The sequence below is a fragment of the Gastrolobium bilobum genome, unplaced genomic scaffold, assembly GCF_033153095.1.
Source record: "Gastrolobium bilobum isolate Gb01-03AN ecotype WA unplaced genomic scaffold, APGP_CSIRO_Gbil_v1 utg1846, whole genome shotgun sequence".
Classification (NCBI taxonomy): Eukaryota; Viridiplantae; Streptophyta; class Magnoliopsida; order Fabales; family Fabaceae; genus Gastrolobium; species Gastrolobium bilobum.
Genome location: NW_026897931.1, coordinates 350,305 through 404,756, shown reverse-complemented (window position 1 = coordinate 404,756; position 54,452 = coordinate 350,305). Strand labels below are relative to the sequence as shown.

Below are 54,452 nucleotides of genomic sequence, written 5' to 3'. Positions count from 1 at the left end.
CAACAGGTAGTAATGTTTTTTGTGTGCCATGTGTAGGATATACAACATCGTGCTTTGACTTTGATGCTGGTTTAGAGAAATTTAGAGAAACAAGCCCTCAAATAGCTGCTTGGATTGATCGCATCCCGAAAGAGAAGTGGAGCATCTCTTACGATGAACAAGGAAGAAGGTTTGGCCACATGACAACTAATCTGTCAGAGTGTGTTAACAAAGTTTTAAAAGGGGCAAGAAACCTTCCAATTATGTCACTTGTGCGTATAACTTACAGTAGACTGGTGGCATATTTTTTAGAGCACGGACAGGAAGCCTGTGAGGAGCTTGACAGAGGTAATCGCTTCGCCAAAGTCATGTGGCGACTATATGTTGACAATCAAAGTAAAGCTGCGACACATTACGTAACATCTTATGACGCGCAAAGGACAAGATTTGAAGTGCAAGAGTCGTATAATGTCCGGACTCATCGCGAGGGACGAAAATGGTCGGTTTCTTTATTGACCGTACATGTCAGTGTGGTGAGTTCACTGCTTTCAGGTTCCCGTGTAGCCATGTCATTGCGGCATGTACATCGACGCATCACGATCCCACACTATACATAGACCCTGCATACAGTGCCAAGAATCAATGTGAAATTTATTCGGGTCAATGGTATCCAATTGGTAACGAGGATTTCATACCGCCATTTGCACATGCAACAGTTATACCAGATGTGTCTATGAGACGTCAACGGGGGAGGCCAAGAAGTACACGTATTCACAATGAAATGGATTCGCGTGAAGGGGCAATTACTCGAACAAGGTGCGGTTATTGTAGGGTTGTTGGGCATAATAAACGAAATTGTCCTTCGCGCCAGCAACCACAGCAGTGAATGAGTCTTAAATATTTATTATATGCGTAAGTAACATGTGTATTTAGTTATTCGCAAAAGTAGTGATGTATGTACACTGACATGTTGGCTTTGTTATAATATTTAGTACCGCCATTTACATTTTATTGTATTTCAATGCTTCTTTTTGGCAGGAACATAACCATAACTATAAAGAAAACATCATCTGTAACAATATTGTATTACCAAAGTAAACAACGATAATCATAGCAATTACAACAACTACATAAGTCGCGCATAACATATCGTCACCAAGACAAGTGCAAAATATACGTACATAACAGTCCATCGTCCATAGGAAACTGAAGCAAAGTCAACCTAAACATACAGACACAACAAAATAACACATCAATGCTGTCGAGCATGATACCCTGCGCAATTAGCCTGATCATGGTCAAATGGTGACAGCATGCAAGTAAACCTGGCCTGTCGAACGGGGTTTCTCCTAATCCCCTGAGCATCAGCACCATCAACATCAGGATCTGCATCAGCACCGGGAACAGGTACGTCCTGCGCATGGCCAGGATAATCGGCATTAGTCGCCTCTCGCATAGCCTCGGCCAAATCCTGAGCAGAAAAATCCCCGAATGGCTGTGAATGTGGTGACTGCAAGAAACTCGTCGAGTACGCAGTGGGAGTGGCAATCACCAGATCAGAATCATCTGGCTGAGCATGTGCAACTGATGGATCATGTGGATAAGGTGATGGCCTGTAGTACTCTGTGAATGAGTCTAAGCCCTGCGTGGGCTGTGAACTGCTACCGCCTGCATACATGGGAAACGACTGACTTTGATACCCATACTGACCCATAGGTGGCGCAGTCTGCCAGGGTGGATACTGTGCTGGATGAACCCCAGGTGCTGCACTGGAAAACTGCGGGGGCCACCAATACTGCTGAGAAGGACCTGCTGGAAATCCAAGCGAATAATACATCCCGACCGGACGGGGGGGCATGGGAGGGACTATAACAGGCGTATCAGCAACAGTAGGTGCGGAATGGTGCAGGGGCAAACCCTCAATACGCGAACGTCGAGAACGATGCTGGACAGGCGGAGGGTCTTGTGTATTACGTACCACCGGTGGGGCTGCGGGCTCGCCCGGATCTGTCAACCTGGTCATATCATCACAAGAGGCAACTACCCTGAGAGACTTGTGGTAAATCTGATCCATAGAGAACGATACCCGACCTCCGGCGAAGTCACATGGACCACCGTCTCTGCGCGATCAGCCTGTAGTACAAACATGAAATAACTTGTTAGTGACTGAGAAACAAGATTATAAAACAACACATCAATAATTTAACAACATACCACGTGCGTCATAATCGCAGCCCTGCGGGTCATCCATCGACAGGTCACTCTATGATACCACCCTATATACTCACTGTTAACAGATAGGTGGCCCTGATCATTATGTGCAAGTGGCAAAAGCTCCTGTAGTACCAAAGAATCCCTATCCTCCCACTGAGCGATAAAGAATCCATGTCTCTCCTCCAATCTACGTCTGTCTTGCCAGTGATGCTAATCGTCAAGAGGTCAAGACAACTTATCGGAGCATGTGGAACAGGCTGCTGAAATCCAAACTGCCGTAGAACTCAATCGGGCTGCTGATAGACAACGACCTGGTAACAAATAAGTGGACAGACAGAGATCCATCTACGGGCGGTGTCAGAAGGTGGTGGATGACCTTCGAAACCCAGGTACGATCTCCAACAAAACTCACGTCTCCGCATAACGTCCAGACGATGCCGGTACCTGCGAATGTGTGTGCACACAGTCTGCCGCACATCATAACTGTTAAACCTGCACCAAATAGTCCACAAGCGACAATTACCATACAAGAACTGCTAAAATATTAACATTCGTATAATTTGAATAATTTACATTAACAACATTAATATTACCTGTGTCCATAAGCAGCATGTACATCAGTGACTTCAGGTATTCCAGGAGAGATAGGCGGGAATCTGGTCCACGCCCATAATTGCAATAAGAGTGCACATCCACCCATTTCAGAACGTCTCCTGTCAGTGACTTTGCACAGTTCCTTATATAATACGGCGAGAACTGCAGAGCCCCAACTGTAGGTTCCACACCGCTGAAAATTATCCAAATATGTTAAATATCTCGCAGGAACGAAGCTGGAAGCAGTGTCAACAAACAGTGTCCCCCCGAGTATGCGCAAAATTAGTGCGCGAGTATATCTCATACGGTCAACCTTAGTGTTTGCGTGGCGTGCATAATCCCGAAACTTCTGCCGTAGGAAGTGGAGACCCAGCAAACCTCCAGACAAATCCCTACCAGCCTGTGGATTTACGCCTAAGTAGTCATTGACTAACTGATTAAATGGATGTCGTCCATGGCGCCCGGACACAACCTCACCATCAGTGGGCAATCCTAGTAGATGATGCACATCCTCCAAGGTAACGGTGACCTCGCCCATCCGCATATGAAATGTCCGTGTCTCTGGGCGCCATCGCTCGACAAGCGCAGAAACAAGTGAATGGTCTATCTGAAATCATAAAAAATATGTGGTCAATCAGCAATAAATAAATATTTATCACAATGCCATATGCCAAAGTCAGGAGATAGTGATAAAATAAAAAACTACTAACCTCATGATTGCGCAGGCGCGCAACATGGTAGAAGCCAGCCAGCCTCAGCCATGGCTCAATCTCTTCAGGAATGGCACGGTGATCATGTGTCGCAGCATGTCGCACATTAATCACACGATCCGGGACATTCGGATCCTCACAGGTGTTCCACACATGTGTGGATATATGTTTCTCCTGTAAAGTTAGGAGAGTCTTGTCTGAAGGCCCAGGGTCAATCACGCTGCGTGGAGACCCAGGACGAGGTGCCTCATCATGCTCCATATCTAAATAAATTAATCCTAAACAATTAAATTAATAATCATCAACCAAAAATTCATGAATATTTGGCTAAATAAATAAAATTAATAAAAGCACAATTCAAAGGTCTTTCTCCATTTAAGTTACTGCTTTAACTAAATTAAAATAAATTGATAACCCATCGTGTCTAAGATCAACAGTAACTAACAATGAAACAAGTATTAAAACATAAATAATAAATTAAATTATTTAAACCTACGATTTTATAACTTAATAGATTCACATAATTTCCAACCTAAGGTTTCAAAATTTTAAGAATTAAACAATATTCTAAATTATTAACGTTTACAAAATAATAAAAAAATTAATTATGTAGACCTAACCAAAGTCATTTATGCGTATTACCAAGAATTAACACATTTATTAACTTAATGGCTCAAATACCAACATTAAATAATATTAACACATTTTACTAGCCTAAGGTTTTAAAACCCTAAACCCAAAATCTAAATTTATAAATTATTAACGTTTATATATTTTGTGCAAAATTTTTAATTATGTAAACCTAATCATTCATTCATGCGTAAAATAAATTCACACATTTATTAACCTAACGTTTCAAATACCAACATTAAATAATATTCACAAAATATTACAGCATAAATAAATTTTTTTATTTATATTAGCCCAAGCATTATAGCATGGAATTCATTAACACATTTTACTAGCCTAAGGTTTCAAAAACCAAAATTAAATAACATTACACATGTATTAAAGCTTAAATAATAAATTAAATAAATTACACCTAATCATTTATGCATGATTTAAAATTATCACATTTACTAGTCTAAGGTTGGAAATATCAACATTAAATAATATATCACATTCACTAACCTAAAGTTTCAAGTATAAACACTAAATACTACAACATATTTACTAACCTAAAGTTTCAAGCCTAAACACTAAATAATATAACATATTTACTAACCTAAAGTTTCATGCCTAATCACTAAATAATATAACATATTTATAAAAAAAAACATAATTAATGAAACAAACATATTATAAAAGCAATAAAACAAATTACTAACCTTGTAGAGAGAGAATGCACTTAGAGAGAGAGAGTGAGGGAGTGAGGGAGAGGATGAGAGAAAATGGTGGGGGGAGGGGGTGGGGACGGAAGGGTGTATATAGGAAAAAATTTGCACCTAATTCGCTACCCAAGGCAGCGAATTAGTGCCATGCTGCCACGTGTCTGACATGCGCAGGGCAGCAGGTGACCCTTGCCACGTATTTCGCTACACAGAGTAGCGAAATACGGGTGGCTTGACACGTGTCCAAAAGGTGACTGACAGGGCTGACCAATTGACCACGTATTTCGCTACACTGTGTAGCGAAATACGTGGACCACTGAGGACGTGACACATCATCAGGCCTAATTCGCTGCACTGTGTAGCGAATTAGCCTGCGTGGCAATTTGGGAAATTTTACTGTGCGCGTGGCATTCTGGTAAATTTTATGATGAACAGTGGCAAATTGGTCACTGTTCCACATATTTCAATATCAATTCAGTAATTCTTATAGAGCACAAGAGCGGGCAAAACAGGCTCGGCTCGGCGGGTCAACCCGTCTAACCCGCTAAACGGGGCGAGGTGGGTTGAGTTTTTCAATCTATCTCAAAAGCAGCGCGGGACAGGCTTATTTTTTGGTCGGTTGATGGCGGACATAGGCGAGCCGTGGTGGGTCAATGTAAAGTAGGCTTGAACTGACGGACTAACCCACCCCACCCACCAAACAGGACGAGATGAGTTGAGTTTTTCAGCCCACTTTCAAAAGGTAAGCAGAGCAAGCTGACTCATTTTTTGACCGCCCTATCCACTTTGCCACCTCTAAGCACCCATTGTTAAGTAATTATATACACGGGATTCCTTTTTTCCATGAACAAGGTACACAGGTCGGTGAACATCCATGTGATATAAGTTTCTATATTCCAAAGAGAACTATTTAGAAAATTTTGTATATAGTCATCCTTGCTAATAGAATATTTAAAATACATATTCTAGTGGTTCACGGATTAATAAATTAACTACATAAATTGCTCTTTTTCATGGCTGCAAATCACACAGCATACAGAAGTAGGTATACAAAATGACACAACACTGATCTTTGAAGCTTTGCTTGTTCATAGTTTGCTGTTGCTTTTAAATGTTATAAATTTTATTAAAATATTTAAAATTCAATCTTGTAAAATTTTAATTATAAAAAAAATTTAATTTTTTTTAATAGAAAAAGATATTGTAACAACCAATTAGTGTTACTATCAATTAATTTCACCGTTAGATCGATTATGTTGATCCGACGATTATATTTATTTTCATCTTTATATAGTTATAATTTCTCATATTTAATACTTTATATTTATTTTCACATTTGTATGATTATGATTCTCCATATTTAATATGAAAATAAATATAACCGTTGGATCAACATAATCGATCTAACGATTAAATTGATTGATAATTACATTAATAATAACACTAATTTTTTTTTTGTAAATAATAATAACACTAATTAGTTGTTACAATATCATACCTTTTTTTATAGTCCTTATAATCCTAGATAATCTTTTACAATTTATAAAAAAAAAATTATCTCAAAATAATTTTTTAAAATCTTAATCCAATACACCTTTGGTAAATCTTAATCCAATGAAATATACAGAAGGAAAAAAAGAATAAAATAAAACCCTAGCCGTCCTTTTTTTCCCTAGTTAAAACCCTAAAAACCCTTGGGTTAAGGTTTGTTTCTTATTCCACTATGCGGTGCTGAACTCTCTTTCTATAATAATTAATTCCTCTGTGTAATGTGCGGAGTGTATGCAATTTATAATTAGGGTTAAAACTTCTTCACGTTAGTGATTAATCGTTTGGAACCTGGTAATTAAGGATGGAGGTTATTGTGGCATCTTCGCATGGTGATGATGGAATAGGGTGCTGGGAGCTTGAGACAGGTGCTGAGCAGCTTCGCTATAAATTGTGTTCTTCACCTTCTCATGGCCTTGTCTCTGTGGGTAGTCGCTTCCTCGCTTCTTCTCAGATTCGAAACCCTTCAGAATCCTCTGGTTCTGTTTTCTTCTGGTCATGGTCCAAGGTCTTTTAATTCTTCCCAAATTTTAATTATTTTTTTCTTATTTATTAGATGATTAGTAATAATGTTATTGCATAATGGGTGTGCAGCCTCAAGTTGAAGTTAAGAGTTTTCCTGCTGAACCCATTAAGCCCCTTGCTGCTAATCACCCTGGCACCTATCTTGCTGGTGGAGGTTTGTCTGGTAACATATACTTGTGGGAGGTGAGTTTTTCTTCGGTGATGGATTTGGTTTTGGATCCATTTTTGAATTGGGGTTGTATAATTGATGGGTTAATTTTTCATGTAAAGATTTTATGCAAAGCTAATGCCTGATTTTTTTTTTTTTGTTTTTTTTTTGCTGCCAAACTTAACCGGAATTAGGTTGTGGAGAATTATGAATTGAAAGTGGAAACTTGGCTCTGTTTGATTATTGTTTTTAAAAACAGTTTTTTAGTTTTTAGAAAAAAAAAACTAAAAAACTCGTTTGGTAAGGCCTGTTTTTGTAAAAAAATGTTTTGAAAACTATAACTGTTTTTTTTGTTTTTAGAATCAAATGTAGAGAACATGTCTTAGTTGTTTTTGTTTTTGGTTTTGGTTTTTAACTTTCAAAAAAAATAAAATATATAAAACAACCATTTCCATAACTATCTTACAAAACAGTTTTAAGAACAAAAAAACCAGAACACAATCGAATAGTTGGTTTTTTTGTTTCTGTGTTTTTGTTTACTGGTATACTGTACTGTACTGAGTTACATGCATTACTTTTAAGGTTGAAACTGGCAAATTGCTTACGAAGTGGAAGGGTCATTTGAGGGCTGTTACTTGCCTGGTATTTTCTGAAGATGACTCACACCTGATATCTGGTTCTGAAGATGGGTGCATACGAGTTTGGTCTCTCTTCATGTACTAGATGCTAATCTTATGTCTCCTTTTTTTATTCCTGTATCAGTGTTTTTTTTCCCTTTTCTTTTGGGATAATATACTGCTTGGGCGCTAGTATTGCTAACTATTACAGCATATGCTGCTCTGCTTTTCATGGTTCAATATTTCAGGATATTTGATAGTTTGAGATGTGGGGAAGCCAATCCTCCAAGTGAGCATAGTTTTTCAGAGAACACCATGTGTGTAACTGATGTTGTGATTGGTTATGGAGGGTGCAATGCAATTATAGTGTCAGCTTCAGAGGATAGGACCTGTAAGGTTTGTTTTATTGTTTTTGTGTGGTGACGGTGTTGTCGTAGCAAAATAGATAAGCAATGAAGTATGTTTACCAAGGGATTAAGGTGTAAGGTGATCCTCTCCACACACACACATATATTTATCATATGTATATCATGTTTTTTCGTTTACTGTAGCTAAACCCATTTTGTGGTATAAGGACTTGGTCGTTGTTGTTTGTATGTTTTCCAATTCACTGATCTGGATTCTAATTTATCTCCTTTTTCAGGTATGGAGCTTATCTAAGGGAAAACTACTGAGAAATATAGTATTCCCTACAAAAATTCATGCCATTGCATTGGATCCTTCTGAACATGTCTTTTATGCTGGCAGTAGTGATGGAAGAATATTTATCGTTTCACTTAACACTAAAAGCGTTGCTACTAACAATTATTGGATGCATAGCGACAGGTTATCTTTTCTTCTTGTACTGTTCAGATCTTGAAAGTATTGGCCTGTTGATGTCCTCCCTTCATGATCTTAGTTTTTCAAATTTGCATCAGTTATGACCGGAATGACTGTCTTTCTCTCTTTGGATTGTTTTCCCTTGTGTATATTTTGTGAATCTGGATAATGTAGACTGTCTTATGCTCCCTCCTAGTTACATATATGGAAGTTGCAAGCAATAGTATAGTTCTTAAGAGCAACATGATTGGAGCATTCAGTTTTTTGTGGATAACTTAAACTGAGTATAGGGTTCACCCATAATAACTCTTTGCTATGATGAATTCAAGCGAACATTTAGTCCCCACACTGCTCACAACGGATGATGAATCTGAGATAGTTTATGTTGAAATTATTAGTTTTTTTTTTTATCCAGAGCTGATTCTAACTTATTAAGCTTGAATTATATTGAAATATCCCCCACACCCATCAAGATCCAAATTAAAGTTTATTGGAATATTTTGATCATAACAATTTATGTAGTAAATGAGCTAGGCTTTATTTGTCCGTAAACATATAAATTCTTTATAATTTTGCTTGTAACATCGCTATTGGCCATGTCTGTTACCCAAAAAAAAAAGTTTGGTTCAAGCTGTGCAGTGTAATTTAACTGATTATCTTACTCATTGTAACAGTCAGGCAGTTACTTGCTTAGCATATGGCAGGAGCGGGAGTTTGTTAATATCTGGGTCAGAGGATGGAGTGGTTCGTGTTTGGGATGTGAGAAATCATAACATTGTTCGCATGTTTAAACATGCTAAAGGTATTGTATATAAACTTTGTGAAATATGGCACGCTTGCGTTTTGGTATTGTTGTTGCAGAACTGGCTTTCTGATTGCATGTCTATGTTTAGTAATAGTTGTATGTTCTTCTCTTTATTATAATCTTTTTTTATGGAATAAAGTTCTGCTTTATCCATGCTTCCAAATTAAAACCTGTTAGTGACAACTGGCTATTCTTGACTGATATGTTAAAGCAACTAATATACATTTGTTAACTATGCTGCACTATGTTATTTTCCTTTGATGAGGATAGCCAATATTTTTAGCTCAATATGCTCTGTATGATTATATAAATGCTTGCAATTGTCTTTTTATATTCTTATCCTGCATGCTTATAGATGGTATTGTTGTAGTTTACTCTGAGATTGCATGTTTCATGACTAGATCACCTTCACGAGGTGTTATGAATGATGTTTGTTTTTGATATTAAGTCTGCTTAAGCATGCATTTTTTATATTTAATGTTAATCTATTCTGGATGCTGCAGGACCTGTAAATAATGTTATTGTTGTTAGACAAGAATTTGACTTAAGTAATAGTATATCTTCTAATGTACAAGCATCCTCAAGAAAGCATGGGGCTTATTTACCTCCATTGGAAAAATATGCGAACTCAACAGATGAAGACTCTGATCTAAAGACTGTTATCAGCCTTGGGGGTGGCAGGAGATGCGTGGATGTTTCATACCTCAGTTCTCATGTGATATCTAATTGCATTAAGGAACTTCAGGTTTTTGTGTCTTGATGATTTCTTGTCTTAATATTTATAGTTTTTAGTCTTGATTTTATTTTTATTTTTTTAAAAATGTTTGAAAGGGTAACTATTACATAATCCTGATTTTGATCTTACCTCTATAATCTATCTCTCAGCATCAAGGTTCACATGCTGCTTCTGAAATGGAGATGGAGAAACTAAAACATGATTACCAAAGGTCGATGCAAATGGTTAACCAATGGAAGAAAATGTACGCAAACTTGCATCAAATTTGTGTAGAGGTTGTGGTAGATGGTGATCAAGCTAGAACATTAGATGAAAATGACAAATAAGACAGGTTTTCCTTGCCAGGAACTATTTAATTTTGGAGGTTGAATTTGTATATCTCTAGCATCACGAGGTTTCCTTCCGCCAGTTCGGCGTGCTTACTCTTAATGTTCTTTTTATTTTATTTATTTTTTCCCGCTGCTATATTAAATTTTACCCCCTTTTATGGGTTTTTATGCATATTTTTCTCCACATTGTTAGGCTACAATTTCAACTAACGGCACAGATTTACATGATCAGATAAATCCTTTTTGCCTCTTTCTCTCTTCCACTTAGGCGTGGTAATTCAGGTGCACATCAAAACCAATACACTCAACTCAAACACAATATGAATTTAAAATCAGGTTAAAATATTTGTCAATGAATATAACCCACTTATTTTATGGGTTGACACGATATAAACAGAATAACTTGTCAATCTCAAATTATGTTTACTTATTATGCGAGATGACACGATACGATAAGACATGGAGAATTTATTTATGACACGACACAATATGAATAACTTATAAAAAGATTGATGAAATTAATTTCAGACTCATGGGTTGACGTGCGATATGACATGAATTTTTTGGGATTGGTATTTGCAAACACATATACAAATTTAAAAAGAGGTTGACTTAAACATGAGTTTTTTGTATCATGTTTGTGCGGATTGTATTGAAAATTGTCACTCTTATTCCCTCCAACATTTATTGTTGGTTGAGATTATAATCTATCATTGCGGAGAGAATTAATTAAAGTAGAATTTTTTTTTGTATAATATCCAATCCCTTGTCTTTTTTTAATGTTGTATTTAAAGAAACTTCATCCTATTTATTGATACTTTAAAAGAGTTCATTAATATCCATCATACGCATAGTAGTTAAAATTGGGATTCTACCTAAAATTGGAAGGAGGATTAAAAATCGTAAAACGTAAAATCCTAACGTAAAAAAAATCGTAAAAAATGGTAAAAACGTAAAAGCGTTTGGAATTTTGATGAAATCGTTTTGATTAAAAAAAATCGTAAAATCGTAAAATCGCAGATTTAAATCGGAATTTTAACTACCATTATCATACGTATTACCTATTGACAAGAAAATAAAGTGGTCATAGACTGACAGATTTACCACTTGCGGATTTGTCATGAATCCATCATCTGGTTGTGAATTATATGCTCGGACGACAGCATTTTAATCTGATTAATTTTAACCGTGTTTAATTTTCAAGTTTCCCTCATGCTGGCTTGGTGGAAACTAGTACTTGTGGACACTTGGGTTTTAAACTTTTAAATATTCCTGTTAGATGTGATATAAAAAAGTATTTATATATCTTCACTTAACAGGTTACTAGTGCTTTAAAATTTATGTTTCTTGATTATACCTTCTGATTGATTGAAAGTCCTACTTTGGCTGAAAACTTTTTCACCTCTTTTGTTATGTAGCATTTTTTTCCCCTCATAATTGTACACAAGCCCCGGTAGTAAAGTAACAAGAAAGAATTTAATACATATAAGCATATACATACGCACAAGATTAAGCATCTAATGTTTTCCAAACAAAGATTAAATGCAAGTAGCTTAAACATATCTTGTGAACAAAATATAATGCCATGCAGGTATAAAAATGTCCAAGCCAATAAAAAATATAATCAAATGAAATTATTGCCATGAGCCATCTTCAACTTATCATGTCAAGTTCAACATCACGATAAAAAAAATTGTCATGTTTTTGTTGCTGCATATGTATTAGACATTTTAGTTGAGCGGTTAATTTTATTACGCGAAGTGTAAAGAATTACATCAAATAGTGTTTTATAGAAGTAGATAAATCGAATCCAGATTTAATTTTAGAAAAATATTTTTCTCATTTCGTTGGAGATAGTTATTTCGTATTATACACTCATTGAATTTTGTAGCAACTTTTTCTATTTTTTTTCTTTTTTAAAGTATGGACCCCACATATTTATCTCACACACATGAGAGAACTATCTCAAACAACATGAGATTAATAACTCCCTTAATTTTATTAGGGTTAAGTGAGAAATAAGAGAAAAGAAGCCGGGGAAATAAGAAAGAACACATGTGAATATCAAGTTCTAGAAGAGAATCGTCAAGAAATTAAGTCGTGAAAGATAGAAGCAACACATATGTAGCTAATAAGTCATTGCAAGCATTGTCTTCCCCGTAAATATGATTAAGCAGCATAACTTATTTTCTTGATAATAATGAGATCAGCTCTTGAACTAGCCGTCATCTTCAATTTGTGGATTAAACTTGATTGTTATACTTCAAAAGTAACTTCTAATACCTCATATTCTAAATTATTTTCAAGCCAATTATCACACTCTAGCATCCAACTCTAAAAGTCGTAGCTCACCACAATGTACAAATTAAGCATGAATAAAGTGACCAAGATTGTGGTATAAAAGGTTCTTATATCTTGTATTCCCATTAGTCACTGATAGGGTTTAGGCTTTAGAGTAACCCTTTCTATTGGAGGAGGATTCAACACAATACAAATGCTTTGGAAAATTAAGTTAGTACTTATTAATATGGTAGAAAAACTTCGAATCATCTTATTAACATATTTGGTTATTGTAATAATTGAATTTGGTGGCTGGATGAATGGTAGGCAAACGGGTGCTAGGGTGGGCGGTCATCCCACATTAAAATTTCTAGAATTTTTTTTTTGTCAGGGGTGAGTGGTCCTCCACCCATTAAAGAATAAAGGAGAAAAAAAAATCAAACAAGAGCCCTGCTAGTAGTTGTTAAAAACCATCGCTTTTCAAAGCTCCTCCTGATTTATGAAAGTGAAGGTACACACACCTATTTAAATCCCCTCGGTGCAGAGGTTACTGTGGGGGAGATTTTTAGATTTGAGATAATGGACTTCAGTGAAGTGGTATTATGCAGAATTACACTGCCGATGACATCGAGCACTCTAATCTCTCAATTGTGAGTTCTTAAGTATTATTGTGTTTAGATGTTTACAGTAATTTTTGTCCAGCCACACATATGTGGTACATTTCTCTTGTGTGTCGCGGCATCAAACTGTGGAGAAGAACTTTGATGCTCCAAGAGCACCATTGAATCAGTGGTCCGGACTAATCAAAATTGCTAGAGAGGAGAGAGCAAAATTATTTTTTTATCAAGTGTTAGCCCCTTAATGAAAGGAGCACATAGTCCCGGAGCACTAAATTTTTTTCCCAAACCGTGACTTGTCTACGAGATGTGAAAAATAGGTAGAAAACTCATAAGAATAAAATTTGAAAAAAAAAATATTCTTAATGGTAGGCGTCCAATGATATGCATTAGAGGCTTCTAAAGTACCCCGATTTAGTTAGACATATCTTTTATATATTTATTTTGGCATACATTCTTCTATACACTGACCCAATGACATAATCACCAAATTTACTTATATAATAAAGTCCTAACTCAATTTACTTTGACTCATACATCTGATTTTTTGCCTGGAAAAAAAAAATCCTAAATCCGCCACTAATGATAGGTGGTGAACTTCGAAATTATGCACCTCCGTAAATGGCAACACATGATAGCCCATTTGTTACTCTAATGAAAAGTATGATGACAAATAAGGGTATTAACGGGCCGAGCTGAGCTGAACTTTGATCTAAAAAGAAGCTTGTGTTTAAATGTGTCAGCCTGACCAAGTCTGTTACATGTTATAAATATAATTATCGACCTGTGGCCTGCCTTATTTACAAAAAATAAAAGCCTTGTTTAGACTGCTAGCCTGTTTAAAAAAATAAGACAACAAAAATTTATTCAAACAGAATATACAATCAACAACACTAGTAATTTCATAAATATTCATAATTCTGTTGGAGAATAAAATATAAAGTATTAAAAAGACCATCACCTATCACCTTAAGGTTTTGGGTTGAAGTGGTTCTTTACATGGTATCAGAGCTTTAGGAATCACGAGATCACAAGTTCGATTCTCACCGCCCCACTTTCAGCCCAAAGGGCTCTTGCTTGAGGATGTGTGTTGGAGAATAAAATATAAAGTATTAAAAAGACCATCACCTGTCACCTTAAGGTTTTAGGTTGAAATGGCTCTTTATTAAAATTCAATGTATATCCAAACAACATAATATATAGAGCAAAATTATTCAAAAAGTCTGTTTAATATAAAAAAAATAAAAAATAAAAATATTAGGCCAGCCTGAGAGCCTCTAAAGCCGAGCTTTTGAATTAGAGTCTGAGGTATTTTTATTAAACAAGCTTTTATACAAGTTTCAAGCCTTGTGACAACAATCAATTTTAGACATATAAGCTCATGCCTTCACGAGCCGAGCTAAAGGTCCCTGATTCGTTTAGCATCCCTAATCACAAACACTAATTATATTATTATCAATCCACTTTCTGCAGGTCCCGTGCCATAAAGTATTAGTGAAAATTGGATGGTATGAACTCCACCCAAATAACCTATAGGAAGTCACAGAAGACATTTATTAGCAATTATTCCTCATGATGATAACGGTTTCATTATATGATACTACCATTAAAGACGGGTGACAATAATACTTCCCCTGTCGTGGCACTGATTTCTTTACAAGATACCAACCATGGTTTTCAAGGGTCTTATAGTACATCATCTAAATGGATACATATAGATGGATAGGGTGGCAATTTCTGACACGACCCGCTAACCCGACACGAAATTTTTGTGTTTGAGTCAACCCGTTTACTGATTGGGTCGTGTTCGGGTTGAAGAAAAATGACACGAAAAAATTCGAGTCGGGTTCGGGTCAACCCACTAACTCGCTCTAACCCGCAAATAGTTTTTGTATAAGGTTATTATAGTCATTTTAGCGAGTGGTATAAAAAAAATAACATACACTTAGGGTTTCAAACAACCCTTTTCTCTGAGCAATGGCTTTATTGGATGTATATGCTTTTATTGGATGTAAAATCAGTGCCTAAATACAGGTTTTGAATGTGAGCATTCTAAAACTCATGTCAGATCGGGTCGAGTCGTGTTAACATGTGTAATAATGGGTCATAGTTACATTATAAAGTTATTCGTGTTGTGTCGTGTCAATCCGTAAAATAAGCGGGTCGTGTTCGGGTTGAGAATTTTGACACAAATAATTAATTGGGTCATGTTCGGGTTGAGATTTTTCGTGTCGTGAGAAATTCGGGTCGGGTCGGGTTGACACGAATTGTCACCCTTAAATATATATGTAAGTTTTTCGTAGGCATGTGAGTTCGGATTGACATGACATTTTTTTTTTTTGGATAATTAAGGAAAATATACAAAAACAGAACACACACTAATTGAAAAAAAAGGGTTAAAATGTGTACACAATTCATCTATTTTGCGAATTCACACGATATAATAAGAATAAATTGCTAATTTTAGAATGTATGGCTTATTATGTGGGAGGATATAACATGATATGAACAATCAACAATCTAATGTGTGTTATTTATTATGCGAGTTAATAGGACACAAATAATTTATATACTAAATATTATTTTTATCAACATCATGTTGATATGACATAAATAATTTATAAAAAGTTTAATGTGAATCAATTTTATATTTAGAAAAAAATATGTATCATTTTAAAGGATGTAAGTTATATTATTTTAAGTGAAAGAAAGAGATAGATTATGAGAAAAAGAGAATAGACAAAAAATAAAATAAAAATGTAAGTCTCACCTCTTTGTGAAAATGAAATAAATAAATTGTGTAATTTAAAACGACAAATACTTTTTTCTTATATTTATTGATTAACATACAAAATGATAAAGAAAAATGAATAGATCGAATACAAATTTTACATGTCATATAAATAGATGGTGTTAAAAATTATCACTCCTAGTACAACTTCCAGAAAAACCCACTTGGCAAGAAGGTGCGCTCGTCTCACAAAATATGATAGTTTCTCCTTACATATGTTGAAAAACTTGTGATTCTTGCATTCTTATTCAATGAATCGTTTGGGCAAATGAACAAGACACCATTTGATAGAGACGGGAATAAAGAATGGGCGCAGGAGATTCTAGAGTGGATTAGAAAATCTGATTACATGCACCTACATTACACCTGTCCCTCATATACCTTATAATTTTCCAACTATCTCGATTAATAAAAATAGTTTTTTTTTTTTCTCATTCTTCCTCTTGTCACAAAAATCAAAGGCCCAAATTTCCCGTGTAAGGGTGTAATTGACATTTAAAATTTAATGAATGCATCTTTAAGTAAGCTTCGAAAAATATAATTTCGAATAATTTGAATTAAATGTTTTTCATAAATAAAATAGTTAATATTTAATTTTTTTATCTTTAGGTGAAAAATAGTTTTGACTTGATATAACTAAACATAGGATTTAATTAACAGATAATTTTATTTTTTATATATATATAAAAATTTATAAAATTCATATTTTTTTATTTATTTTCTCCCTACATAATCTCATATGAACCGTAGAGATATGAACCGTAGATATATATGGGGAGGGTTCTTTTGATTCCAGAGTAAGATTTGTAAGTCATATTCTCAATCTCAGTCGTTGATGGACGGAAATCAACGGTTGTCATTTATAATGTAATTAATAATTAAATAATTAATATAACTCCCTAAATTATAGCCGTTGGATTGACAGAAATCAACGGCTAGGATGAAGAGTAAGACTTACTCTGGAGTCAAATGATCCCTTCCCTATATATATATATATATGAGGTAGGTTATATTTACAACTGTTTTTTTTATAACCTCTTACAATTATATCTTAACATCATTGATTTTCGTCAATTAATGGTTATGATTTTTACAAATTAAACTCATTAATTAATTATTAATTCACAATAAATAACAATCGTTGATTGGCGAAAATCAATAGTGTTAAGATGTGGTTGTAAAAAATTGTAAAAAAAAAGTTGTAAGTATAAACTTCCTATATATATATATATTAAAAATAAAAATATCTCTTATAAATTATAAACGAGAAACATGAATCCATGAACATAATCTATTTTACAAAATCACGTGTCTTTGTTGTTTATTTAATCGTAAATCGCACCTAAATTCAAGCATCCAATTTGGAAATGAGTGTCCATTTGGATTCTGACAAGTAGTTGACATAATTTGTATTTGAAAAAGACAAAACGAAACCGTGGATGTCTCTCGCCCTCGGTGCCACCTTACTCTTTATTGGATAAAGAATATACCGTTTAGATGCTTGAACATTTTCGTACAAGAAATTTCTACTTCGCGTATCACAAACCACGTGGCTGCATTTGTTTTGATTTTTAGGTAAACACGAGGCTGCATATTTTATTATCTTCAACTGAATGCCATTTTAATATTTACATTTTTTTTTTCTCTTACTCGCTTTCAACTTAATTTATTCTTTGGTTCCTCATTTTGACATATTTTCCTTCCAACCTCACTATTTTGTTTTTCTTACAACGTTTGCCACAGTTTCCTTAATCACTTGTCTTCTTCCAAGAACAATTTCAATAAAAAAAAAGTATGTTAAATATGGAATTAATTAGTAATCTTTATAAAGACGTTTATAAATCCATATCTCTCTTTAAATTTACCAAAGAGCTTAGTAATTCGTTGAAATATCATGCATTTTATTAATAGCAACTCCTCTAAATATGGAAAAAAATTGCTTTTTTTATGAATATGAGAATTTGTGCTTCATCCACATATATTTGGAAAAAAAAGTATTTGGTCAGTTAGTTGGACCAAAGAAATTGATGTCAACACGTTAACAAGTCACTTAAATACACATGACATAGATTAAGAAATTTGATTAATTTTTTTATATTATTTATAAGTTCATCGATTATTCAACTATTTCGATTTTAGTCAAATAAAATTATATGATCAGCAAAGCTTTTCTTATCAAATTTTAACACAATGACATTTTTAGAGACTTGAACTCAAAGCTGAAATAATTTTTTACCGATTGTTTCACGTGTTTGGTGGTAATTTTTTTTTTAATTTCGTTTGTAAATTTTTTAACAACAAACATGCTAAAGAGTGTTCAGTAGGAGGTAAAATAAAATTTTCCTAAAAAAATAAGGTAGGAAAAATTATTTGCCAATGTTTGATAAGAGGTGAAATAAAAATATAGCTGGAATTTTTTTTTTCTCATCATTTGTTTTTCTCCGTAAAATGGTTGAGGAAGATTACCATTGAAGAGGTGAAATTATTTTTTTCCCATGTGATAAGAAAATTAACACACAACATCAGTAAAATTAACTTAACATTCTCTGAAAAAATTTAGCCTACTAAACACCTTTTAATAATTTACTAAAAAAAAAATTTTCACCATATTTTTGAAAATTATTATTTTTCGATAAAAAAAAAATTTCTCCTTTAAACATTTTACTACTCAGGGAGTAAAAAGCAAATAAACAAAGGAAGGAGGGCAGATATGCAAAAATTGGTCGACGGATAACGTACACTTACAGTCAAATCCATTTTTTTAAAGTGGAAACATCAAGAAATTCAATGCTAATTGGTGATCGGAGACATAGAGAGAGCAAATCAAAGTTACAGTTTTCAGAAAAAGAAAAAGAAAAAAAAAGAGAAAGCAATTTATTAACTCTCTAAGAACCAATAAAAGTTAATATAATCACAATAAATAGTGAAGTAAAGTTAATAGTGAATTGAGTGTTTGGTGTGCATGTTTTGAAGTTCAGTGTTCAGAGTTGAGAAGAAGAAGAAGAAGCTATGCGTTCGTGTCCGTGTTTTGGAAAACCCGACGAGCCAGTTTCGGATCGGGACCCGATCCTACTGGTTACAGGCATGGGTGGTTCCATTATCAATTCAAAGCCCAAGGGATTCGGGTTCACCTCTCGGGTTTGGGTCAGGATCTTCCTCGCGGACTTGCAGTTCCGAAAGAAGATATGGTCCCTTTACAATCCTCAAACAGGTACTAACTATTCTCTCTCTCTCTCTCAGTTTCACTTTTGATTATTAAACACGAAATTTCAGGTTACACTGAATCATTAGATAAGAAATCTGAAATTGTTGTACCTGACGATGATTATGGTCTCTACGCGATTGATATTTTAGATCCATCATTGGTAAGTAACAAATACTCATGAACTCAATAATTATTCATTTATTTAATTAAATCTTGTTGTTCTTAAGTATTTTTTATATTTGTGTTATGTGGCAGTTTACGAAATGTATACATTTGACAGAGGTATATCATTTTCATGACATGATTGACATGCTTGTTGGATGTGGGTATAAGAAAGGAACCACATTGTTTGGTTATGGATATGATTTCCGGCAAAGCAATAGGTAATGTTAATGCCAATGCAAATGGTGTGAGCTTCATTTAATGTGTTTACTAAGTAAGTGAATCAAAAAACTATGTGCTTATTTTATTTTATTTTATTTTTTTTGTTGGCAGGATTGACAAGTTAATGGAAGGTCTTAAACTCAAGTTGGAAACTGCTTACAAAGCCTCTGGTGGAAGAAAAGTCAATATAATATCACATTCCATGGGAGGGTTTATGATGTTGTGTTTCATGTCACTTCATAATGATGTGCGCATATTTTTTTTTTTTCTTTCTAAATGACCACTTATGACACTTGTGCTGTTTCTACTATATATAGGGAAGAAAGTTAAAGGATAAATAGTGGTAATTTACATTGTTCCTTGGCAGGTGTTTACGAAATATGTAAATAAATGGATTTGCTTGGCTTGCCCTTTCCAAGGTGATTCCTCTGTTTTTGTGTATTTTACTTTTGTTTCGCCGATTACCCTCTCTAGTATATATAGGAGGTACTCAATAGTCAATATTATTGGTCTATGATTGAAAATTTAAAAATATTTCGTTTGCTGAATATTAACTCACCCTTCATGATAGCCAAATGATAGTCAATGTGAAATTCATGATATGAAATTGAAACATTTTCTTAATGTAATTCTAAAAATATTATTGGTAATTGTGCAATTCTAAAACTCTGTGATGTTAAACTACCAAGACTAATTATCTGCCCATCTTCATACTCGAATGTAAGTTTTCATCTCAATAGTTTGATTAGCAGGGACCTTTCTCATCTCCTTAATTTTGTCTGTAGTTCGTTCTGCTCTTTACTAGGGGCTTGATTTGTTTCTGACATTTTTCTACAGATTGGATGGAAATAAATACCAAATTATAATCATCTTCCAACATTTCGTTATTAAGAGTAATAGATCTCTTTTCTTGCATAATTTATATTGATGTGATGAAAGTGACAGAAAAATGTGCAACTAGTGCATTGAAAAAAATTCCTACTGCTTTGAATCACAAACATACTGGGCTTAGCTTTCCTTTCCTTTATACTCTTTTTCCATTTTAATAAATGTCTTATCCATCCATGCTTGAATGTGAATTCCACTTGAACAGGAGCCCCAGGGTGCATCAATGATTCTATATTAACTGGATTAGAGTTTGTTGATGGCTTTCAAAGCTATTTTTTTGTATCAAGGTGGTCTATGCATCAATTGGTAAATTCTTGTTCTCAATTAATTTGTTCAGTCAATGTCTTTGAATTGAATATTGGGACAATATTTTTCCCTGGAAAGATCTCCAATTTACCCGTTCACTTTTAATCATGGTATCGCTGCCAAGGAAGCGGCCAAAGTCCAGTTCAAATGAATTGGCTCTTCAAAGTAATGAGTTGGATTGTGACCAAGCTTTGAATCCTTTGGAACTATTGGATATGAGCTGCGTACAATACAGAATGGCTGTGAGGGATGCTAGAGATGTTCTCTTCTGTAGAGCCTCCAATGGCTAAGATCATTCCCCACATATACACTTTCTTACTCTCTCTGAGAGCTTAACCATTCATTCTAACTTAGCCATTGAAGGCTCCACAGTGATGGACCTCTCTGGCACCCGTCACAGTGATTCACTGATGTCTGCAGCCCGTGTGCGCTAGTTCTTGAGATCCAAAGCTCGGTCACCATCCAAATCATTCTTTCGAGAATAGTCACTTATGCTCTTTTTGTGACATGTTGTAAAGCCAATAAGTTTTTTGAGATAATTTTTTATATCACATTAGGTAGTTGAGTGTCCATCAATATATGAGATGTTGCCAAATCCGGAATATGAATGGAAAAAGCAGCCAGAAATTCATGTTTGGCGAAAGCAAACCAAAAATGGGGATATTAACATCAATTTGGAATCTTATGGACCAGTCCAGAGTATATCTTTATTTGAAGAAGCACTGAGGGACAATGAGGTAATCTGATTGAAGTTTTCTTTAGGCTGATGAATGTAAGATGTGCCCATATATATGCTTTGAAATATTCAAGGAATTCATGTCTAGAAGCCTTGATTTTACTTGTATTATTACATTATAATTTGTTGACATATTTAGGAGCATACTTGAAGTTTTAAGAAATATATAATTCGTAATTTAAATATAATACTATGAAGATAGATAAATAAATTATGAGACAATATATAAACTAATGAATTCAAATAAAACTAATATTATTAAAATCAACTTTATGAATGGTAATATTCTTAAAAAATTTATACACATTTCATTTGGTAATTCTGTTATCATTGTTAAAAATTTAAAATAAATTTTGTCATCGTTTTTAGTAGTTAGAATTTCAAAATTTATATTCAGCGACTAAACAAAGTAAGGTACTATATAAAATTAATTTCCATCACCATCAATAAGGGTGTCTCTTTACCCCTAAATTTTTTCTGGGATAAGATTTTGTTTTTATCCTTCTTTTCGGTGTTCTGCTCATGGTTGCAGACTTGTTGCTTTCTCGAGTGTTTTTTCATGTTCATTCTTGTGTGCTGACTGCTGAGGATGGTTTGGAGGATAACTTATCCTCCCCTAGTTTTAATTTCTCCCTTCCTCTATAACAAGAAGAAAAATCTTATGTCAAAATCCACATTTAAAAGTTTATCATTTATGACTATGAGTCTATGACTGACTTTTTTTAAAACAGAAAAAGAAATACCATTAAGAGAAGGGAAGTAAGAAGATTAGCTATAACTAGAACTGATTAACAAATATATTACAATACAATGGTTAAGCTGTAAGCCATTTTGGCCTAATGACAAATTCCTTGACCCTGCACGTCAAGTGTTCGGGTTCAACTCCTAGCCATTTGTGATATGGCACCTCTATGAGTTGTTGTGTCACTGATGTTGTAAACTGGTTGACCCACTGAAGCACTGTAGTTGGTTTGACTGGTTCTTCAAAACCAGCTGGCTTGCTTGGTCATGTTATGGTTATTAGAGAAGAACTGTAGAAAGCTTGGATCAGTTCCAGGTTCAATCAGTCAAACTGGCCGGTTTGGTCTGGTCCTGTTCTCAGAACATTGCTTGTAGCTGAAGTGACTTCTCTGTTTAATAAAGGCAGATGCGGATTCAGCATAAGGGATGGGATATTGTTGCCTGTCATTACTTAGACTAAGCAAATGTCTTCATGTGAATTAATGCCAAGAAAAGGATTTGTGTTAATTATGACAACCATACAACACGTCATTTCTCTTTTTATAATCAAAACAAAAATCATTTCCCACATAATTTTCCCATTAGTTATTTCATGGACTTATGAGTGTTATTTTTTGCAGCTAAATTATAATGGGAAAACGGTCCCAGTGCCCTTTAACTTTGATATTCTAGAATGGGCTGCCAGAACTCGTCAAATTATATGTAATGCTAAACTGCCAGATGGGGTCCTCTTCTATAACATTTATGGGACATCATTTGACACACCTTTTGATGTTTGGTATGTGAGTAAATTGCTCTTGGAAAAAACAAGTATGTCTTTGAACTACTTACTATAGACCAAAAGTATTAATTTAGGTTGAGAGATGGGGAAGTTTGGTAGAAAATAAACTGGATCATTTGACAAAATTGATATCATATTGCGATGTTTATCCCCCTTACAACTTTGATCAGAATTTTTCTATGCCCCATGATCAGTATTTTTTTTTCTGAATTTCCTGATTAGCTGGACTTGTCTTATTTCTTTATTTAATTTCAAAACCCTTTTTTTTATAATTTTGGTCGATGTAAAAAGGATAATCTCATCCTCAAGAAACAGGATAATCTTATATTGACAATTGTGATTGACACATTGAGTCCATTCTCTTGAGAGGTTAAATGCAATGACCGCTGTTCAATATTCAAAAGTTTCTACTTTCTATACTATTTTTGCTTATGACATGTTCTGATGTCCATGCCTAATGCAGCTATGGTTCAGAAAAATCTCCAATAGAGGACTTATCTGAAGTATGCCGCACAATGGTGAGCTACTTAATTCTCTTTTTATGAAGGCTAGTAATGAGACTCTGATATCTTCATTCTCTTAAAATATTTCATTGATACTACACCATTTTCTTTCTCTACTGAGAGGCAAGCATTTGCCATAATCCTAAACTTGACACCTAGGAGATCCTTTATTTTAAATTTGAACTTTAAACAATTCTTTCTCTTGGGAGGTAGGGCTCCCTCTCAAAGCTCTTGTTACAGACTGTAAAAATAAATGTACAAATGATATTATGACTTTTTTTTTTCAAAAAATAATATGAAATAATAATTCAAATTTACAACTTACTGGTGGGGATCTAGAAGTTCGTTGGAGAATGATTCATGTCATGAAGCCTTATGCTGGACTACGCAAGGAATGTGAGGGAGGAAAGATGGAATATTCACTAGTCACTACACCTAAAACAGAATGCTTATGTGGCAAAAGGAGAGAAAGGAATGCATAGAAGGGGTAAAAGGGTGGTATGTTCTGTTAGGGTCTGGGTGTAAGAGAAGAGGATGATGGGAAAAGAGAAAGGAAGGCTAGATTTCGGGGTGGGATTGCATGGGAGGTTATAGGTCTCTTTAATAACCTGTGTTATCTTTTCTTCTTCTTCTTCTTTTCTGTTTTTGAGTGTTTCCTTTCATCTTGATCAGGTGTAATTGCTTCCTGGGCACTGGTTTCTCACTGAGATCAGTAAATAGAGAAGTTTCTCTGTGGATATTCTATAAAATCGGACCATTTAGTGTCAGATATCTGTAGTGTTAAAAAAGTAACTAGGTGAAGTCTTAATTGATGACAGGGTATAATAATATGAGGGAAATAATAGTGAAGGTCTTTGGTTTTGGAGGGAGAGCCCAGGTCTGTCAAATACCTGGTGTAGGAGACTGTTTCATTGTGTTCAATATTGATCGTCAATCTCTCAACAGTATCATCTTGATATAGGTCCTGAGACCGTTTGTTCTTATGATAAAGATTACGTTCTTTAACATGAATTCTGGTTCAGTTCTATCAACTTACTCATTCATGTAATCAGTGCACTACTGCTCCAGCCTCCATGCTTCTTGAATTCTGATATTTACTTTAGACGTTAATTATGCCCATCATTAGCTATTGATAACTTTAGCGCTTTGAGTTAACTTGAAATGGTTGAACTGAATCTGCAAATATACAGACAGTGGAAGAAGAAATTCAAAGATCTGTTGCGTTTCAAAATTGTTGGGATATCCTTGAGGAGGATCCCATAAAGATGTTTGCTGAATTTCATTGTAATGGCAAGATTGGTGCGAGTATGGATTCTTCTTTCATTGCTCGTATAACTAAGAAGGATAGATCTACTAAGGTGAAGGACTATGGTTGATAAGCCTGGTTATCAATGTACATGAGCATATTAATGAGGTTTTTTCATTTATTGTAGATGAACAAATCCTAGATGAAGATGTAGTAGTGAATGGAGTGGTGGACGTTGTAAGAACAATGAAAGTTGGTGGTATAGTTTTTCCTCCCTTTAAGCTGGATTTTGATTAAGCGTATGATTTGATGGAGCAGGATTTCTTAGATAAGGTTCTTGATGGATAGGATTTTAGTTCTTGATGGAGAAGGTGGATTTCTCTATGTATCTCAGCTGCATCTATTTTTGTGATGATGAACTATGAATCTAAGCATTGGTTTCAAGCACAGCAAGGAGTTATGTAAGGGGAACCTTTATCTGCTTTCTTGTGTACTTTAGTGGTTGATGTTCAAAGTTGGTTGATTTCCAGGGCTAGTGATAGGGGTCACATTAAGTATATTAAAGTATGGCTAAATAACGTTTTGCTTTCTTTCCTCAAATTTACTTATCATACTATTCCTTTTTGATGGAGGAATGAAGGATAGGGACCTTTTTGATTTGGCTTGTTTTGACTATGGATAGATTCTTTCTTCCCGTGCTTCTTTGGCTAGTTGTCAAATCTTGCAGCAATCTCATACTCATTTGGGTATATCCTTCGGTGGTAATCCATGGGCTAATTCCTTTTAGGATCTTATGATTCAAAAGGTCTATAACTGCTTGGATAGTTGGAAGGGTTTTTTTATTTTATTTTATTTTATTTTTAAACTTTTTGGATGGTTGACTTATTCAGACCTGTAAGGATTCCCCTTTATTAACTTTTCTATTTCTGGATTCTAGTGGGAGTGCCTTTGAGGATAAATAAAATTATGATGGACTACTTTGCTATGGTGTGGGAAAGCAGAGAAAAGATCATCTTCTTTGTTGGGAGGTTTGCTGCAAGCCAAGTATGAATGGGGTTTGGAAATTTGGTATCCTATAACATTGGCTATGCCGTTTTCCTTCAGCAAGTACTTCATTATGGTACTCGGTAATTGTGAGATGATTTAGACCAAAATGGGTGGGATGCCAATCCAACGATCACCGAAGTTTATTCTCGGGGATATGCTTCTTGTAGACCATTGGTTTCTTTGGGATTGATTATCATTCTCATATCAAGTTTAGGGAGGACAATTGAGTTGAAAAATATGCCTTTAGAGTCTTTTCCTTACTTGTATAGTCTATCCTTTATGCATAGTTTCCCATAATTTTTTATTCAAGGTCCCGATATTTCTTGTAATTCTCTTTCACTTTGGTAGGAACCTTATGATAGAAAAACTAGTGAATTAAAGTCCCTTATGCTTTTACTTGATTTTTAGTCATTTCTCTTCTGCTCCCACCCAGGTAGTTAAATTTGGATTTATCTTGCGCGTTTTCTTTTAAGTCCTTTTCTCTGTTTCCAATTCATTCTCATAGCCACTAAAGGATCCTCCTTGACACTCATTTGGAAGTCCAAGACTTTCTCTAATCAAGCTTCTTTTTGGGCAATGGTATGTAGTTGGCGTAATGCAAGTCACGTGTTGCTAATTTGTAGACTTCAGGCAGCTCTATCTCCTTTTGGATTGTGTGCAGCTTTAGTTCAGAAATAATAGACCATTTCTTTTGCATTGTAAAGCAGCTACTATTTTCACATTCAGTTTCTTCCTCGTATCTTGTTCGAGAGAAATGTGCATATTTTTAGAAGTGTGTATCTTCCCCCCTGCATTGTTTTTCAGTTCATGCTTATTTCATGGAATACCTATTACTGGTATGCAAAGAGATTGAATAATTTTATTGCTTTTTTAGCCATTTTGGCTCTGCATTTTCTCTTTGTTTTGTTTCTAGGAGGATATAATTCTCTAACTTCTTTCTAATAATATGTAGCTCTCTCTCTCTCTCTCTCTCTCTCTCTGTGTGTGTGTATGTGTTGTGCATGTATGCATGTGTGAAGAAAACTTCTCTATGTTTGCAGCCACAGTATTCTTTCGTCGATGGAGATGGAACAGTTCCTACTGAATCAGCCAAGGTGCTCTCTTTGATCTTTCTGCATTCTGTATATATACTTAGTTGTACCCATGTTGAAATTTTCATAACTGCTTGGGCACAGCTGTAGTGCTAAATTATAACGTTAAAAGCATGCAGTCATGCCATAATAAGAGTCGTTCAACTGTTCAAGGTGATTATTTGCTGGCTTTTGAAGATAGACACATTTCGCTGGCATATGGAAGTAGGCCGGATAGATGGATATTGTTTGAAGTTTGAACTATGTGATGCTTCGTTAATATTGTAGTTCCAGATTTATCGTCTGATTATAATTCCTTATCCTATATTTGTGTCATGCAGTCATTAATCATGAAATTTTAATTTAATTCGATGATTTTTTTTTGTTTTTTTTTGTCTTGTCATATTACAGGCTGATGGACTGGAAGCCACTGAAAGGGTGGGAGTTGCTTCTGCTCACCGTGAAATATTACGAGATAAAACAGTGTTTCAACTTATTCAAAAATGGTTGGGTATTGAGCCAATGGTTAGCAAGCAATCTAAGACATCAAAAGTGGCAGATGTTGTTCCAAGCAAGCCTATGATTCTATAATACAAAAAGAAAAAGAAAGGTCATATACTTCTGTATGTGTTCTCCGTTTACTAAAAAGAAAGTGTCTTTCCATGCTATTAATTTTAGAAAAAAGAAGAAGAAAAGGAACTTAGAAAGACCTAAAGCCCCGTTGTTGGTGCAATAAACAATTTGATGCATTTGGTACAATTTCATTATATTGTATGATTTATTATTGTGGTGTACTATATTTGGTGGAAGAAATAGGGATAAGAATTTTCAATATGATCCGCCGACATGAATATGATATGAGAAATTTGTATTCGATTTAATCCGTTGTCAAATTTGTTCTGTATATGTATTGGTGAAAATCTACGTCGTGTTCTTGTGTTGGCAAAAATTTGGGCTGTGTTGTGTGTTATCTCTCAAATATGAAATTGATCTGCATTAATTTCTTGGAATGTGTCGTGTCAATACAATATTAATGAAAGTAATATTTAGTATATATATATTATTCGTGTATTATTGTGTTATATTATATTTTGTTATTGATAGGTTATTTATGTCGTGTTATGCCAATTTATATAGGAAAATGCATCTATTATGTTGAAACCAAAATTTTTATTATATTAAGAAAAAGACAAACCAATTCATTGAATAAAGTGTCCCATCACTATTTTTAATACTATATATATCTTATCTTTTTTTTAACATGACAACAAAATAATTCCTACGATATGAAGGATATAATCCCCATTTATATAATAAGCAACATATTTTCATGTTACAAGTATTTGTAATTTGTCGTGTTAAGTTATAAAATAAGCTGGTCGTGTTTATATAAAAGGTGTTGACTTATTTTTAAATTTGTTATGTTTGTGTTGATTTACTTGTATTTATGTTAAATTTGCATGTGTCATGACTCATGTCAAATGGAATTATATATATATATATATAGGAGGATATTCTTACTACCAAAATTTTTCACTATTAACTTTCTACTCATCTAATCACAATTGGATCAAAGAGAGAGAATACTAAAAAGTTTTTGAAGAGAGAGAAAATACTAATCTAATGATGATTAGATAGAAAGTAAGTTGGTAGTGAAAATTTTTGGTAATGAGAATATCCCTCATCATATATATATATATAATCGTTAAATTGATGGAAATCAATGGTTAGGATTTGGTATCAAATTTTTTAGTTCGATACTGGTGTTAAACTTTGAAATTTGACATCAAATCTTAACTGTTGATTTCCGTCAATCAACGATTATCATTTATTGGGAATTAATAATTAATTAATAAGTTTGATTCCCAATAAATAATAATCGTTGATTGTCAGATTAATGTTAAATGATCTTGCTCCATATATATATATATATATGTATGAGATAGGATCATTTGATACCGGTGTCAAATTTGGAGTTTGACACCTCATTTGAGAGTCGTTAGATAAAAAAAGATCAATGGTGTCACATGCTTACAAATCAGAATCGTTGATCTTTTTTGAACTAACGACTCTCAGATAAAAATTTAACACCAATATTAAAGGATCTGGCTCTATATATATTCTCAAAATTAGGTGCTTCGCATTAATGTCGATGTTTTGGACGAATAACTCAAGCAAATACCTAAGTCTTATGTGTTATCATACAAGGTTTATTTTTTCTATTCTTAAAAACAAAAAATATCTAACTCGAATTCGACCTGTGTTAAATTATGAGATTTTGAACTTTTCTTTTTTTTGGATACAGATTTTGAACTTTTCTAAATCGGTCCAATCCGGCTGGTCAAACCGGTTGTATTGGGAACCAAATCATTAACCGATTCAGTTTAGTCAATTAGTTAGTTATGCATGCAACCTGGTCAAGACCCGTGAACCAATGGTAAATTGGGTTTAACTTATACTAACAAGTTGAAAGAAAAAAAATGCTAACCACTAAGGCAGATCACTTTACTGGTTTTTTCACCCTTATAATATTTTATTAATAATTAATTATCAATTTGACCTTCATTTTAAACTAATTTAAAATTTTGACCCTCTCAAAAAACATAACACCAATCTGCCCCCTGTTTGACCATTGACCACCAAGTCTACCCGGGTACACCCCTTCCTACCCGGGTAATTTTTGAAAAAATTTGTCTACCCGAGTATAGAAGAGTGTACCCGGATATTTTTCTTCGTACCTGAAAAATTGCTTGAATTATTTACCCGGGTAGGGAGGAGTGTACCCGGGTACAGCCTTTTTTTATTTTTTTAAACCGGCAAGAGGAACAAGTTATGAACTAATGTCGTCGAGCTGGAGACAGCAGGGTGCAAAGATTGTCGAACTGAAAGCGAAGGTGAATTGAGTAAATTGAAAGAATTTTGCTATCCTTACTGTGTTCACATATTTATAGATTGAAAGAATCATGCTATTTTGAGATTAAAGCTTGAACTTCCCCTACAGGTTGTTATAAAATTCATTCCCTTTTTCAGTGTGTATTTCTTTGTTGGATCCCAAAAGATCTACTATAGCATCTACCTTTTTTCATTCATTCCGAAGTCAACACATGTATGAGCCACATGTTGCTGTAAACCCATCACCACCGCATCATAATTGTTTTCTTTTTCTGATTTTTTTTTCCCTAATACATGTGAATATATTCTGGAGTCTGTAAATAAGACTGTGAATGTGGATGATGATATTGTTTTTGAAACTCTTCCTTTAAAAGGAAATTAAAAGGAAAACGAAAAGAAATTAACTAGGAGAAGAATAACATCAGAACCATGCAAATGAGGCTGAACTCTGTTAAAGAGACTACTTTTCCTAAATCAATAACTTCACACTAAAAAATCTACAAGGAGAGTAGAAAATCGTAAAAAGTTATTTCAAGGCTCACTAAAGAAACCAAAGGTAGCATTGTTCAAGCTTTGATCTCAAAATAGCATGATTCTTTCAATCTATAAATATGTGAACACAGTAAGGATAGCAAAATTCTTTCAATTTACTCAATTCACCTTCGCTTTCAGTTCGACGATCTTTGCACCCTCCTGTCTCCAGCTCGACGACATTAGTTCGTAACTTGTTCCTCTTGCCGGTTAAAAAAAAAAAATAAAGGCTTTACCCGGGTACACCCCTCCCTACCCGGGTAAATAATTCAAGCAATTTCTCAGGTGCGAAGAAAAATACCCGGGTACACCCCTTCATACCCGGGTAGACAAAAATTTTCAAAAAATACCCGGGTGTACCCGGGTAGGCTTGGTGGTCAACGGTCAAACATGGGCAGATTGGTGTTATGTTTTTGGAGGGGGTTAAATTTTCAAATTAGTTTAAAATGAAGGTCAAATTGGTAATTAATTATTAATAAAGGGTTATAAGGGTCAAAAAGCCTCACTTTACTTGTTATATTATTTCTGTTTATATATTATTATATAAATTCAATTTAAGCGGTTAAACTATAGATCCACTGCCCCATTTGAATTATTAATATTCTAATTTTTTTTCCTGATATTTACCGTTTAATATGCGGAAATATTGAATAAAACAATATAAAATTTAATCTAATATTTTTAGGGTTGTATATTATTTCAAGGATAAAAAATAAAAAAAATAAAAAATAACAATTATTGGTCTCTTCCCCTTTTGGTGCTACATATAAAATTTTATAACTTGATTTAATAAATAAATAAAATACAACTTTTTATACTCTCTTTTGGGCTATTTTTGAATAGTTATACTACTTTAAAAATCAAATAAAACATTTTTTTCCAGTATGTTGTCCTTTTATTTTTTTAATAAATTAATCTATAGGAAATTGGGTTTACAATGATGTCTTTACTCTCTGTTATTAGCCACATGAGAAATGGAACAACAGAAGTTGAAAAGTTTTCAACTGCTGAGAGAAGAGACGTGGGGCTCGGGGAAGAAATCAGGCTGGTGGGAGTAATTGAACAATTACGAGTCTTGAAAGAGTAAAAGTGATTTTTACATTCAAAGTTAATTGTTATTAAAATTTTAGATAAGTGTAGAGTGGAAATATAGACTAATATATATATACATATAGTTAGATGAAGAAAATCAATGGTTAAAATTTGGTGTAAGACTTATTATTCTTACACCGGTGTAAAATGATCTTGCCCCATATATATATATATATATATATATATATATATATATATATGGGCTTATCATTTCTCAAGCTGCCGGAGATAATTTTATCTCCGGCTACTAAATCATAACAGTACAAAGATGGATCAATGGTGATAAAAGAAGAGAGAGAAAAAGAGAATCATAATCATTCAAAAGTGAATCAATTAATATAAGAAAATAAAAAAACAAAACGACGTCGTTTTGAGATAGCCGGAGATAAACTTATCTCAAGTTGCCGGAGAAACGTTTTTCCATATATATATATATATATAGTTTGACTCATTTATTACGGGAAAAAAAACATTTGTGAGCTTTTATTTGTTTATTTTTAAAATTTACACTGAAATTTAAAATGTTCTTATTTAGTTCCTGAACTATGGCTATTCTATATTAATCAGTATTTTTATTCAATCACAGTTACTCATATATTATGATTTATCAAAATTCTAACCATTTATTTATATGATATTTCTATCGTCTGTTAAATTATTCATTAAAATGCCTATTATATATATATATATATAAAAAAATTAAATCTTAAAAATAAAAAAATAAATATAATTATATATAAAATATAATGAAAATACAACAAATAATAATTTAAATATTTAATTATTATTTACTTTGATAGTTTATTGTTCTATTTTTGATTTAACATTAAAAAATACAATAATAATATTTATATTTATAATCTTTCATTTATATTATTAATGAAAAAATACTTGTTTAATTTCTGATTTAAACTGCATATTATTTTCTATTAATATAAATATTTGTTAATTTCTAATAAAACTCTTAAAATAAATGAAATTGTTTAATTAGCACATGTCCATTCAAGTACCTAAATATAGCATCATCGTTATACCTTTTACTATTTTTGATGCTCCAGTCATATGGTAGCCGATATCTGCAAGTTTGAATAAGACAAGAAAAAAAATTCAAAGTAAAAAAGTTGAACCTCAACTTTATTTGTGCGGGGAAGGAATGCCTCACATGAGCCGATTGCTTAAATAAATGCTTAGTTTGAGCTTCGATTCATTACTTCCACTTAAATAGTACCTCAATCACTTAAACTCTAAGTTAATCGGTGGTTTTAGAGTTCGAGTCCTTGTGTTAAAATTTGATGGGAAGAAATTTATCTCTATATGATCCAACCTAATTCGAAATGAACTAGTCGAGTAATTAATGAACTGACGAATAATATTCAATATATATAGGGTCATGATCATTTTACACTGGTATAAGTTATAATTTCAATCTTGGTGTAATCCTATTTATATTTAACAGTTCTGATTTATTAGATACGTAAGCTGTTAAATCCTACCCAATTAATAACTAAGATTTGGTGTAAGACTTTTTATTCTTTTTTTTTTGGAAATAAGACTTTTTATTCTTACACTAATATAAAAATAATATGCCTCGGAGTAAGAATAATAAGTCTTACACTCAATCTTTTCAGTCAATCAAACGACTGTAATTGATTGAGTTATTTTCATTAATTAATTATTCATTTCCAAGAAAGTACAACAGTCAGATTTACCAAAATCAACAGTTAAGATTGAGTGTAAGATTTATTATTCTTATACTAATATAAGAAGATCATGCGCACGCTGGCACACACACACATATATATATATTTGTAAGAAGATCATTTGACACCGGTGTCAAACTTTAAAATTTGACGTCAAATCCTAATCGTTGATTTTCGTCAATCAACGGTTATAATTTCTACCAATCAAACTTATGAATTAATTATTAATTCTCAATAAATGATAACCGTTGATTGGCGGAAATCCACGGTTAGGATTTGGTGTCAAATTTTAAAGTTTGACACCAGTGTCAAAGATCATGCCCCATTTATATTTTAAAGTTGACACCGGTGTCAAAGATCACACACACACACACACACTTGAATGTCAAAGATCATGACTGAAAGGTCATGTGTTCAAATCCAAGAAACAGCTTCTTTGCAATTATGTAAGCGTAAAGTTGTGTACAAAGATTGTCTTCACCCCACATTCGCTAGTCGGGTTAAATGGGGAGTGATTTTTTAGGAAGAGTTTATATTTACAAATTTTTTATTTACAAACTACACTATATACTCCAGGAAGTACATTGCTAAGTGAGTGTACTCTCCAGAATATATAGTGTAGTTTATAAGAGTTTGTAAACATAACTCTCTCCTTATTTATATATATATATATATATATATATATATATATATATTTGAGATAAATAATTACCCTAAACAAGTGGGTTGAGCCGTTTAAGTTCACTACGTACATTGAATATATTTTTGTGCCTTCCACGCTAAATAAGATGTACATAAGCACATGATCCATCAAGACACATTTACCAACACCACCAGTGTCCTTTTCACTCCATTGCAAGCATTCCTTGTTCTCTCACAATGCAATGAATCAAGCATTGTTCGTCTTTGTCTTCTTAAATACTTAGTTATGTTCATGTTTTGAATGAACTTATTGATATTTCACTTCAATTAGATCCATTATATGTAATGCAATAAAAAGTTTCACTATAGCAAATTATCAAACAGAATCCAAGAATCACTTCTATATGTACGTAGTAAAAATATTTTACATATGCTATATATATTCCAAGATAAAGGATGGTCTAGTGAAAGAAAAATAAAATAAAATAAAGGGTATTAATTTACAAGAAATGACTTAAGTAATAAGTAAATTTAAAATAAAAGTTTTTTTTACATTTATATTATTAAAGGATGAGATTAGTGTTTCGCATGTTGTAAGAGATGATTTTATCTTATACACATAAAAATATATAAGACTCGTATTTTCTTTTTCTCTCTCCTCTCTTCACATGGACCCGTATAAGCCTCATATATTTTTATGTATATTTATTGCAGGCAAACCTCTAAGGTTAAAATTATATTATTATAAAGAATGTTAAGAGTACATGTAAGGCTAGTCAAAGTCAAAAAGGTTTAAATCCCAAACAAAGTTTCCACAACCACAAAGCTAGGGCTTTGGATTTGATAAATTAATGTAAACCCCCAGAAAAAGACACGAATGAGCATTCCCAGAGCTTGTTAGCTTACGTTATAGGATTTATTCGAGAAAATAAGGGTTAGACGACACAGATGCACATGAAGCATGCAATTTTATAATATTGGACTATTCGAACCCAAATCCCATCTCTTGTCTCTCTCTCATCCCGTCCAAACACAACTTTTTATTTACAAAAAACAAACAATAAAACAAAATGTGATTTTCAACATAGGATTAGGTATATTGATAAGCAAATTATTCTATAAGATAAAAGTTTGAGTTATAAAAATATCTCATCCAACCAAAGTCTAATATCATTTTGAGCCAAAAGAAAAGTTCACACTCAAAACACATTAAAATAAAATAAAAATAGAAAATAGAGTCTTTCGAGTCATCTAGAGTTTAGGAGTATTTAATGGGGCAAAGCTTAGGGATTGACTTGGGAGTGAATGTTCTCACATATGATTTCAAATGATGGAATTATGTGAAAAGTTCTTAACAATTAATTAATAGACAAATCAACTATTATTTTTTTCTTATCCTGTATTTCAATATTTTTTCTCTGCCCCTTTTTTTTTTTTGGAGTTAACTCAATCCTAAGGTCATGGATAAAAATATTTAAACTTTTTCTAATTGTAGCATGTGAGGATCGAACCGATATCCTTTTTTTTCCTCTTACTCAACTCCCTTGTTACCAAATGAGCTATCAATATTTGGTCTCTATCCTCTCTTGTCACCGTTGGTTTGTCTATATATTAACACTCAAGAATCTTTATCGTAATGTAATTATGTGAAATCACACATAAAAAATTCATTTCGGATTGAATTAGCAAGAGATAAAAGCTTGGTAAGGCTGGGTAAATGTATATTGGTAATATATACAACACTTTATAGAATATCTATTTTAATAGATATATAGAGATAAAAAGAGCAAGGGAACAAAAAGTAGGGAAAGGATTGCGACCCACTACACGCTACTATACTTTAACAAAGTTCACTTTTCTTGGAAATCTCTTTGATGAGAGGTAGGGTTTGTGCATGGATAAAGGTGAAAACAATGCTGCAAACAAAGCAGATTCAGTGAGAGAATTGATAAAATAATAGGTATATTTTTCCGAGGAGGCACGGGTAACGCTGATTTCTCCGATGAAATATCGGTTCCCCACTGGAGTTTATTACCCCCCCTTCAATATATCTTACACACCATCATCGGTTTTCATGCCATTTGGACTTATTTGTTTGATTTTATCAATTATCAATTATTCTTATATATGTTCATAATTAGTATGAGTGGTATTCCAATGGCTTAAAAAGGGCAGATAAAATAAAATAAAAATGTATACAAAGAAAGATTCACTTTTGTTGTTTTCTCATTGAATGAATCAGTTGACAGAAGACATTGATGACCAACAAAAGAGTCCTAGCTAGGTAAACGTAGAATAAATTAAGGTTAAAGAACATTGTTTTTGAAGCGTGGCATTTCTTTCCATGATTTGAATGAGCCATACCTACATGCATACCATCCAATTTCGTATTTTTAACTAATTTTTATCTACAATTATTATTAACTTTCAAGTAAGAATAAACAGATTAAATATTTGCGTTAAATCAATTTTAAAAAAGAAATCAGATTATAATTTGATCGTTGGCCGCTGAACTTGAGTTTATTTCATTATCCTCTATAGTTAATATAAGATTTTTACATTATTATTTCTCTTATATTGGTTGATCCATTTGATTATCATAATCAGATCATGCAAAGTGGATGACTATATAGATAAAACAATATGGTTTAATCTCTATTAGGACGATTCTTCTAATAATATTTTTTCTATTGCGAGTATTCGTACTCAAATTTTTTATTAAGGGAAACAAATTTTTTATCACTTGAATCGGTGATGACTACAAAATCAAGCATATATATATGCATAGAAAGAATATATGCATAGATAGAAAGAATTTGGTTAAGAAAAATTAGTACAAATTCAAGCATATATGCATAGAAAAAACTCCATCCTTTGCATGTATGATCCTTGTTATTCCAAAAATTACAAATTCTGGTGATAATAAAATTAACTTCTCTAGGATATATATATATATATATCTCCACAATCTCAAAGTCAATTCCCAAAATTCACACCAAGTTGTTCTGCCACGACTAAACTTGATGAAGCTATAGATTAGACCCTCGTAAAATATGAACCATGTAAAAGTTAGAGATTGCCCCCGAGGAACCCTTCCAAAAGTGAAAGAAACTAAACCTATATCATTCTTCCTTCTTCCACATCATCACTATTAAATTAGTAACTTCATAAGAGGAAAAAAACAAGAATTTTTCACCTTGGTGACACTTCCCTCTCTCCCTAGTTTTCTTTTCTAACTATTCATGCAATAACGTGAATGGTGGAACTCCGGGGCAGAGAGCCATATTGGTAGGTCTTGGTGCAAGAGTTGGAATAGCTGTTGGAACCCAAGTATTGCATGTGGATCCTTCATCATATGCACTACTAGCCTTAACTGCATCTACAGATGATTGATGCTGCGAAAGATAATACAAGTTCCTTGCATGTGCTTGATAAGGATCAATAGTACTAGAGCCATAAACACTTTCATAACCAAGTGTCTTTATCTCACTATCACCAAAAGCATGACTTCTTTGACTTTGGTTACCATCATTTGCAATAACATTAGTTGTAGTAGTACCACCCATGGGAATCACGTAGCCACCACCACCACCTCCATAACCATTATTATTACCATCCCCACCATAAACTACAGAGTTAGATCCAGAGCTATTGTCCATGGATGCAGAATTATCCATGCTCATGAAACCATGCAACCCAGGATTTGACTGAAAGAAATTGTGAGTATTCCCTAACTGTAGTTGATAATTATGATCTGAAGGGAAAGTGTGAGAGGCATCAGAATCTTGTTCTTGTTTGCACCATAGCCTCTGTCCATAAGGGTAATATTGCATGGTAGTAGTACATGGTTGCTGAAAAGCAAGAGCATGAGGCCAACCATGATGGTTTGTTATTCCATAGTTATTGATTCCTTCAGTTAAGTGTGAGTTCATGCTATTATCTTCTTCTGTCCTATGAACATCCACACTCAATTCAACTTGCTCCATATCCTTCAAACGCTTTGCAGCACCACCAATGGGTAAAGTGCTGCTTTCAAGTATGCTCTTCACATCGTATCTGCTCATGTCAAAGTTTGTAACAGCACTCAACCCTCGGAATTTGATGGCTGCTACATCATATGCTTCTGCTGCCTCTTCTTGGGTGCCTGAAATATTCTTTGTTAGTATATAATAATTCACATGCATATATGCATATATATATATATGAGTTATGATAGTTCTACAGATGCAATTTAGTACCCATACAACACATACCAAATTGGATAATTAAATTTTTTAGTTATATACATTATTTTCTCAATTTCAATTCGGGTGTGATGAAAGTCAAAAGTCTCTCCAAGAATGTTTCTTCAAGAATCGAACTTTCAATATTAGGGTTCAAACAATCATTTTTAACCACCGCAACTGACCCATTGGGTGATAATTAATTTTATTGATCAACCATCATAAACCATGTTTTGATTGTGTTTAGTAGATTATTTATGGGTCTCTTTTTTCTCGTATTGCACGAATTTGAAATTCTTCAGCAAACTATGGACTCTAGGAAATACATAATTATAATATAAGAAAAAAAGTAATTTTTAATATTATAACTATATTCTTCTGGAATATATAATTATTAGAGGTATGCAATACTCCATGAAATACATAATTTGTAGAAAAACTTCAAAATCCTGAACATGAGAACCTATTATTCCAATATTTATATGGGATAAAATGTTAGGTAGGTGAGACTATATATCATATGTACATATATCATTTCCGTGCGTGAAAGATTAAATATCTAGATTATAGCTTACTGAAAGTTCCCAAGTAGAGATCTTTGTTGCCTGCAACTCTTCCAATCCTAGCTTGCCATCTCCCATGTTGATGATGTCTGCAATCATATTATTAAAATAACAAGAAATTCTTTAGCAAGATACTCATTTTACTCTCTTATATTTTCATATTTTGTCCTATTAAGTATAAAGTAATTTTTATCTCATTTTTTTTTAAAGTTTTATCTACTCAAATAAAACACAACTCAAACGATACCGCATAATTAATTTCACTCCTTTAAAAAAAAAAACGTTGATGGTAAGTTATTTCAAGAACCAATTCTGATAAAAATTAAGATGTCACGTGGACATTCATAAATAATCAATTTTATTGTATGCATACATAGTCGATCGAGAAAATTGTGTATTAATATCTGGTCAACTGTACCTCGTTACTCCTCGATAAATGGATGCACCGCGAGAAAACCCACTACTCTTCCTGTGGGAACATAAATTAATAAATAATCCACCTTTAAATAAAATTAATAAAAATAAATCTAAAATTGAGATTAGTTGTGGAATTTGCAAATTAATACCTTCTCAATGACGCAACATACTCTTGCCTGGTCATGTGCTTCATTTCTTCCAACTCTTTTTCATAGTGGCTAATCTATAAAATTCATTATTCATTGTTGACGAAGACATAAAGTATCAAATGTCAAAAGACTAGAACAAGTGATCATGTATACATAGTTTGCATTATAAGGCATATAATCCAAATTAATTAATTAGTTTCTTCTATTAACAGACAAATTCCACCAAATGAGGAAACTTTTTGGGTTGTACAGTACACAAATACACAATGTGCCCTCTAGTATATTACCATATGTCAAAGCTTCCCTATATATTCACCAATGTTACTTGTTAATGCTAATGCCAACATTGCCTACTGCCTAGAGCTATACGCAACACAACCCTTGATTTATTGAGGGTTAGCAGGAAAATAATAAAAAGTGAGAACAAAAGAAACAAAAAATTAAAGTGGAAACTTAACAGGAAAATTTGTTGTGGTATTTGTTCCCCAGTATTTTAGTGCTGCTAAATCGTAGGCTCTAGCTGCCTTTTCTTCTTTGTCATAACCTCCTACAAGAGACAACAATTGTATCACACATAACCAACTAAGAACAAAATTTTAAAATTCTCTTTTCACTTTGTGGCAAAAATAGAAAAATCATAGAAAAACAAAAGAGGTAAGAACAGGTAATTATTTAAAAGAATCTTTTTCTACTCACCCAAATAAACTGCAAAACCATGTATGTTGATGAAGGCCATAAATACCACATTGAATGGTAGATCGAGAAGAAATACAAGTGAAGAACACATGTTAATATTATAAAAAATATATATAAAAATACAAAAATAAATGTTCATATACATACCTTGCCTTCCTTTGCGAGTTTGTCCTTCTCTTCTACAACTATTATCCCAAAGGTGAGCCTCATATCTCCCCGTCCACCTATGCCTTCAAATTAATTCAAAACCCTAATTTAATCATTATCTCAAAAGTAAAAATAAAAAGGAGATCAAGTGCCAACTGAAACTGATAATTAATTATAGGAACATTTTAACTGAGATATACATAAAAGATTATATCCGAGTGTGGTTGAATCAGATTAGTCGGATAATCGATGAATCAGTACTGTATATATCTGAAATATTATACATACATATAAATATTTATATATGTTTGGGAATAGAATAAAAACCTTGTTACACCACGGTATATGGAAGTTCTTTGTCCAAAGGTGTCAATGGACTTTCTCTGCACAGTGTCAATAGCTCCGGTTTGGTTGGTATCAAGGGATGTGGTGGTTGGTGGTTGCTTGTTATCGGAAGAAGAACCCTCTCCACCCACATTTGCCTTTGATGAGCTTGATTGTGAACCAGTGCTCATGGAAAGCGAAAGTGTCTGCACACTTGTTCTAGATGCTGGTGCAGGTGCTGCACTGCCACAGTTTTCATTGTTGTTAATGTTGTTGTCTGTTTGAGGTGGTTGGTTCCTCAGCCATGTCTTTATCATGGACAAACCGATCGAGCTACCGGTACTTGTACTACCACCACCACCGCTATCACCACCGACACCGGCCGTTGCGGGCTGAGCAGGAAGTTGTAATGAACAGTTTGGAAACATAAAATCTGCTGAGGATGAGTTATTAGCACCGTAGGTTGGGTGCTCATAATCACCAAAAGAGTGTCCAAGGAAGTTTTCAAGCTTTGGCTGTTGTTGTTGTTGGTGATGGTTGTTCACATTTTGGTTATTGCATGAAGTTCCCAATAGCAAGTTTTGGTTGTTGTAGTCCTCCTTCCAATCTGAAAAAGTATTCAAAAAATCAAAGTTTCTCTTTAATTTCATAAAATTAATGAAAAGTGCTAACAAAAAAATGAATCCTTAGTAGAAATAAGTAAAAAATAAAAATAAAAAAAAGCTTGAACATATTATTCCTTGATGTTTTTCTTCGTTTAGTTTGTGAATCGTGATGTTGATGTTCTTGAGGGAAAAAAACTCTTCCCATCAAACCCCAAATAACGAGGATGGATGAGAAAATTCTTTATATGCAACCTTATTCTTGTATATTTTCAAGCAGATTGTTTTTAAGATTTGAACCCATGACTTCTGTAAAAAATATATATTAATTAATCATATGATATAAACTTGTGAAAGAAGAAGTGAAAAACCTTGAGTGGTATGAATATTATTATTTCTGTTGAAAGCTTCATATATGCCAAAAGGAGGAAGGTTGAGTGAATGAGAAGTTGAGTGAGAAGTGAGATCAAAGCACTCTCCTTGTACATCAGAGGCTGAGATTCCATCAGGGTTGAAACCAAAACGAGACGGTGCCGTTTGAGAATGGTCTTGAGTACTAGATGGATGTTCTTGAGGGGATGAGAGAGAGAAACCCAACAAGTTCATAGAAGCCATGTATGTATGATACTGATAATAATGATAATAATAAAAATCAGAGAGATCGCTAAGCCCACTTTGTAATCAGTGGAAGAAGAAATAGCAGCTTATGCATGAAGTAGATAGAGGCATCACAGCTTATTTGAGAAGGCCAGAAGAGAAAGAAAGAAAGAAAGAGAAAAGAAGAAGAAAGGTCAAATTCTTGAAGAGCTCAAAAATTGAAAAAAAACATTAATAGTAGAGATGAGAAAACATTTATAGTATAGTTAACTTATACATACTGATATTTCTCTTTCTTCAGGCTCATATGATATATGATATATATATATATATGATATATATATATATATATATGTTGTATGCACATACACACACGCGTACATATTAAATGGGACGCCTCTTATTCTAGGGCACTTGGGGACCATTTCGTAATTGATGCATGTACTTGTTCAAACAGACTCGTTGCTCTCAGATCATTAAAAATAAAATAAATAAACAAATACGTTCTTAATTGTAATATATATATGGTGTTAATTAAGTGCCGAGTTATATATTATGACTTTTTTACAGAGATTATAAGCTGTTATTTCTTATGCATAAATACGTTTGAGTGATTGAGTTATTATATGCAGAATCTAATCTCTAATTAAAAGAAATAATGTATAACGATGATTTATATAAAAACGAAAAGTCTTATTACAAACAATAAAATTAATTTATTCAGCCTGTGTAGCAGTGTTTTTTAAAGGTATTTTTTTGGCCCTACAATTGAAACATGTTAGCTAGGTTTGAAATGTTATTTTGTGAGAGGTTACAATAAGACTAATAGAGATGTTTGGTTTTGATTTTAAAAAAAAAAATCAATTTTATTTTATTATATATCATTTTAAATATAAATTTAGTTGATTAAAAACATTTGTTAATTATAAATGGAAGCATAAAGTATATGCTTAAACTTTCATAATCCTGAATATTAAACATGTTTTACAATAAATACATATATACTATCATCTCTATGTGATTTATTTATTTATTTTCAAAACCTCTTTTGATAAAATTTTAATTATATATATTTTAAAATTAAAAAAATTTAATCTGAATCATGGATTAAGTACACAAGGAATCGTAAATTAACCATATGAATGTATTTGCCAAATCTTGAAACATCCTCTATAGTACTTTACACATGGTATTATCTTTTAGTGATCGTGTCAACCTTTGGACTTCAAATCATCATACTTTGTTTTTGTTAATTACCACATTGAACACAAGGATCCAACAAAGTATAGAATACATGCATAATCTATTTCCATTCCATTTTCTCTCTTTCTTGGCTGTAAACACCTGTATAGGGTGAAGATGAAAGAAATAATAATTTCTGACAAATTAGCGTGACAAAAAACCACACGCAGCCCCTCTCCACACCCATTTATTCACACCCATTTGGACATTAGTCACCTCATGTCAGACCTATTATGAGACTCAGAAGTCAGAAACCTTTGTTGCTTTTCAATTTTCTTTTCTCTCTCTATATATACTTTTTTTAATTATCTCCTGATAATTTCATAAATTCTCTAAAGACTAATTCAGAGTTCGGAACATATTTATAATTAAGATTTTAAATATTTCTCAAAGATGGTATTTATATTGAAAAAAATCAAACATATGTTTTCATCTTCACCTCCTCAACTCTTATGCATCAACTAAACTACCATCATTTGCTATCTTTATATATGCCATAATGCCACCAACAAATTAACACCCATAACTTTCTCACATTCCCTCCATCCATATATCACATATTTAACTATTATCTCCTCGTCCTAATCATCAATCTGCTCCCCCGTTACAAACGGGTGTGTCTCTTTCTCTTTTGCTACTTTTCTATGTGAGAAGTGAGAGTAAGATACTCTCTTTTCTCTGCACAAACCCACAAACAATAATTCATGCATGACAGACAACTTTTTTTGTTTTAAATGGGTCATATTCAACATTATTGTAATATATTATATATTCTAGGGATACTATAAGCACTAATAATTTTTATATAAACTTAAATATATTAGCAAAAAGATATAATAACCAAAATTATAGTAATGCGCGGGGTTTGCACCTTGTGCCCCTATACGAGGACAACAACCCTTGTCTTGCGGGTTATATATATTTCATTCTCAAAAGTTTGTGAAGGGACAAATTGGAGGAAAATCTAACTCTCAAGCTTCCAATATGGAATTTCTCAGATTCAATATATATATAATTATGGACACACGGTGCATTGATGTTTAATTAAAAAAAAAGGTATTGAGTTCTTGAATAAGTCATAATTACCTGCGCCAGAAGCAAAAGTCAAAAGTATCTATTTTGTTAGTTTTCAAATTGAAATTATTTGAGTCATACATAATGGGCGCATTTCATCATATTGAAGTTGAAGTGTTAAAATATTAGAAAGTAGAAAAATAAAACAGTGCAGAGAAGGAGACATAGGTACGAAGAGAGTGATAACATAAGAATATTATAATGGGGGTTGGGGTGATGATAGATAAAGATTGATCTCGAAGGGTGCAATTTCATACTGTAAGTTTGACCGTCAAGAAAGGAATCAAAGACGGTAAAACACATGGCCTTAACCACATTTTCTTAAATATATATATATAAAAAAAAGTGATGATTATTAAATTAAAACCTGTTCTTGGTGCCATCCCCTTTTGCCACCGTAAAAACATGGGTAATAAATGACCTTATTGGAATTGTAATCATAGACATGCGCTGGACTTAATTAACTCATTCCATATATATAGTTCATTTAACAGTAACATGTGTACGTAGTACATTTTTAACATGATCTCTCAAAAAAAAAAAATTTAACATAATTGTAAAATCTTATACATATATATATTTAATGTTGTGACCGTTGATTTATAAATTAATTATTGAAAAAATTTCATATAATATGATCAGGTTTACTATATATATGTTATAAGATCAATTGCATATGCGCTAAAACATTATCAATTTCTCACCTTTGAATGATACAATAAAATTAAGGATTTGTGCCTTGTGATTCAAAAAAATAAAAATAAAAATAAAACTGTAACGCTCAAGCATTTAAGTATACATTAGCATGTCCAAAATGTTAAATTGAATATTTACAGTGGTTCCCTGAAATATTATACCCACTCGACTTGAAGAAGCCTCGTAATTTGATCGAGAAAGCTACTTTTGACCTACTGCTTGTAGTGTCAAGACCTACATGTACATGAATCATGGACTAGCTGTAATTTTTTTTTAAACCGATGATCTCTTTTTATCATAAAAAATGGTCATGTGATCATGTTATTTGATCCCAATCACTCATTGATGATGAGATAAGAGAGAGAAAAATATATAATTTTTAAATGAGTGATTATGATCAAATAACATGACTACATCATGACAACTTTTCCACATTTGAAGATCCACTCTCGTTTATTAGAATATATATACATACGGGTTTTTGAATTTTGAAAAAGTGCTTTCCTTATTAATGCTTTCAAGAATATTAGTTCATGTCACAGCAAAAAGAGTTCTTTTGCAGCAAACACGTATTAACCAGTATAACGTTGGATTCTGTCATTTTCTTTAAAGAAAATAAAATTAGTGGGTTCATTTTTTTGTATTTGCTGCAAAATTTTACTTTCTGAAGCAACACAGCAGAAAAAATGAACCCATTAGTTAAAGGTGTATTTAATATTTTTCATTTATTTAAAAATGTTTTTTTGAGTCCTCAAATATATCAAATTTAATATTTTTGAAATATTTATTATTTCTAACTCTTTAGTTAATGCTCTGAGAACATTCATGAAACTCTTCTTTGCATGGCATGAGCAGGTCATTAGAATTGATCTAGTGGTGGTGGTAAAGAGTTTAAGTAATTTGTATCCGATAATGAATCCTAACTTCAGGATCATCATTTTATAAAAAAAAAAATTATATAGCAAGGGCTTTGAAGTTATATGAGTTATGCCCTATGGATCAACTTAGCCCAACTACTTAAATGACTAGTTAGGTTAAAAACATGATTAAATATGTATTTAAAGTGAATTAACTAAACCTAACAATTTATTTTTCCTTTAACAGATGAGTTAACATGAGTGAATTGATGAGTTGGCTTACTTTGAAAATTAATTTATTAAAATTTTAATTTAATCTATAAATTTTCAGTCGTATTTTAATTTTACTTGACAATTGAAAATTAAGTTTGGTATTTATTAATTAAACTTTTATGTTTTTTATTTAGTTTTCGTTTGGATATATAAAGTTTATGTTATCAACAGAACCATACATCGTACTTACTCAAGGGAAAAATATGTGTCATTTTAAATGAAACACCTTATATTCTTTCACTCTCACAAAGAGGTGAGATTCACACTTTTAAAATTTTTTTCATCTATTCTCTCTCTCATGATTTATCTCTTTCTCTCACTTAAAATGAAACAATGACACAATTTTGTGTCATTCAAAATGATACACATTTTTCCCTTTTAACTATCCTAAAAATAAGTTAAACATTCCTAAGCCACTTTTTGATTTTTCTGGAGCTAATTAATAAAGGCATGCTTGGACTTCATTAAGGGCATACTTCTCCTTTTTCCTCTTCTAGTTTAGGCCTGAGTTCATTTTGTTAGTGCTGCCGAAGCAACACTTTTAATTTTAAGGTTGGGATAGAGCCTTGATTTAAGGCCCCTTTTAATTCTCAGACTGAGGTTAGGCCTATTCAAACCCATTTTATTTATCTTATATTTACTTTCTAACATGAATCATTCCCATTTTATTATCTTAAATTTTATAGCAAAATGGCAATATAGTTCTAAGAAATACATTCTATTTTCACTTTAATCCTTGATTAGTTAAATATTTGATTAAGTCCTTAAATTACTCAAACTTATTTCATATTAGTTCTTAAAATTAGTTTGTTAAAGATGGAAAAGAATTAAAATGAATAACTTAAAGTTAGTTCATATTAGTAAATTTGATTTTGTTTTCAGTAGAGGCTTAGATCAAGGATTAGTATATGGGAAATAATTTTCTCATTTTACATGAGAAAATTTTCTCATGTTGCACTCACAATACATGAGTGGGGTCCACAAAAAGGTGAGAAGACAAAAAAGTCAAGATGGGACCCACTCATGTATTGTGAATGTAGCATAAGAAAATTTTCTCATGTAGAATGAGAAAACTATTTCCCTTATTAGTATATACTATGGTTCTGTTTTGGAATCTGAATAGAAGTTGTGCCAACTGTTTAAGAAGAATTTGGGAGTTGGTGTTGGTCTATATATATGTGTTTGGGTTGATGATTCATATTTTGCAGTTTGCAGGTGTGGGCTTGAGGTGGTGTGTATGGTGGATAGTTGTTGAATTTCCTTTGAAATACAGTGACAAAGATGGCTTGCGGTTCCCTTCACACATTGCAAAAAAAAAAAAAAAAATTGGGCCAAAGACATGTCAACCACTATTAGATACTAAGAGGTTGTTCGATTTCTGTTTCCAAAATTATTTTTTGATTTTTTTAAAAAAAATAAAAGTTTCTGTTTGATAAGACATGTTTTATAAAAATAGTTTTAAAAATTATTATTATTTTTTGATTTTTAGAATTAAATTTAGAAAACGTATCTTAGTTGTTTTTGTTTTGTAATTTGATTTTTAACTTTAAAAAAAAACACAAAAAAACACTTATTTCATTAACTAATTTACAAAATACAAAAACTGATACATAGTCTCTAAATTTGATTCTAAAAATTAAAAAATAGTTATAATTTTTAGAATTATTTTTATAGAATAATTTTTATCAAATGGGTTTTTTATTTTGAAAATAAAAAAATTATTTTTCGAAACACAATTCAAACATGTCCTAAGTTCTCAAAATTGATCTCTTTTTTTTTTCTTATTAATTTATTAATTATTCGATTAATTTGATTGAATTAGATAGGATCACAGAAACAGTAAAGGTTTCATCTTATCAAATTTTTAATATAATTATATTCCCAAAACCCAAACTTCAAATCATTCATAGTAAAACAATTCATTATCAATTGATCAACCGTATAATATTACTCTTTTCTCTTAATTTATTTCTAACACCTAATGAACCAGTGAGTAAGAAGATGACAACAAACATTAGGGTGTTCGCGGTCTGGATTGGATCCATTTTAGAAGCAAAAATCATCTGATCTAATCCCTTTGGTTTGATCATATAATCATCCATTTGATTTGGATTTTTTTTCAAATCCGATCCGATCAAATCCAATTTTTTTCGGTTTGTATTGGATCGGTTTTCGGTTTTTTGAAAATCTTAAAATTTATTTCATGATTATTGTGCAAATAACATCTTTTGTATATATTGATTCTGTAAAAAAAAAAAATAGAAATACAAAAGCATTAGTAAACTATAATATAGTTTTTTTTTTACAATGAGATATGAAGTTCTACAAAGATAAAATTTTGTTGATGAGAAGTGACTAAATTTTTTCTTGGATTTAGTTGATGGGGTAATCAGTAATGAGTCTTGGGTTTAGAAATTTTTAGGCTATGATTAGGGAAAGACCCAAGTAGGTAGAGAAGAATTAATATATTGAATCAGTTTTCATCAACCTATCCAAAAATCGCTTTAATCCAATTAAAATTTGCGAATTTTTGTTTGTTTTCGATTTATTTGGTTATCGATTTTTCGGTTCGATCAACGCAGTTTGAATCGGTTTGGATTGATTGATAAATACCCCTAATAAACAAGATAATATTTGAAGCTCACGGCACTTGTGGTCCCGCAAGAGATAAAAAGGTGGAGAGAAAGAGAAGAGAGAGCAGAGAGAGCGGGAGAATAAAAAGGGAAGGGGGAGCTGGGAATAAATTTCCCTAATAGACACCGGATGTTTTTGGTAGGAAAAAAAAAAATTATCCGAGAATCTCAATTTTCAGAGATATGATAAAAACATTTAGTTTCCTTGAGATTTCTGAAAAATACTGACTACCAAACGCCTAACATTTCCATTCACTCTTGAAAATCAATCCAATAAAGACTAGATTTTCCTTTGTGAGTTCCATACTCATTCAAAGGAAGCAAATAAGTCATTTCAACAAGCCACGGAGATACATAATTTACTTTGATAGTTTATTAAAGTAAATAATTTCATCTCATGAATCTACATGAAATATCAATTTATTTCTCTAATATTTATAAGCATAAGTTTCGTCCATCAATATTTAAATATTACCCCATTTAACATGCCATGTTATAATCTAGTTAAATTGCTTTCTCACTCGTGTAATTAACTGAACTAACCACTGTAATTAAACTAATTTATCACTTAAAAAAAGAATCTTATATTATATGGTCTAAGCATAAAAATATGAACACATAAACGCAGAAAGCATCCCAAATTCCCAAACCCAAAACCAAAAGGGTAACGCGATTTCACCCCAACAAGGAAAGAACATGAACATTGTTGTCGTTGTTGCTATCGTGATTCTCTATGGCATTTCGTGTTCCCCTGTAGGTGCAGGTGCAGGCAATGAAAGAGTGATACACGTAGAGGAAGGTCCTGATTCAGTGATTTGGGTGGTTCAGCTTTCTGATCTTCATTTCAGCGTTCACAATCCAAACAGAGCCTTCGAATTCAACAAATTAATGGGCTCCACTCTTTCCATGATCAACCCTTCCCTCGTTCTCATCACTGGCGACCTCACAGGTTCCTTTCTATACCATTTTAATTTGAGTGAATATTCAATTTAATCCTGAAATTTTTTTAAAAAAATTGTTACTTGTATTATATTTACTCTTTAAATTTTCAATTTTTAAGGTAATAATGTTGTGGGTTGTTACTTTAATGTTACTGTTTCCCAGATGGTAAAAGTGAGGATTTGTTAACGATGAAGCAGAATGAGGATGAATGGGTAGAATACCAGAATGTAATGGACACTGTTATTGACAGAAGTGGACTCAACAAGAGCTTGTTCTTTGATCTCAGAGGCAACCATGATAATTTTGGTGTTCCGGTTATTGGTGGTTCCTTTGATTTCTTTTCTAAATATAGTATTAATGGGCAGTTAGGAAGAACTGGGAGTGTCAACAGTGTCACCATTGAGGTCAGTGTGGCCCATTTTTTTTACTCTTAAGTGACTATCATTCTATGAAATTTGAAATATACTTGTTTCCCTCCCATAGGAACAAATTTTAAAAGTATTGTTATTAACATTACAATAAGAAAATTGTAGCTTTGAGAAATTTAAATGGATCATGTAAGGATTTGGCTCATCTAAAATGAGGGGTTTACTTTTAGAGGGAAAAGTGAATAGTTGTAATGGTAGATGAGAACATCATGTATATTAATGGTTTTCTCAACCGTGGTTATAAATCCCTACTTTTTCCTTTATGAAGCCTTACTTTAGAGCAGTCAAGTCCTTAGAGACTATATATCAATACTAATACAATTGAGGGAAGGGCTCTTATCCTTTCTTGCACCAATATATGTTTTGCAATTCTGACTTAGGCGTACTTTTGCCGGAAGAATTAGACAGTATATTAATTGGAATTCCAAAAATGTTATTTTGTCCTCTCTGTCACATTTTGTGGATTGACCATTGAATCATTTTTGTCTGTTAAAAAATTCTTCACTTTTGAATAAAAATGCTGGAAAAACTGAGTTTAAATGTATGTATGTTTGGACTAGACTAAAGAATTGAGAGCTCTAAAACTGTGGGGTTGAAATTTGAATATTATTATATTGCTTGAGGCTATGAAGCTCTTTCTTACTCTTTGCACATGCTTGCATTCTATCTCACTCAGACTCAGGAGCGGAAACATCTCTTTGTTGGGATTGATAGCACAATGTCAGCTGGCTTACGCGGTCCAACCAATCTTTTTGGGCATCCGACAGATCAATTACTAAAGGATCTAGACTTGGAACTCTCACACTGGGATTCTCAGTCAGAAAAGCCAGTTACCAAAATATCCTTTGGGCATTTTCCACTCTCATTTTCTACACCCTCTAGTTCTGGAAGGACCTTGGAAGATGTTTTCCTGAAACATTCCATAGCAGCTTACTTGTGTGGGCATCTCCATACCAAATTTGGTAAGAACTTAAAGCGGCACCATCAGTTGGGTGATCATTTTTTATCCTTGCAGAAATTTTTTCAGTTTAACATACACCAGAGTTCTTTTGAAAGTAATGTAAATTGTTCATTGGGAGCACGGCCAATTCAAGAGTTTTGGGAGTGGGAGATGGGTGATTGGAGAAAGAATAGAGTCTTTCGAATTTTGGCCATTGATAGAGGTTATGTTTCATATGTTGATGTTGATTTCAAATCAGGAACCAAACATGCAATTATATTGCCCACTTTTCCTTTAGACTCCCGCTTCATGTTGACATCTTTATGCCATCATAACTATGAATGTCAATCCGTGCTCCCTTCATCTTATGAGACAATTCGAGCTCTGGTATTTTCTGTTTCTCCAGTTATGTCAGTTGTTGCTAGGGTCTATGATTCACGATCTGGAAATATTGTTTTAGTTATAGAAGCAAATATGATCAAACATGCTGACAATAACTCCAGGGGTGACCTCTATGTTGCTCCATGGAATTACAAAGCCTTTGAGGATGCTTCTCCTGATAGATTCTGGCTTCAAATTGAAGCAAATGACATCATGGGCAGATCAACTTTGACTGAATTAAGGCCATTTTCAATAAATGGTCATAGCGTCAAGCTTTCTTGGAGCTGGAAGGAATTTCTGGTCATGGGATGTCAATGGGCTGCCTTGTATTATCCACTATTCTGTTCTGCTCTGTGCTTTATGTTCTTCTTTCTTCTTCTTCCAAAAGCTCTCCTTGTTTTTCCAAAGAGGATATACACTTACAAGAACTTCGTCGCTAATAAAGGCTTAGCAAATGGTGTATTATGGGTTCTCCAGGAGCTCTGTAGGGTTCGCACGGTATGGTTTGGTTGGATAGGATATTTATTCTATCTTATATTGTTCCCTTGGTTTATTGGGCAAGTTTTTACTGAAGGGGAAAATATGGCATACATGACCTATATGGGCTGGGCTATAGAGACTTCTAATGGAAAGGGGAAGCATGAGTATGTTGGCTCGCCAGATATTATGGTGGTGGTTCTTCCCCATCTATTATTTGTGGTTTTGCCTGCGATTTTGGTCACTAGTGCTGTGACTGCTGAAAGGGCGATTTACCGGGAACAAATGTTAGCATTTTCAGGGAAGAAAAAAGATGATATTGATTTGAACTCTAGAATAAATGGCAACCAGAGCAGGATACCATCTAATTTCCACCCCGGCAAGCGACGGATTCGGAAGCTTCTGTGTGTGATATGCTTGGCAATATGTTGGAAGCATTTTATGGTAAGGCTTAAACTAGTACTTTGCAGAGCGGTCCATGCAAAAATGTGGATATATAGTACATTCATTTCATAGAGGAGCCTAAAGGATAGTTAGTTAAGAATGTTTTGCATTTACAGAAAGAAAAGTAAAACTGGTTTAACATGGATGACATTCAAGTCTCAATTTTTATTTTTTATTTTTGGGAGGGTAAGTCTTTTGAAAATGAGAAAAAAACTTGCTCTTGGATTGGTATTTTACTATTTCAAGATAGTTTTTGGGTTGCCCTTGCATTTTCCTTTTTTTCTTGTCTTGTTTTGTTCATTTTTTGTCATTTACTTAACTATTCCATTACAGAATTGCAGAACTCTGATAAAAGCTTATGAGATGAACCCATTACTCCATTTCCTGGGCTATGGTCTTTCAATTCCTTTGTTGTTGGCATATGCTATCAGCGAAACCAGAAGTGCCCAATAACACTTGTTCGAAGGGTTCACAAGTACTGGCCTTGACCAAGTATGCCCGAGTACATAGAGAGGATGCACGTGTGGTTGTGTGTGAGGTCGGTGTTAAAATTGGTTGAAACTCGGCAGGCTCAACAAATGTTCTATGTCTATTGAGAGGCAACAGGAGTGCTTGTTGTTTAGCAAACCGTGCACATAATCTGCCTTTGGTTTTCCTCTTCTCACCCAAATGCCTCATTCTATGATGATGTTTCTGTTACCTATATTCGTAGGCCTTGTCCCCTGTATTTTAGGCTTTTAGCCTGTTAGAAGCAAAAAAAAGAGAGAAGAAGAAAAAGAAAGGCCTATGCAGTATGCACTATGCCAGTGCATGGGTTGAAGAAGTATGCGACAAATTATTATGAGAGAAACCAGCATTACTCTAATCCAATTACAAGATATGTATGGAAGAATTATATAAATTTTTTATTAAAAGGTAGTTTTGTCAAAAATACTTATTTTTATCCTATATAGTATTATATAGTGCATTATCAAATATTGGATAATATCATCTTATACAATACATTATTTTATACAGTACCATGCCAAATGCTTGATAGAATTAAAATTTAATCAGGTCTTATATAATCAGTTTTTATATTATCAGGTCTTATATAATCAGTTTTTATATTATCAGGTCTCATTTGATATATCACACCAAACAGGTCTTAAACTGCTTTACACAATGAACAAGTACAAAAATAATACAAAGGAAAATATTCTTATGACGTGATATTTGAATAAATAATTTAAAAAATATATATGACACATTATATAGTTGCTCCTGATAAGTTAATTGATAAAAAAAAAAATTAGAAAATGAGTGGGTCATTTTTTCAGTTGCCTCACATGTTTTTACTACCATTCTCTCAACCAAATAATCGAGCCCATCTACATGATGAACCAAAATAAGGTAAAGTTATAGGCTATCACTCATGAATTGTTATAAAAGGGTAAAACTTTCATTTTTTCCCATTCCAAAGAACTTGCAAGTAACATGGAGAATTACATTTAATGTTCAACTTAAGAATTATATTTTTTTCATTGCCAGGTTCTTATTAGCTTTCTGAAGTGAGCATGAAGTCCGAATTGAATAGATACTGAGAAAGCGTCTTTCGTGATGAAAGTTGCAAGTTCGGATTTAGGATTGAGAAAGAAATCAGCAAAGCGTAACTGGAGCTGAATCTATTATAGGAGGCGTAGGGTAGGCTCTTTGGATAGATTGACTGGCTTAAGCCGATGAACCAGCTTCTACCACTGACGAGCTAATTCGGACTATGCCTAACTAGAGGAAGAAAATCACCTGATCTTGGCTCTGCATCTTTTGAAAGGGAATCCAATATCTGGTTGTGAATCTCTTCAAATATCTGGGCACAAGATGATTGATGATTCTATCAGATTTTGGTTCCTAATTTATAGTGAGATTTTGTCCAATTTTAAAATGTATCGGCTAGTTTTTTCTCCTTAAAATCACTCTTTGCTACTATTTAACGTGGAAGAAACAAAAGGAAAGGAAAAAAAAAAAGGAGAGTTATTCCTCTAATTTTATTAATTTCAATGTTGAATTTGTTTTAATTTTTTTGAAAACAACTAGAAATTTTGTAATTGTCACAACTAGAAATTTTGTAATTGCCACATGAATACAAAAATATTGAGAAATAGTATAATAGGAAAATACTCTTACGAAGTGATATTTAATTAAATAATTTAAAAAATATGACACATTGATAGTTGCTCTGAATAAGCTCATTGATAGAAAAAATTGGAAAATGAGTAGGCTATTTTTGAGTTGCCTCACATTTTTTCATTACCCTTCTCTCAACTCAACCAAATAATCAATTCGCTGTACATGATGAACCAAATAATCAATTTGCCTCACATTTTTTCATTACCCTTCTCACATTTTTTTTTATTTCCCGTTTCAAGTTTCACGGCCCCCCTGAGGGAACTCATAGATCGCGTCATGCGGTGCGATCTTAGCCATCCAAAGCCACTATCTATTAGAATAATATTTTTTCCAATTCAAATAAATACTTTGTTACGAGAGGAAACAATGCGAAT

General features: G+C 33.0%; 5 protein-coding genes across 6 annotated transcripts; 3 read left to right on the top strand and 2 right to left on the bottom strand.

The window, feature by feature from the left end:
* Positions 1-2,477: 2,477 nt before the first annotated feature.
* LOC133311533 (serine/threonine-protein phosphatase 7 long form homolog) lies at positions 2,478-3,758 on the bottom strand. The gene is made up of 4 exons (XM_061512587.1): positions 3,498-3,758; positions 3,101-3,394; positions 2,787-2,980; positions 2,478-2,685 (listed from the first exon to the last, which is right to left on the bottom strand). The coding sequence occupies exons 1-4, from the start codon at positions 3,756-3,758 to the stop codon at positions 2,478-2,480; spliced, it is 957 nt and encodes a 318-aa protein (XP_061368571.1).
* A 2,853-nt stretch (positions 3,759-6,611) lies between these two features.
* Positions 6,612-10,536, top strand: LOC133311515 (protein ROOT INITIATION DEFECTIVE 3-like). 2 transcript variants are annotated; one of them, XM_061512572.1, is made up of 8 exons: positions 6,612-6,884; positions 6,971-7,084; positions 7,632-7,765; positions 7,915-8,062; positions 8,310-8,491; positions 9,190-9,287; positions 9,794-10,035; positions 10,176-10,536. In XM_061512572.1, the coding sequence occupies exons 1-8, from the start codon at positions 6,681-6,683 to the stop codon at positions 10,350-10,352; spliced, it is 1,299 nt and encodes a 432-aa protein (XP_061368556.1). In that variant the 5' UTR covers positions 6,612-6,680; the 3' UTR covers positions 10,353-10,536. The 2 variants fall into 2 exon arrangements, with proteins under 2 accessions (XP_061368556.1, XP_061368555.1); XM_061512571.1 differs by having other exon boundaries at positions 6,613-6,884; positions 9,160-9,287.
* An 8,255-nt stretch (positions 10,537-18,791) lies between these two features.
* Positions 18,792-27,876, top strand: LOC133311500 (phospholipase A(1) LCAT3). Its single transcript, XM_061512555.1, has 11 exons — positions 18,792-19,254; positions 19,317-19,408; positions 19,504-19,631; positions 19,744-19,879; positions 20,000-20,051; positions 20,726-20,826; positions 21,384-21,563; positions 22,924-23,081; positions 23,548-23,602; positions 26,921-26,974; positions 27,362-27,876. Exons 1-11 carry the CDS (start codon positions 19,053-19,055, stop codon positions 27,539-27,541), a joined length of 1,338 nt encoding a protein of 445 aa, XP_061368539.1. The 5' UTR covers positions 18,792-19,052; the 3' UTR covers positions 27,542-27,876.
* Positions 27,877-37,043: 9,167 nt separating this feature from the next.
* On the bottom strand, positions 37,044-41,543 carry LOC133311512 (AP2-like ethylene-responsive transcription factor BBM1). The gene is made up of 9 exons (XM_061512569.1): positions 41,300-41,543; positions 40,330-40,933; positions 40,003-40,085; positions 39,856-39,864; positions 39,618-39,706; positions 39,160-39,233; positions 39,012-39,062; positions 38,606-38,682; positions 37,044-37,951 (listed from the first exon to the last, which is right to left on the bottom strand). The coding sequence occupies exons 1-9, from the start codon at positions 41,541-41,543 to the stop codon at positions 37,044-37,046; spliced, it is 2,139 nt and encodes a 712-aa protein (XP_061368553.1).
* A 7,393-nt stretch (positions 41,544-48,936) lies between these two features.
* Positions 48,937-52,823, top strand: LOC133311505 (putative metallophosphoesterase At3g03305). The gene is made up of 4 exons (XM_061512562.1): positions 48,937-49,249; positions 49,405-49,646; positions 50,347-51,912; positions 52,246-52,823. The coding sequence occupies exons 1-4, from the start codon at positions 48,997-48,999 to the stop codon at positions 52,363-52,365; spliced, it is 2,181 nt and encodes a 726-aa protein (XP_061368546.1). The 5' UTR covers positions 48,937-48,996; the 3' UTR covers positions 52,366-52,823.
* The last annotated feature ends 1,629 nt before the right edge of the window (positions 52,824-54,452 follow it).

Coding starts and splice junctions, on each gene's coding strand:
- LOC133311533 (XM_061512587.1), bottom strand. CDS start 3,758: ATGGAGCATGATGAGGCACCTCGTCCTGGGTCTCCACGCAGCGTGATT. Junction 3,395..3,497: donor CGCGCCTGCGCAATCATGAG/GTTAGTAGTTTT, acceptor TTATGATTTCAG/ATAGACCATTCACTTGTTTC. Junction 2,981..3,100: donor CACGCCACGCAAACACTAAG/GTTGACCGTATG, acceptor GATAATTTTCAG/CGGTGTGGAACCTACAGTTG.
- LOC133311515 (XM_061512571.1), top strand. CDS start 6,681: ATGGAGGTTATTGTGGCATCTTCGCATGGTGATGATGGAATAGGGTGC. Junction 7,085..7,631: donor GTAACATATACTTGTGGGAG/GTGAGTTTTTCT, acceptor ATTACTTTTAAG/GTTGAAACTGGCAAATTGCT. Junction 8,492..9,159: donor TATTGGATGCATAGCGACAG/GTTATCTTTTCT, acceptor TCATTGTAACAG/TCAGGCAGTTACTTGCTTAG.
- LOC133311500 (XM_061512555.1), top strand. CDS start 19,053: ATGCGTTCGTGTCCGTGTTTTGGAAAACCCGACGAGCCAGTTTCGGAT. Junction 20,827..21,383: donor GGTGGTCTATGCATCAATTG/GTAAATTCTTGT, acceptor ATATCACATTAG/GTAGTTGAGTGTCCATCAAT. Junction 23,603..26,920: donor CTGAAGTATGCCGCACAATG/GTGAGCTACTTA, acceptor CTATGTTTGCAG/CCACAGTATTCTTTCGTCGA.
- LOC133311512 (XM_061512569.1), bottom strand. CDS start 41,543: ATGGCTTCTATGAACTTGTTGGGTTTCTCTCTCTCATCCCCTCAAGAA. Junction 38,683..39,011: donor ATTTATCGAGGAGTAACGAG/GTACAGTTGACC, acceptor ATATGATTGCAG/ACATCATCAACATGGGAGAT. Junction 37,952..38,605: donor TCTCTACTTGGGAACTTTCA/GTAAGCTATAAT, acceptor AGAATATTTCAG/GCACCCAAGAAGAGGCAGCA.
- LOC133311505 (XM_061512562.1), top strand. CDS start 48,997: ATGAACATTGTTGTCGTTGTTGCTATCGTGATTCTCTATGGCATTTCG. Junction 49,250..49,404: donor CATCACTGGCGACCTCACAG/GTTCCTTTCTAT, acceptor ACTGTTTCCCAG/ATGGTAAAAGTGAGGATTTG. Junction 51,913..52,245: donor TATGTTGGAAGCATTTTATG/GTAAGGCTTAAA, acceptor ATTCCATTACAG/AATTGCAGAACTCTGATAAA.